At 39.5% G+C, this 71207-nt stretch overlaps 3 protein-coding genes and 1 long non-coding RNA gene across 5 annotated transcripts in view; 1 reads left to right on the top strand and 3 right to left on the bottom strand.

Annotated features, from left to right (window-relative positions):
- The window catches only part of LOC111915290 (late blight resistance protein R1-A), a 3980-nt gene extending 2998 nt beyond the window's left edge, over positions 1-982 (bottom strand). The window contains exon 1 of one of the 2 annotated variants that reach the window (XM_023910961.3): positions 707-982. In XM_023910961.3, the coding sequence (XP_023766729.1) occupies positions 707-804 (98 nt within the window). In that variant the 5' untranslated portion in view covers positions 805-982. The remainder of the gene's footprint in view (positions 1-706) is intronic. The other variant, XM_042897095.2, reaches the window with a different exon arrangement.
- A 10768-nt stretch (positions 983-11750) lies between these two features.
- LOC111915291 (uncharacterized) lies at positions 11751-13465 on the bottom strand. Its single transcript, XR_002858117.1, has 2 exons — positions 12898-13465; positions 11751-12060 (listed from the first exon to the last, which is right to left on the bottom strand). It is a non-coding gene; the product is annotated as an uncharacterized LOC111915291 (long non-coding RNA).
- Positions 13466-34949: 21484 nt separating this feature from the next.
- On the top strand, positions 34950-37883 carry LOC111915292 (putative late blight resistance protein homolog R1A-10). Its single transcript, XM_023910962.3, has one exon. It carries the CDS (start codon positions 35035-35037, stop codon positions 37690-37692), a length of 2658 nt encoding a protein of 885 aa, XP_023766730.1. The 5' UTR covers positions 34950-35034; the 3' UTR covers positions 37693-37883.
- A 4371-nt stretch (positions 37884-42254) lies between these two features.
- LOC111915267 (uncharacterized) lies at positions 42255-43946 on the bottom strand. Its single transcript, XM_042897539.2, has 2 exons — positions 42579-43946; positions 42255-42342 (listed from the first exon to the last, which is right to left on the bottom strand). Exons 1-2 carry the CDS (start codon positions 43723-43725, stop codon positions 42305-42307), a joined length of 1185 nt encoding a protein of 394 aa, XP_042753473.2. The 5' UTR covers positions 43726-43946; the 3' UTR covers positions 42255-42304.
- Between the last annotated feature and the right edge of the window lie 27261 nt (positions 43947-71207).

Here is a 71207-nt window from a genome sequence, read left to right as displayed (position 1 = left end):
AATTCTGTGAATTATTTGGACCCTTTTAAATTTTCTTTGTCATAAAGGAGATGGAATTGAGGCCTTTCACATAAGTTGGCTCTTTTTCTTTTTTGCAAAATGGGACTATGGTCCCTACAATCCACCAACAGCATAGTATAGGTTTCACTTTTCACTTTTTAATTATTTTTTTCTCCATTCCATTTCAAATAATACTTCATACCATTATTGCATTTTATATATAAACTTAAAAATTTAGAATATAAACAGAATCTATAACTTATAACAATTATTAATATATCTTCACGATCGATATTAATATAAGATCCTATTAGAAACATATAAATAACAAAAGTACATTGCTATTTCTGCAGAGTCACTAAAGCAAAAAAAAAAAAAAAAAAAAAAAAAAAAAAAAAACATTGCTAGCATTATCATTAAAATATGTAACCTTTAGCATAGATTATATTTAAGATGTTTATTAATAATATATAAGAAAAAAGGGAATTTACTCTCCTATCATTTGTCATATATTGAGGAAAGCTTTAACAGCACCAGAGAATTAGCACTAAAGGAACTATTAACAGTAAATATACACATATATATATATATAATTACGGGTAGATAAACCTGCAAACAGAGTGTACGATAAATATTTTCTCATGCAATCCCCAGAGTACCAAAGGAACCTCAAAGACAAACTTTAAACAATTCCATGGAGATAAACCTGTGAAAGCTCGTGCTGACTTCTGTAGAGCTCATACTCACCTCGTGTTCTCTCTTGTGCATTTCTACAAACACTTTATGTGCACTTTCCTTGGGCATGTCAAGGGCTTCTACAACCCAACTATCAGCTTCATTCCCGTCAAATCCTTCCTTTCTGTAATTCAATCCAAACACCCCAGTTTAAAAAAGAAAAGAAAAATAAAAATAAATTGATGCAAAAAAAAACACGGTCAAGGGTAAAGGAAGAATTTCAATTTTGGGGCGTATTTAGGAGAGACCAGTGCATTTTTTTTTGTCTATATTTGAAGGAAGAAAGAGTTTTGTCCATAATAAATCCCTCCTTAATAGAAACATTATAGAAATGGTACGTATCCTCTATAAAATCACATAAATAGTCCCTACATAATAAAGGTTTTGTAAAATGGTTCCTATACTTCAAAAAAGTTACAGATGTATCACTGTTTAAGCAAAGTTATAGAATTCATTCATGTGTTTCATAAAGTTACAGAAACTGTCCCCTACCTAATAAAAAGTTTAAAGATGGTGTCGAAAATATATAATTAACAAACTCGCTCCAACACACAAGTTATCCTACTAGTTCCTTTTATTTTACAAGTTTGCTTCCAATGTTTATAAGCCCTCTTCATTGCTTCATAAACATCATCATCGATTTTGGTGCCACCGATCATATGTGATCTAATAGATTTTCATTTTGTTCACGAAAAAACTCACTTAGCCGCACTACATTGGTTATTCGAATGGTAACGATTGTTAGATGCGTTATAACTCATCTTTTACACATCTATTCCATTCATTTAATTCATATTTTGGCTTTAAATCTCATGTATTTTGTATATTTCGGGACTATTATGTAATTTGTTCACTTGCACACTTTTATATGATTTTTGAGATGGTTCGAAGTTTAAATGTGCTTTATAGGATGTTAGGAAGTTGCATTTCAAATTTCATAAAGATCGGAGCTTATATGTAAAAGTCGAAAATTTTGAAGATTCGGAAATCGGTAATTTTGACTTGGCTAAGTCAAATTTTCCTTGAAAGTGTCTCGGTCGAGTCGGGGTCAAAAGCGTTATAAAGTCAACAAAAGTAAAAAAAAAAAAAAAAAATGATTTTGGTCCTCCTGAAGGTTGATTCGGTCGAGTCAACTCATAGGGCAATTTTGACTCGATCGAGTCAAGCATTACATGGGGCCCAAGCTTCCTAAAACCTATATAAACACAACCTAAGTCGTTATCTCGATCAGATCTGGTTTTTGGACGTTCAAGATGAATTTTGGAGATTTTGGACATTAAAGAACATGTTTTGGGGATGTTCATCATATTTTGATCATTTAATTTTTAAATCTTCTATCACTTACATCTTTGAACTTGTGTTTTAGCCATGCTCGGCTAACAACCTTTTCTGTTGTAGTTCGTAATATTATGTTTTTGACTTGAATTTTACCTAGAGATTTATGTTTTGGTTTTAATATAGTGCTTGAATTTATTCATTTTTCCATATAACGGTAGCATGAATTAGTTTAATTTGAGTAAAGTTTGTTAAGTTGTAATGATTTGTAATTGTCTAATGAATTAACACAAGTAACAAACAACGATTGGCTTTAACTTCGGATTTAATACATTGTAAACATAAACTCACATACTTTTACGCTTCCGAGGTGATGAAAAGTACTGTATATTGTTGAGAAACTTGTAAGAAATTTAATGCGACTTTTCAATCAAAATCTAGGAGCTTGTCTAGATTAAGGTTAGTGAATTTAGGTGTAATTAAAGAGCTTGTTTTTAGTTAGATAATTTGACAAGTAAAATAATATTAGAATTTCTCAATATTTCTTAGTAAAAATTTAAGTTAAAAACTATCTAAACATCAATTCACGATCGACTGTCGGATCGAACACGGAACCTGAATTGACTCAAAATTTGTTTTTCTTAAAAATCTCAGTCATTGCTTTACTTTAGAGTAAATTACACGAATGGTCCCTATAGTTTGGGGTAATTTGCACGTTTGGTCCCTAACTTATTTTTTTAACTCGGAAGGTCCCTATTGTTTGCTTTATTACATGTTTGGTCCCTGCTGTTTGTTTTTGTTACGCGCTTGGTCCCTATCTTACCTAAAAATACTATTATTTAAATAGGAAAAAATGGTGGTGTAGGTAAGGTAAGGTGAAGGAGGTGGGGTTGGGAGTGTGTTTATTTAAATAAATTAGAAAATCAAGGGCAAAATAGTCTTTTTAGCTAAGATAGGGACCAAACGCGTAACAAAAACAAACAATAGGGACCTTCCGAGTTAAAAAAATAAGTTAAGGACCAAACACGCAAATTACCCTAAACCATAGGGACCATTCGTGTAATTTACTCTTTACTTTATGCAATCAGCCATCTTAGTTTCTTTTTAGTTATTTAAAAAACCCCCATTTTGTGTCAAAGTCCTTATACCTTATGCAAATAGGTATTTTACAATTGTTCTATGTCCATGCGGATACAATCCCTACTCTAGCTATAATAACCTTTGGTATAAATATCATTATTTTTTATGCCCCTAATATTTATTAGTTTGACAACTTAACAAATTAGCGGCATTGTTAATGACACGATAATACTAATTGGTTTATGCCAAGATCTTTAAGCAACAAATGAAAAAACATTACAAGATACATCTTTGTTTAGTGCAACCGAAACCAATACCGATCCCGATTGATGTTCCCTTATTTATACATATATTAAGTGTAATATCAAATACGTTTAAGCAATGCGAAACATGTACCGTGTGGGATGGAAGATTTTGAGTATAACACACATAATTATACGTATGCAACATGGGCATATACTCTACATGTCGCATAATTACATCGGCATGAAAACTATACAAAGGGCTTTCTCTTTGACCTAAACATATCCCATAACGGAACCATTTTGAGAGTCGAGAAGGTGTTTTTATGTTAATAGTTTTTATGCAATCTATGAATGTTTGGGTGGAAAACTTGTTTATAGTTTTTATGCAATCTATAAATGTTTTATGTTTTTGTAAAATCTTAAAGTTACGTTGGTAAAATTAAAATATAGAGTTTTTATTTTCATAAAAGTTTTTATATTAAAATAGTAAAACAAATCCATGATCCCCCATTGCAGATAGGGATAATGATTCATTTATATTCCCCGATGGGTATAGGGATTGCAATGAGGATTCAGAATAGAGATGGGCCCGGTATTCCTCGGTCCAATTTCCATCTCTAAGAACACACATTGTACTCTAAGTCTTCGTGCTTTTCTCCACTTAAGAGACAAATTTCATACTTATGTAGCTTTTTAAAAATCTTTCGCAACTTAAAGTAACTACGCGACCACAAATAACTCTCCCACGCGTATTTGTCATACAAGGAAATAAAATAGATTTTTTAAATAACATAATGTATAAATCACATTTTTTTAAACGTCACAAACTATTTTTATATTTTATACCTATTCCAATTGCACCAATCCTCAACTAGTGTGAGGCAACCAACAATTATCTTCTCATTTATCTTTTTCTTTATAAACTCGTCATAAAGAATGTATAACTAGCATACTATTATCATGCATTAGTGATTTGTATCACCACTATTATTTAAGTGTATTAAGATGAACTTGTTGATCAATATAATCTTAATTTGAGTTTACTCAGATTTAAAGTACATTGTTATTTATGATGGGTTATGAGCATAACAACAAACCTATGTGTTCATGCAACCCTAATTGCTTTGGATCTAAGTTTTTCACTAGTTGAACATTTAAATTTGAATAACAAAGAAAAAACCCCAGATCTAGCATATATAAATCAAAAATTACATATTAAAAGGGTTTTGATCTTTACCTTACTTGTTATGTAGTAATAACATGAAACCTTTGTAACATCCATAAAATTTCAATAAAATTTAAACTTTTCAAAACAACCCATTTATTAAAGAGGTGTTTACAAACCGTTATTTCCAAAAACCTTTATTTAAAACCGGAATCATTTACACAGTTTTCAAAACAATAATGTTATCAGGGTATCCTAGAAACCATAAGTTCCAAAAACATGAGGATATGTACGGTCATGCCTTCACCTTGCCACGATCCACTAAAGTACCTGAAACCATAAACCAAAACTGTAAGCATGAAGCTTAGTGAGTTCCCCCAATGTACCAACACCCAACATATACACATATACAAAAAACATCATGCATACTGAGCCTTCAGCCTGACTGGAGCGCCTCGCAAGGCCTACAACCTATCTGGACCGCTCCCGAGCCTTCGGCATGACTGGACTACCTCGCAAGGCCTACAGCCTATTCGGACAGCTCCCGAGCCTTCGACATGACTAGACCGCCTCGTAGGGCCTACATCATATCAGGACCGCTCGTCGGGCCTTTGGCCTAACTGGACTGCCTTGTAGGCCTTCAGTCTATCCGGGCCGCCCTGGGTCTGTTAGCCTTCAGCACACAGCAGGGCCGCCTCAACCTAACCACACACACACACATGTCGATATATACATAACTCATAATCGCATAATTAATCAACAGGCAAGCACAATTCATACAGATCAATAAGCATATCATCATCCTATCTACCGGGATACCGATCTAACAGATCATAACAACATAGAAACATCCTATCTACCAGGATACCGATCTAACAGATCATAACAACATATAGGCATACGATAACTAAGATAACAATCCAAAGGGCCTGTCTTAGTGCCTTTGACCCTTAAGTATAGTGAGGAAAACTCAACTCACACTACCGAATCATACAGACGATCCCTGGCTACAAATACTAAGCTAACACTCTATCAACAGTTGCTCCCTTGAATGATCTCTAATTGCAGTACCGCTAGAGCCCACGCTATCAAATAGGACAAATGACAACCCATCAGTAACTAGCTCATGACTCACACTATAAGTACAATTTAGTGTAAAAAACCTTTTCACCCTTCCTCAAACTTGGCCCAAGACTAAGGCCCAAACTAAAAGACAAAAAGCCCAATATCTAAAATAAGCCTCTAAGGCCCAATCCCTTTCATGGCCTTCACTCAAGAAAATCCAACAAGAAAAAAGACCAAATCATAAAATCCAGATGGACCAACATGGACCAAGGCAAACCGAGTCCATAACTGAAGCCCAAAACAATTAAGCCCACTTCAGTCGCGTATGCAGGGCGTACACCGGAGGTACGCTCCCTATGCAGGTCGTACCCTCGTAGAATCCAAAACCAAGATAAGGGCTTAATGACTTATGCACTTAAGCCCAAACTTCATATCCATGGTCCAAATGTACTCCAGAATCATAAAGTCTCAAAACAATTAGCCTTTCTTTTAATCTTCATTTAATTCTTCTAAATCTTACACAACATTAATTGTGATACTGCCGAAGTACTGATCACCATCTTCGGTTCTTTCGACTCTATTAAACAATCACTTCTTCAATCTGTACAGTGGTAGAACAACTTTGTGGATTTGCACCAACACATTTATATTGCCCAAACGTGTTTCAAACGCACATCTTTCTTTCAAAGATGTTATTATATATCAAACATACTTTAAATGTATATTACCACTCTATTGGTATTAATACACTTATTACTATAACTATTCATATTTATTATTTTACGATATCTCGCGATCGTTTATTTATAAACTTATCGATGTCAACTATCATAAGTCTCTTTATCACTTCGAAAAATTCTATTACGAAAATTCTTAGGATTCTTAACATAAAATTTTCTAAACCAAGGTCGGCAACAGACCTTAAGCTTTCTCAATCAATAGTAATTATAGATAAGCACCCTAAGGCATGCTATATTCATTTATCATTTAGCACATATTAGAATATAAGGCATATCTCCTCTTAATATTCTAGTGCGTGACTCCATTAGGTATTCAACCTAAAGTATACCAGATACATATCATATCATCTTCACTTAACAATTCTTGTTTAAGCTTAGAAATTCTCAAAATTTCTAGTTCATTTAAACTAATTTTCTTAAAATTCTGAAGTAACTTAATATCTTAGAATAGTAGGGTTTATCACTACCCAATCCCCCACTTAAATATTTCTTATGGTTTGTATCCATATATTTATTATGAATCCGTTCATATATTGAACTTTCAATAGTTTAAGTCTAAATACCAATCCGTGGTATTTAGTTCACTTAAACCACTGCTCTGATACCATGATTGAAAGACCTCAACTTTCGTATTTATGAAAGACCCAAACTTTCATACTATTTCAAAAAAAAAATTCTTAAGTTACTTCCTCAAAACATGCTACATGCATATTTATAAAACAATATTTTATATTTATAAAGTGATTACAAAAGATTGAATACAATCCGACTAAGTTTTATTACATTTCATGTCTACCCAGGAATCTACTATTCATATACATACATGAAAATTAAAATACAGAGAAATAGTATTAACTATTCTAAATCTTTCAGCAGTATAAAACTATATTGGATACTCATCACCTGCAATTGTTAAATATTGAGAGGGATAAGCGATAACGCTTAGTGAATTCAATAAATAGATACAATATAATCTTATGCCTTATATATCAATATGACAGAAGCAAAAGGGAACAAGAACAACAATAGCATATGTGTATCATATGTCAGGCTTTCAATATCAACTCAAGATTTGATTCAAAGATTTACAATCAATGAGACATAACGATTTCAATACTTGATATGCATCAATAAAGCTTTGGCCCAAATGGCACAGAAGACATATAATTTCCGATTAACATTTTGATAGATTTCAGGCTTATAGCCCTGTCTAACCATTTGCCAATACCATAAAATAGAGGTCATTCTCTTACGGAGTCATGCTCTACATGCTCAGAGGCTACATAACAGTCCTATCTAAGCTTCCGCCAATGCCATAGAATAGAAGTCATTCTCTTACGAGACATGTTCTACATGGCCAGAGGCTACATACCAGTACCACCGTGAATCTAAGTCCTTTCACTAATCACATGGTCAAATGTATAACTTTGCTATTAAAAATAGCGAATAAAAATAACACGGGAAAATAACTCAGAATAATAACACTGAAAAGCACATAGCACATATAACACATAACATATAATTGTTCCTATATATTGAACTCACCTTAAAATAATCGGGGGTTAAAATAGTAATTTGAGTAGCACTTCAGCTCGATAAATAGTATTCGTCGTGAAAACCGGGAAATATATTGAAAAATAGGCCTTGCGAGGGTAGCACTTCAAACCGAAAAGAATAATTTCTTGGGCTCTCCGGGCACTTCGGGACGTATTCTGGGCTTTAAAAATAATACCGGGGCTTCGGGGCAATTTAAAATAGTGAAAATATTGAAAAAGGGGCCAAAAATGCCAAATTCTTGAAAATACTCGGGCTGGTTCGCAACCTCCCTTTTATAAGGGCGAATCCGAAGTCGGCCAAAGAAGGAGAGTCAGCACCGAGGACACGAGGCAGCAGGAGGAACAAGGCACATGGCGCGGCAGCTGGTTCGGATGCGAGGAGGTGGCAGCCAGATGCGAGGCGTCTTAGGAGGCGTCTTAGACGTCGCCTAGGACGTCAAAAGACGTGTCGAATTCTTACCAGACCGAAGCTCGGTCCAATCAGAACGCGATAGGTGCGCGACACGTGGCTACTGTTCATGCGAGGTGACGTGGCTCTTCCGGATAAGGCTTATCCATGCGAGATTCCTCGGAAAATGAGCCCTAATCTTCTAAAATCCATAACTTTCACATGCGGGCTCTGTTTTTGACGTTCTTTATATGCACGCGTAGCTAAAATTATGCTCTACAACTTTCATTTAGACTTCGTTGGCTAATTTTGAGTTTAATTTTAATATTATTATTTTTAACAGACCGGGACAGGAAAATCCGTTAAAAATCCATAACTTCTTCATCCGACATCCGTTTTCGTCAGACTTTTTATCGTTGTACTACAAATGACGAGACCATCAATTCTCGTTTAGGTTGTGTCGGCTAAAAATCACTCGATCTAAAATTCGAGTTTTTAGCTGTCTACAACTAAGCTGAAACTTCGAAAAATCATAACTTCCTCATACGAAGTCAGATTTTGGCGTTCTTTTTATCGAACTTCTCGGTTTAACGAATACTATGACTTTCATTTAGATTACTAAGACTAAAAAGCAGTTTATCAAAAACTCACTTTTTACGTCATTCGGCGTCGTGCCGGTTTTGTCGCGGATCTTCGATTGGTCATAACTTCTTCGTTATAACTCGGATTTCGACGAGGTTTTCGCCTAAACACTTCTAACGAGATTATCTACAACATCAAATAATTTTTTTTACTTATTTCAAGTTTTATATTTTCGCTAAATTTTCATTATTTGGCTATTAATTGGAATCTCATAAGACTTCCAATATTTTATGAGTGATTCTAAACATAGTTTTACTTCATTTCTAGTAAAAACTATCTGTTAGAACTCAACACTCAATTTTATTCACTTTTAATAATAACAATACACAATTTCAGAACGTGTATGTTACAAAATTCATTACGTAATCAGTCCCTATGGTAGAAATTTATTATAGAAAAGATCACTATGCCAAACAATGTTTACAAAAATGGTCCATGTGTCAGAAATTCATTATGGAAATAGTGCTTGTGGTAGACAATGTTTACAGAATTGGTCCATGTCGTAGAAATTCATCAAATAAACAATCCTTGTAATAGTCATGTGGAAGAATATCTTTACAAAATGGTCTATGTTGCATAAATTCATTACAATAACAATCCATATGGCAAAAATTCATTAAAAAGATGGTCCAAAAAAAAAATTTAATAATCCATATAGAAGTCATTAAATAACCAAAATGTAATCAAACTCATAACAAAAAATCATGATCATTTTTGTTCTTTCCTCTTGTTAGTGAATGCTTCGTCAAACCCTTGAAGCGCTGGATTTTTGCAACTCTTTCCATGATGACTATGCATACCACAACATGTACATCTATGCCTTTTCTTGGGCTCACCACTTGCTGCAATTCAATTCTTTTTAGGTCGTCCGGGCATCCATTTTATAATAGGTGGGTATATCTTGCCGACTATCTTTATATGCACCCATTGATTTTTCTCGGGCATTAGACCAGTTTCTAAAGCATATGCTTCTTTATATTTGTCAATTGTGAAATATGCATCAACATATTTGTCCCAACTAGGCTCCCTTATGAGAGCAATAAAAGCAAATGCGTGCACACATGGAAGGCATGTGACTTGGCATTCTGGACAAATACGTTTTTTCTCATCTAATGTAACATTCCAACGATTTCCTTTGTAGTTCAGTTCTGCTTTATTGTTGCTGTTTCTAGAAACTTGATAGCCATCCAAGTTCTACATGAGAAAATAAAACAAAAACGAAATAATATCAGGAAAAGTATATATGTTTAATGCAAATATATATATATATATATATATATATATATATATATATATATATATATATATATATATATATACTAGTGGGGTACCCGCGCGATGATGCGACAACTATTTGTTTCGTTTCTTCGATTAGTTCTTGGGCGACAATTGGTTGAAGATGTGTTGCAAATTGTTTCATTTTGATGTTAGTTTTGGGTACACAAGTAATACAACGGGCAATATATGTTTGATTTTTGGTAGGTTGATTTCTTTAATTCGCCAATAATAGAGTGGGTGGAAACAAGATGATTATCATAAAATTTGTGTTATTGTTTATGGTATTTTTTAATTAAAATAACAGAATACTAACGATATTTATAAAGTAGCTATTATTTATATATTTATATATTTAATTATTTTACTTTTTAGACATAAATTTTATTTGTTCACAAATTAGTATTTTAAATACACATTCAAGTTTTTCTTACTATATTAACTTAACAATGTGGTTTTACTATAAAGACTATAAGACTATGATGACATTTAGTTTTAAACTAAAAATCATTTTTGTGCTTATAGTACAATTACATGACAAATAAAATACTATTTTTAAAATATCGGTTTGTATATATGAAAATAATATTTGTGTGTTAATACATAAATGGTCTAGATGTTTTTTTTATAACTTTACCATGTATGATAAAAATGTATTTTGGCTTCGAGTTTCGGGACAGAAAAATTAAAATCAAGGTTAAAAGTTTTGAATAACCTAATTGCATATTAATATTTTAATTTTAATAATTTTTTAACGTTGTTTGATAAAAAAACAAAATATTATCATATTTTTCAATGTGTAAAAAAAGTTTCTAAATTGAATATTATCATATTCAATCAATTTGAACAATTGAACTCTTGATTTCGGTAACTTCCGGTTCATAAGCTTCATCTATTTTAGAGGGTGTTTGGGATAACTTTTAAAATGACTTTTAACTTTTATCTTTTTCTAAAAGTCAAAAAGATGTTTGGTAATCCTGACTTTTTCAACTTTTTCAATAGATTAAATAACATCTTTTTGAAAAATCACGGAATCATGACTTTTCCATCTTTTACAAAAAGGACTTTTTGGCTTTCAAAAGCTAAGCCAAACACCCTCTTAATGATGCTTCTTTGACTCGGCTAACATGAGCACCAATGTATTTGTTTTCGTTAAAAAAATTTTAAATACAAAATGGTTTATAAGTTTCTCCCAACCCGGTTTTTTTTAACCATTTTAAACCAGCTTCTAACCCTAACAAAGACAGTTTTAAATCAGTTCCAATTATTTTTTAAAGACCAAAACCAGTTTGACCCAAGACAGATGTGTTTAGGGACTTTTCTGCCCATGAACACCTCTGCCAAACACTTCTTACGACATGTACAACCACTCATAACATGATTTAAAAAAAAATAAGTAAAGCAGTTCAATAGAAGCCCAAAATCAAAGGAATTTAACATTTTCTTATAATCAAAACAAAATTTTTTAATATGTTGTTACCAGAACATTAATAGATATCGTATAACAAACACAAACATATAAAGTGAAATATTTGAAGAACTGGTTTAGTCAAAATTGAAAACAACATTAACAGAAGATACCAATGAACTGAAAATTTCTAAATTCATATATTTTTCTAAACCTGTAAGAAATACTACACTGCAAAGAAAAAAAACTTGTACTTTGGAGAAACCAAAACCATTTGGTCAACACCAGCTAAATGAAAAATAAACAAAGATGTACAAATAAATCTCCATGAACTTGTAGATTACATTAAACTTCGACTCTATCCAGAACTTAGCAGACTACCCACACAGACCATTAACCAGATAAAAATCAAGCTTGGATCATAAAATCAAGAGTCTATAAGCCACTATCAACCTTCAGCCTTTAGCCTTGAGCTTAGAAATATATCTGTTAACATGCAAATCATAAAATTGACAAAAAAAATATTAATACAATTTTTAGACTACAAACAAAAAAATCTGTAAAAAAGAATGGCTATCAGATCTCATTAACTACACTTTCTTGATTTCATTTTTCAAATTTACCATGAGATTCTAATAACTACCAACAAAAGTTTAACAAAAACAAATAAATAAGAACAGAAAATGGAAAACAAAGCAACATAACATCTACACCAGGTATAGCCTTCACATGTGTGTACAAATCGGATGGATGAACAAGCATAATTATCTCATATACAAGACCCACAATTTACAATGATAACTTTAGTATTTAGAAAAAATGAAATCACATGATAATTAGAAAATAATTTTAGATGTATTAGAAAAACACTTTCCATTTTATTAAACATATACAGGGAGGCTCACATCATTTAAAGTTGAAAGGTTTCCTAATATAAAAGCACACCATAAAAACAAACCAACCCTAGAAAATCAAATTATAGAACTTGAATCAAAGAAAGCAGAAAAACAGAACAGAGGGAAATACAAAGCCAAAAAGAACCGAATAAATATTAGAGATAACAAAGGAAGAACCTGTTGTCAATTTTGGTACATCAAACCTGAAATCAATCTTGGTTTATCGACACAAAGATCAACATAAGTGACATATATTCATTAGTTGATTAAAGTTTAAAAAGCACACACACACACATACACAAACAGTTCAACAAACACACTTACATATAACACATAGCCTTAAGATTCAAACACACTTAGTGTAAAATGAAGTACTTAACCCAACCAATATTTCTAGATCTTAATATATAAATCTAAAAGATCTTACTATTGTCGGGTTCAGATGTGGTGGTGAGGGAATAGAGTAACGAAACCGATGACAAGATGGTTTAGATCTAGGGTTGACAGAGTACCAATGGTCGTGAGTGATGGAGATAACGTTGGTGGTGAAGGGGACAACAAACGCACATATACAAAGATCTAACTCAAATCCATAAATCCATCTCTTTTGTTCAATCATAAACTCATATCGGTAAGGCGGAAGCGGAAGTTAAAGAAACTGGTATTGTAGATAATAGTTTATATGAGGATGGAGTTTAGATTTAGGGTGGTTTACGTTTACAGAGAAGGTAGTGAGTAATGGTGACGGTGAAGAAAATAGGGATGGTGTTGTGTGAGGGTTTTGTGGTGCCGGTGATGATGCTGCCAATAGTGGTGGCAAGGATGCTTACAGAGAGGAAAAACAATAATAAAAGATATTCTACTTTAAAGAGAGGCCACTGAGAATTACGGTAGAGGTGGTCACCGTGGTTAGGGTTTTAGAGGAAGTGACGGAGGAGGCGGCGGTTGAAGTTTGAAACTGGGTTTTCTAGGGTATTGAAAAAAATAGTCGTAGAGAGAAAATTATTATTTTAACATAAATATACACTAATCAATAGTATTTATAGTGTAAATATTTGGTTTTGATTGGTTTAAACTTATTCACATGGATCACTACTATATAATAAATCCATACCATTCAAATAAAATCTAAGGTTAATATTTCATCTCCTTATTTTTAAGACTTTGGTCTTAAAAACTTTTACGCTCCTATTATGCATGCATTATAAATTAGTATGATATATATATATATATATATATATATATATATATATATATATATATATATATATATATATATATATATATATATATATATTTCCTTAACTTGCCTTAGTGATTGTCTTGAGATAGTCCCTTGTGTAACGACCCAAAATTTAAGACCAAAAATTTCTTTTAATAAAACATTACTCCAAACAAATTCATCATTCCAAAACATAATTTGAGTATAAGTTTTCAAAACACATGATCATTATCAGAGTAAACATTCCAAGACTGACTAATCTATGGTGTGTGTCATGCGATCACCCCGAGCTCCTCCCTCCGCTACCGGAAGTACCTGAAAACAAAACTGAAAACCGTAAGCACGAAGCTTAGTGAGTTCCCCACCATACCACATACCATGCATAACCATATACTGCACATACTGGGCCACGCCCGCTATCCGGGGCCTCGCCCCCTACTTCGGGCCTCGCCCGCTATAACGGCCCCGCCGCTCCAGGCCCCGCCTGGCTTCGAGCCCCGCTCGGATACAGATCTGTTTCACTCAGGCCTCGCCTGTCACAGGGCCCCGCCCACTAAGATATAAGAGCACATGCATATATCACATAACATCACATAAGCTAAACATATACTAACAGCTCTTGCTCTAAGACCTCGCCTATCTCCGGGCCCCGCCCGAGTCCTGCTACTGATGAGTCCTGGAACCTCGTCCATACTCCTGCTGATAGTGAGATATGGGCCCCGCCCATCCCCACTCCTCTCCTAACTTGGGCCTCGCCCCTGGACTGCTACTACTGAGATGTGGAACACCATCCACACTCTGCTATTGGTAAGATACGGGGACCTCGCCCCCACTCACCTCCCTACCAGGCACATACAAGTATCACACAGACAACATGTATAAACTATCACATACACCACTCCTTGGGCACCCGCCCTCTATCATTGGACCTCGTCCGAATATCATACTAGCATGCTGTGCCTAGGGCTTACCCCCGGGCCTTCTACTCATAACTACATGGGCCGACATTGTGGCCGTAGACCCATTCATACAAAGGGAAACTCACATGCACTGGCTGAACTTGCTGATGATCCCACTAGTTGTTGCCTGACCACTCACTGAACTCCGGCTCTACTAGCTTCCCGAGCTATCAATATCGATGCAACACTTAGTATAACTGACCCACGACAGTCAACCAAGTCAACCCTAGTCCAGGTCAAAGTCCTGGTCAAAGTCAACCTTCCAGGTCAACCCTACTCGCCGAGTCCACCTACTGACTCGCCGAGTTCTTATGCTCAAAGTCCTTCTAACCGCGACTTGACTCGCCGAGTCAGCCCCTGACTCACCGAGTCTACCGACTCTCAAATCCTGACCTGATCAACTCACTGAGTCCTGGCTCGACTCGCTAACTCGAGTGTAACGACCCAATTTTCATGACCAAAAATTTCGTTTTAAAAACATTACTTTAGAAATATTAAAAGCTAAAAACATTGCCTGATCAAATCATAACACAAGTGAACCATGTCTAAAAGCCAATTCATACATTCAATCAAAATATCAGAGTACAAATCCTAGTGAAGCTCGTAAATGCGGAAACCGGAGAGTGTGTGTGTGACATGCTGCTACCGCGCCGGCTCCTTTCCCCTAGCTGAGGAGGTACCTGAAACCAAAACTGAAGACTGTAAGCACAAAGCTTAGTGAGTTCCCCCGTCGTACCACATACCATACAAACACGTAACATACATACTGCCAGGCTATTTTGGGGTGCCTGACTACCCGGTACGGCCGTTCTGGGGTGCCGTCCTACCCGTGTCAAGCCATTCTGGGGTGCTGACTACCCATGTCAAGCCATTCTGGGGTGCTGACTACCCGTCGGTCCTAACAACCGACCACAAGGACTGGTCCCCTCATACTACCTCTATCGCATATAACATAACAAGCCAGCATGCAAACATATCATCATATACTGTCAGACGTATCTGGGGTGTCTGACTACCCTTCGGTCCTAACAACCGAACTCGACTACTATCGCATACAACGTATCATGCTAGCATATAACATATCAGGTAGTAGTAAACCTAGATGATATCACAAAGACAATCATCTACCATACGTCTCCTACTGGTGGGTCGGCGTTGTGGCCTTAGACCCACCGCTACTGGAAGGTAACTCACCTCGAAGTAGCTGTTGATCTGATCGGGAACTGACTGCCTACTGCTGCTGCTCCGGAAATCCTCCGGCTGCAATTCCCACAATATACCCAATCAAACACTGCACACTGACCTTTGGGTAAAAAGACCATTTTACCCCTGACCATGCCCTAAGTCAAAGTCAGAGTCAACTTTCAGTTGACCCGACTTGCCGAGTTGGCTTTCCAACTCGCCGAGTCCCTATCCAAACGACTGCCCTGAATCCCGATCCTACCCGTCGAGTTAGGCAACGACTCGACGGGTTTACCTTCTTAACCAATATTCAAGTCCTTCATCCTACTCGCCGAGTTGTATGAACAACTCGTCGAGTTCATCTTCATCCGATGAACACTGATGCTAATACTCGCCGAGTTGTATGAACAACTCGTCGAGTCCATCTTCATCCGAAGAACACTTATGCTGAGACTCGCCGAGTTGTATGAACAACTCGCCGAGTCTGTTCTTGATCTAAGGAGATTGCCTTGAACTCGCCGATTCAGGGCATTGACTCGCCGAGTACCTCCATAGATGAGTTAAGCTTCCGACTCACTGAGTCACACCCCGTGACTCACTGCTCACTCGACACTACGAAAAGGGGACAAACTCGGAGACTCGCGAACAGACTCGCCGAGTCATATGAACGACTCGCCGAGTCGTTGCCATGCATCCACTAAATACACAGATTTGCTCGATTCCAGTCCATGCCATTCACAGATCTGGACTTCTAGGACACTAATCACACGTAAAGTTTCCAACTTTACGTGTGGATATTCACCAATATGGATTTTAGGGCTCAAAATGTCTCAAAAGGGTAGATCTAGGGCTAACAAGCAACATGGGGCCATAAAGCTAACATATCTGAGCTCCTGGAGCTCAATCTTGCCTAGATCCAGAGGCCAAACATCTTATTACGACATACAATGCACATACAAGCTTGGGGATTTGACCAAGAAGGACCCAAATGAAGTTTTAAGCATAGAATCAAGGGGAAAACGGGTTATACCTCAAAGGAACTGCTGGAAGAACACAAATAATGCCTGGATGGCTTCCCTTCTTCTGGATCTACTTCCTTCCTCCTTCCAAACCTTCAAAAACACACACACTAACCTCAAACTCTCAAAGAATAGCTTAGAACGAGAGATACAGGGCTTTAAGGGTCAATGGGGGCCGACTTGGGGCTAATAAGTCCTTTAAATAGGGTGCAAACCCCTGAAACTTAGGGTTTCATCCAACAGCTATGACTCGCCGAGTCGCCAACTTAAACGTGTCCCGGGTCCCGCATCCACTCGGCGAGTCGGACCTATGACTCGCCGAGTCCAAGGCTAAAAGAAAGGAAATACTCAAATAACATTTACATACCAGGAACCGGGTGCTACAAATCTCCCCCACTTATTTTAGACTTCGTCCTCGAAGTCTGCTGCTCGATCCTGAAACAGCTCGGGATAATGCTCCATCATCTTGTCCACCAGCTCCCAAGTCCATTCCGAACCCTTGCGGTGCTGCCATTGAACCTTCACTAGCTCCACCTTCTTGTTCCTCAAATCCTTCGACTTCCTATCGAGGATTGCGATTGGGCGCTCAATATAATTCAGGCTGTCATCAACCTGAATATCCTCCAAAGGTACTACTGCAGAATCATCCACTAGGCACTTTCGCAACTGAGAAACATGGAAAGTGCTGTGGATCTGGCTAAGCTCGGCTGGCAGATCCAGCCTATACGCTACCTTGCCCACCCGGGCTACGACCCTGAACTGTCCGATGAATCGCGGGCCCAACTTGCCCCGCTTCCTGAATCGAATGACGCCTTTCCACGGCGACACCTTCAGGAGAACCATATCCCCGACCTGGAACTCCAAATCGGATCGACGCTTGTCGGCATAACTTTTCTGCCGACTCTGAGCAGTCTGAAGCCTGCTCCGGACCTGCTGGATCCTCTCGATCGTCTTGAGCACCACTTCGGTGCTCCCCATGACCCTCTGGCCAACTTCACCCCAGCATATCGGGGTCCTACACCTCCGCCCGTACAACATCTCAAAGGGAGGGCGGTCGATACTCGCGTGATAGCTGTTGTTGTAGGAGAACTTGGCCAGGGAAAGATAGGTATCCCAGCTACCACCGAAATCTAGCACGCACGCCCGCAGCATATCCTCCAGAGTCTGGATGGTCCTCTCGCTCTGCCCATCCGTCTGCGGGTGAAAGGCAGTGCTAAAATGCAGACGAGTGCCCAACTCGTCATGGAATCTCTTCCAAAACTTGGAAGTAAAACGCACATCCCTGTCCGAGATCACCGATACTGGCACCCCATGCCGTGCCACAATCTCTCTGATATAGATGTCGGCCAATTTCTCGGCCGATATGCTCTCCTGAATCGGAATAAAGTGGGCACTCTTGGTCAATCTATCTACGATGACCCAAATCGAATCCACTCCACGTGCGGTCCTGGGAAGCTTCGTGATAAAATCCATCGTGATATCTTCCCATTTCCACAGTGGAATATCCAACGGCTGCATCTTGCCATGCGGTCTCTGATGTTCGGCCTTGACTTCCTGCAGGTCAAACATCGCTTGACATACCATGCCACATCCCGCTTCATGCAGGGCCATCAATAGTCTAGACGAAGATCCCTATACATCTTCGTTGCCCCGGGATGAATAGAGAATCGGGACTTGTGCGCCTCCTCCATCAAAATCTGGCGCACGCCTCCGTGATACGGCACCCACACCCTACGGTGTAGTGTCAAAAGTCCTCGACTATCATAATCAAAGGAGGAAACCTGACCCACCACACGCTCGCTCTTCCGATGCTCCTCCTTGATAGCCTCCTGTTGAGCCTCCCGAATCTGCTCCAACAGGGGAGTCACCACGGTCATCCTCATGCAAACGTCCCTGATCGGCGCCGCCTTGCGGCTAAGCGCATCGGCCACCACATTGGCCTTCCCCGGGTGGTAAAGGATCTCACAATCATAATCCTTCACCACGTCCAACCATCGACGCTGCCTCATGTTCAGATTCGGCTGATCCATGAGGTACCTCAAACTCTTGTGGTCCGTGTAGATGGTACATCGAACCCCGTAGAGGTAATGCCGCCAAATCTTGAGGGCAAAGACCACCGCCCCCAACTCCAAATCGTGCGTCGGATAGTTCGCCTCGTGAGGCTTGAGCTGCCTCGAAGCGTAGGCAATGACATGCCCCCTCTGCATCAGTACCGCGCCCAACCCAGAAATGGATGCATCACAATAAACCACAAAATCCTCTACGCCCTCTGGCAGGGCTAAGATCGGCGCCTCACACAATCTCTGCCTCAGCGTCTCAAATGCAGCCTGCTGCTCGGGCCCCCACCGAAAGACCACGAATTTCTTCGTCAGCCGTGTCAGGGGCACGACTATCTTGGAGAAATCCTGGATAAATCTCCGATAGTAGCCTACCAATCCCAGGAAAATCTGAATCTCAGATGGAGACTTCGGAACCTCCCACCTCATCACGGCCTCGACCTTGGCCGGATCGACCAGAATCCCGTTCTGGTTGACGAGGTGTCCTAGAAATTGCACCTCGCGCAACCAAAACTCACACTTGGAGAACTTGGCATACAAGCTCTCCCTCCTCAGGGTCTCTAACACCTCTCTCAGATGCTCCTCATGTTCCTCCCGAGTCTTGGAATAAACCAAGATATCATCGATAAAGACTATCACAGACCGGTCCAGCATCGGTCTGCATACGCGGTTCATGAGGTCCATGAACGCGGCAGGAGCATTGGTGAGTCCAAACGGCATCACCACGAACTCATAATGGCCATAACGCGTCCGAAACGCGGTCTTCTGCATATCCTCCTCCCTGACCCTCATCTGATGATAACCCGAACGCAAATCAATCTTGGAGAACCAAGATGCTCCCTGAAGCTGGTCAAAGAGGTCATCAATCCTCGGAAGCGGGTAACAGTTCTTCACTGTTACCTTGTTCAGCTCCCGATAATCTATACACATCCGATGCGACCCGTCCTTCTTCTTCACAAACAGAATCGGGGCTCCCCAGGGCAAATTGCTCGGACGAATAAACCCCTTGTCTAGCAGCTCCTGCAGCTGCGTAGACAACTCCTGCATCTCGGGAGGAGCCAACCGATACGGTGCCTTGGCTATCGGAGCCGCACCAGGAACAAGGTCAATCCTGAACTCCACCTATCGCTCCGGAGGTATCCCAGGAAGCTCCTCTGGGAAAACATCTGCAAAGTCTTGGACCACCAGAACCTCGCTCACTGTCGGCTTACCCGCCTTCCGGGTATCCATCACATACGCGACATATCCTGCGCATCCCTGCTGAAGATAGCGCCTAGCCCTCGCTGCTGAACATACATAGGGTCCACACTGGGGCCTCTCTCCATGAATCACTAACTCTCCCCCACTTGGGGTCCTGACCCGCACTAGCTGCTGCGCGCAATCTATCACAGCCCCATTAGGGCTCAGCCAATCCATGCCTATAATCACCTTGTTCCCACGCAACGGTATGGGAACCAAATCTACCAAATAGCGCTCCTCGAACAAACGCAGCACGCAATCTCGAAATACCATCGATGCTCGCACCAATCGATCATCAGCAATCTCCACCTCCAAAGGGCAATCTAACTCGCCTGATGGCTCATGAAACTTCTTGCTAAGCGCAAGGGAAACGAATGAACGGGACGCACCCGAATCAAATAACACCATGAACTGGGAGGCCGTTCACATGGAACGATCCTAATGCATACGCATACATACAGAGCACATATCAATAACATAACATTATAAAAATAAGATAGAGGGAAAGAATCATACCCGTCACCACATCGGGTGCGGCGCGTGCCTCCTCGGTAGTCAGCTGAAATGCTCGGCTCCTCACCACTGGAGCCTCTGACTTGCCCTGCCGGCCATCCGTGATCCGCAGGGTCGCTGGAGCTGGCGCCTTCACTGGCGCTGAAACTATCAACTGGGGGCAATTGGCCTTCTTGTGGCCCCTCTGGTTGCAGTGAAAACACAACAACTCTGATGTCTGAATAACTGCTGCCGGAGCAGTGCAATCCCTGCTGATGTGCCCGGACTTGCCGCACTTGTAGCAGCCTGATGATCCCATCCTGCACGCCCCCTCGTGCGGCCTGCCGCATTTCCTGCAGCGGCTCGGTCCTGACTGGCCTTTCGGCCTACCATCTGATCCCTTGGGCTTCTTCCCCGAAGCCCCTCCTGCCTGTCCCTCCTCCAATTTCCATTTCTGGATGTGCTCCAAATCTATCTCCCTCTCCCTCGCCCTGGCAATCATAGAGTCCAAGGTAGGGCAAGCCGAAAAGCTAACATGCTCCCGGATGTCAGCTCGTAGCATATCATGGTAACGAGTCCTCCTCATGTCCTCGTCACCGGCATACTGGGGCACCAACAAAGCCCTCTCCCGGAACTTGGCGGTGATCTCCGCCACAGTCTCCGTCGTCTGTCTCATGTCAAGAAACTCCCTGGCCAGCTGCTGAAGCTCGACCGCCGGCGCAAACTCTGCCCTGAACCTGGTCACAAAGTCCGACCAGGTCATAGCCTCGATAGCTGAGGCTCCCAACGAGTCACCCACTGACTCCCACCAATCCCGGGCTCGATCCCGTAAACATCCTGCTGCATACCTCACCTTCAACCCCTCGGGGCAGAAGCTAGTCAACTGGGCAGACTCGATGTCTGCAATCCATCGCCTGGCAGCAATGGGGTCTTTCACCCCATGGAAATCCGGCGCACCACTGCCCCTGAAGTCCTTAAAGGACAGTGTGCGAGATCCCGACTGGCCAGATGCCATGTCGCTCCTGAACGCCCTGAGGCGATCCTCCATCAACTCGATGATCCCTTCCTTGATCGACCCAAAGATAATGGGAGTCGACTCAATGATACCCCTGGTAATCTCTGACGCGATGAACTCGCATAGTCCCTCATCAACCGGCTCGGAACCTGATCCCGAACCTGACCCCTCTCCTGAACCGCCATCTACCGGCCTCGATCGAAGCACCACCATTCTGCAATACATCACAACAATCATTAGTGATACTGATACTCCCTGAGGGATCACATCTACTTACAAGTTCCCTGGTCTTATCTTGGCCATCCTTGGTTCGGGTACAGATCCTCTGCTTTCAGTAGTACGGGCCCATACTACCTTCCACATCTATCCATACCTTCTTCAAGGAATGCCTCGACTCCACCAGATCCCTTTCACTGCTGCTGATTACTGCTATACTCATCCTAGGCTTGCCCTAGGGAAATCTCTAGTTCCACTCTAACCAATCCTCAGCTGCTGCAGGCCTCCTTGTAATGCCAATTAGCCATTACCCGAATACCATCACATGTGACGAGGCTCAGATAATCCTTCGAGTACCCGACTCGTCCCTACAACGGTTGGACTCAAACAAGAGCTGCGCAGTAGGATCAAATCCGACACTCTAAGATTATTCAACCCTGATCACATGTGACGTGACGCATTCGCCTAATGGCTAACTCCCATTATTCAGAGCCCCACGTAGCACGAAGCAAGCAACATTCAGATAAGGGTAACAATCTCAATTAACTCTATCTACTATCAGGAATTGAGCTAGCATAAAGTGCTAAGCTCATACTACCAGGCATAACCTAATCAGGCTATCCTACTTACTATCTACTCAATAACTAGCATGCAAGTTCTCATACAACTGAAACACATTAAGCAGGCACATAAGGCATCACTCCTAGATCCTTAGTCCTATTCTAGCATGCTGTTCTACAAAAACTGATAAACATAACATAAACTTGTATGGGTACTTTGGGGATACTTACTTGAGCTCGGCCGGTCGCGCACATCACACACTTCGTTCTTTCTCAAGACTCTTTTCTCAATTTTAGAAAACATTTTCTTTTAGAAAATCTTTTAATCCCTCGATTTGAGTTCAGACACTCCCGAAGGTGTGTCCGAATCCCTCAAACTAGGGCTCTGATACCAACTTGTAACGACCCAATTTTCATGACCAAAAATTTCGTTTTAAAAACATTACTTTAGAAAATATTAAAAGCTAAAAACATTGTCTGATCAAATCATAACACAAGTGAACCATGTCTAAAAGCCAATTCATACATTCAATCAAAATATCAGAGTACAAATCCCAGTGAAGCTCGTAAATGCGGAAACCGGAGAGTGTGTGTGTGTGACATGCTGCTACCGCGCCGGCTCCTTTCCCCTAGCTGAGGAGGTACCTGAAACCAAAACTGAAGACTGTAAGCACAAAGCTTAGTGAGTTCCCCCGTCGTACCACATACCAAACAAACACGTAACATACATACTGCCAGGCTATTCTGGGGTGCCTGACTACCCGGTACGGCCATTCTGGGGTGCCGTCCTACCCGTGTCAAGCCATTCTGGGGTGCTGACTACCCATGTCAAGCCATTCTGGGGTGCTGACTACCCATGTCAAGCCATTATGGGGTGTTGACTACCCGTCGGTCCTAACAACCGACCACAGGGACTGGTCCCCTCATACTACCTCTATCGCATATAACATAACAAGCCAGCATGCAAACATATCATCATATACTGTCAGACGTATCTGGGGTGTCTGACTACCCTTCGGTTCTAACAACCGAACTCGACTACTATCGCATACAACGTATCATGCTAGCATATAACATATCAGGTAGTAGTAAACCTAGATGATATCACAAAGACAATCATCTACCATATGTCTCCTACTGGTGGGTCGACGTTGTGGCCTTAGACCCACCGCTACTGGAAGGTAACTCACCTCGAAGTAGCTGCTGATCTGATCGGGAACTGACTGCCTACTGCTGCTGCTGCTGCTGCTTCGGAAATCCTCCGGCTGCAATTCCCACAATATACCCAATCAAACACTGCGCACTGACCTTTGGGTAAAAAGACCATTTTACCCCTGACCATGCCCTAAGTCAAAGTCAGAGTCAACTTTCAGTTGACCCGACTCGCCGAGTTGGCTTTCCAACTCGCCGAGTCCCTATCCAAACGACTGCCCTGAATCCCGATCCTACCCGTCGAGTTAGGCGACGACTCGACGGGTTTACCTTCTTAACCAATATTCAAGTCCTTCATCCTACTCGCCGAGTTGTATGAACAACTCGTCGAGTTCATCTTCATCCGATGAACACTGATGCTAAGACTCGCCGAGTTGTATGAACAACTCGTCGAGTCAATCTTCATCCGAAGAACACTTATGCTGAGACTCGCCGAGTTGTATGAACAACTCGCCGAGTCTGTTCTTGATCTAAGGAGATTGCCTTGAACTCGCCGAGTCAGGGCATTGACTCGCCGAGTACCTCCATAGATGAGTTAAGCTTCCGAATCACTGAGTCACACCCCGTGACTCACTGCTCACTCGACACTACGAAAAGGGGACAAACTCGGAGACTCGCGAACAGACTCGCCGAGTCGTTGCCATGCATCCACTAAATACACAGATTTGCTCGATTCCAGTCCATGCCATTCACAGATCTGGACTTCTAGGACACTAATCACACGTAAAGTTTCCAACTTTACGTGTGGATATTCACCAATATGGATTTTACGGCTCAAAATGTCTCAAAAGGGTAGATCTAGGGCTCACAAGCAACATGGGGCCATAAAGCTAACATATCTGAGCTCCTGGAGCTCAATCTTGCCTAGATCCAGAGGCCAAACATCTTATTACGACATACAATGCACATACAAGCTTGGGGATTTGACCAAGAAGGACCCAAATGAAGTTTTAAGCATAGAATCAAGGGGAAAACGGGTTATACCTCAAAGGAACTGCTGGAAGAACACAAATAATGCCTGGATGGCTTCCCTTCTTCTGGATCTACTTCCTTCCTCCTTCCAAACCTTCAAAAACACACACACACTAACCTCAAACTCTCAAAGAATAGCTTAGAACGAGAGATACAGGGCTTTAAGGGTCAATGGGGGCCGACTTGGGGCTAATAAGTCCTTTAAATAGGGTGCAAACCCCTGAAACTTAGGGTTTCATCCAACAGCTATGACTCGCCGAGTCGCCAACTTAAACGTGTCCCGGGTCCCGCATCCACTCGGCGAGTCGGACCTATGACTCGCCGAGTCCAAGGCTAAAAGAAAGGAAATACTCAAATAACATTTACGTACCAGGAACCAGGTGCTACATTGAGTCTTAACTCGAAGGGTTTGGGACCACGCGACCTGACTCGTCGAGTCCAAGAACAGACCCGCCAAGCACAAGGCAAACTCCAACCAACTCGCCGAGTTCATGCACATCTTCAACCGACTCGACGAGCTGTTCATCCCACTCGTCGAGTTCCTCCTCATCTTCAAGCTACTCGCCGAGTCTATTCGGTTCCACAAACATGCAGAGAACTTTCAAGGCATGCAGGGACTCCAAACCATAGATCTACCCTTCCCAAGCCTACTCCTCACGTAAAGTTGCAAACTTTACGTGTAGAGAAGGAGATCTAGGCAAAATGCACCATAAACTAGGGTTTAAGACCAAGAGGCTCCATAATCCACTCCATGACTGATACTTTACGGGATTCTAAACCACAACAAGCATGGATCTGAGGTAGCAACCTCAGATCTGGACCTCAAACTCGAGATTGATCTTAAACATGGCTTAAAAGCCCCAAAACTCATAACCAAGGAAAATCTGGAGGAGAGAAACGAATTAATACCTTCAAATGCTCTGAAATGATCCCCACACTTTGGATCCAAAGCCACTCCTTGATGCTTCAAGATTCCCACTTCTTCTTCTTCCTTTAAATCACTCAAAAATGGCCAAAAGCTTGAATGAGCACAATGGGGGCTTAGGGTGCGGCGTTCTGGGTGTGAGAGACAGTAAAGGAGCCCTAGGAAGAAGAATGAGGCGATTAAATAGGCTCCAAGCCCCGGATTTAGGGTTTTCCTCGCACAGACCCTACTCGTCGAGTCGCCTTGGCCGACTCGCCGAGTTGGTCACTTAATCCTCGACTCGGATCCCGCTCGGACTCGCCGAGTTCCTCCTTGGACTCGCCGAGTCCCTCCTAAATTTAGGGTTTCCTTTACATTCTTGGCTTTCAAAATCTTGGGTGTTACAACTCTCCCCCACTTAAACTAAACTTCGTCCTCGAAGTTTACCATGGCCCACCACCAGCTATCTGCCTCCAATACCCCACCAATTGTTCCAACACCAGCTGCCCACCTTCGCTGGTCTTTCTCCTGATCATTTTGACTAGCATCAACCCTTGCGGATAATCATCTCGGGTCAACCCCAAACCTGAACATTCTGGAAACACAACTTACTCAGCCGACAATCTTTCTCGTACTTTCAGAGTACTGCAACCGAACCTATAGGGGTTCACCCCCTTCTTTCCTCACGCGATTCCCTTGCCTTCCCAAGGCGATGCTCTAAAAACAACTATTTCCTCTGACACCGTGAAGATCCTATCTTCACCATTCCATTATTTCCGCTAAATTCAATACGGGTCATCACCACCAGTAACCACTGACACTCCTCTCTTGACATATCTTGGTGTCGAGTACCCCTCGACTCATCTGCCTCCCGGATGAACTGAGACCACTCTGGTCCCTACCAACCAATCAACATCTGGATTACCGGATCCCATCGGTAGCTAGACCCAACTCCATCACTAGTCGCTCTCAGCGACTTCCAAAGAAACCTCGACCACCTAACGGCTCAATCAAATCTGCCATCCAGGCACTACAAACCTGGGATCCCTGATCCCCTATCTTGACACTAAGGTCCCTACCAGGTCCCACCTGCGCTGCTAAAACTCACGGGCCTCGCCCATGGGTCCCACCCGTCTCTATCCTTCTAGTCCCACTAGTCTATTCACTCTCGCTCGGGCCTCGCCCATGGGTCTCACCCAACTATATCCTGGAGCGGCCTCTCCCAAGGTCTCACCTTGCTAGGGCTATACAGGCAACTCCCTATCATTCTCAACCACTACCCATCCTGATCCCTATCTGATCACTAGAAAATGAGGGCCTCGCCCCAACTCCGCTAACGAAGCGACTAGGGAATGCTACAGCTTACCCATAGCCTACGTCACCATCCATTGCTGACTGCTAGTGAATGATACGGCTGCCCCGTAGTCTTACAACACTTCCACTACTGACTGCTAATACGAAGGCACCCATGTGCCATTAGCTCTCAAGATCCTCATTCCGACTCCCTCGAGACACACGACGATCCACAACCTGAATTCCCAACCACGAACTAACCATTACCGACACACGCTCTAGCTGATGGGGAGTTTCTCAAACTCCCAACCTTAAAATCCTCAATCCATCGAACGCTGAACTACTTCCCTTCCTTCTCGGAGGTCGCGCACTCCTTCTGGGTCTGCGTGCTCCTACCCTGGCTTACTCGGAGGATTCTCCCCCACTTCGATCCTGCTTACCCCTTGTTGCTCAATGCTCACAGAGAAAATCCCAATCCTTGCTACCATACCATAATCAATCTGCTGAGGAACCCAAGCCTACCATAGCTAGGGATCTAACCAATCCATCTCTGACACTACACGACCCTGATATAGCGAGACATACCAAATCCCTTCCAAGCATGCTACAGCTACTACATCCTACGCAACCTTCTCCAATAGAGCACAACCCCCAACTACCATACAAATATCCAAGGTATGCAGATGGCATATAACTCGATCATAATCAACCGCACATAAATAAAATACTCGGTATAACTCGACCATAATCAACCGCACATAAATAAAATACTCATACCGATGATGATGCAGAACCATAACAATATAATCATGCACAAAATAAAATAACTGCAAATGGAAATTGCATACCTGCAACATCCGGCGATGCTCACGCCTCCACGGTCGTCATCTGAAAAGCCCTGCTCCCTGCTGCAGGTGCCTCTACCCGGCTCTGACGGCCATCCGTGATCCTCAAGGTTGCAGGGGCGGGTGCCATCACCTGTCCTGCCGAAGACAAACTGGGGCACTGGGCCTTCTTGTGGCCCCACTGTTTGTAATGAAAACATATCAAGTTTGATCCCTGCGCGGCGGTAACAGTGCAATCCTTGCTGAAATGACTAGTCCGACCGCACTTGAAACAGCCAGACTCACCACCGCTACCACTCCTGCACGCGCCCCCGTGCGCCCTACCACACTTTTCGCACCGACTGCGGTCCTGATGATCCCTCGATCTCGAATCCGATCCCTTGGGCCTTTTGCCCGAACCCGCAGCTACCTGGACCTCATCCGACTTCCTCTTCCGGATTTGCTCCAAATCAATCTCCCTTTCTCTAGCCCAAGAAATCATATCTTCCAGCGTCTTACATCTGGATCTGCTCACGAACTCCCTGATGTCATCCCTCAACATCTCATGATATCGGGCCTTCTTCATCTCCTCATCCGCAACATACTGCGGTACAAGAAGAGCCCTCTCCCTGAACTTGGTGGTGATCTCCGCCACAGTCTCAGTAGTCTGCGTCAAATCCTGAAACTCTCGTGCCAGCTGCTGCACCTTAATCATCGGTGAAAACTCCGCCCTGAACCTGGCCGAGAAATCGCTCCAAGTCATCGCGTCCAATGCGGCATCATCCCCCAAGGCATGACCAATCTCCTCCCACCAATCCCTCGCTCTGTCCTTCAGAAGACAGGAAGCGAGTCTGACCTTGTCCCCCTCGGGACACTTGCTCGAACGAAAAGCATTGGCAACATCAGCCAACCATCTGATGCTAGCGATGGGGTCCCTAGCCCCATGATAATCTGGTGCCCCGCATGCTCTGAACTCTCGAAATGTCAAGGTACGCGCTCCCATCAATGCCATCATCTCAGTACGGAAGGATCCCAACCTCTCATCCAAGATCTCCAGTATACCCTCCTTGACCGTGCCAAAGATCACAGGAGTCTGAGCTAGAATAATGCGCGTAACCTCAGCTGATATCAACTCTCTCATCCGCTCCTCGAGCTGCTCGGCCCCTGAATCCGAGCCTGATCCCTCTCCGGTGACTGACTCGCCCGCTGGTCTCTCTCGCAATGTCACCATGCTGAAAATATACCACAACCACTATCAGAATACTCATCACTGATGCGAGACCAAACATACCCTACCAGGTTCCCGGTCTTGTCTCGACCCTTCCCGAATCGAGTACGGATCCTCTGCTTTCAGTAGTACGGGCCCATACTACCTTCCACATCTATCCGTACTTTCCTCAGGAATTTCTTTGACTCCACCAGGTCCCTTATCCACTAATACCGCTCCCAGCACTATCTCATCCTAGGCTTACCCTAGGGAAACCTCTGACTCATCTCAAACCAGTCCTCAGCTGCTGAAGGTCTCCTTGTGATGCCAATTAGCCATCACCTGGATACCATCACATGCGACGAGGCTCAGATAATCCTTCAAGTAAAAGACTCGTCCCTACAACGGTTGGACTCAAACGAGAGTTGCGCAATAGGAACAAATCCAACACTCTGAGATTATTCAACCCTGATCTCATGTGACGTGTTGTATTCACCTAATGGCTAACTCCCATCACTCAGAATCCCACAATGCACAAAGCAAGCAGCATTCGAACAAGGGAAAATCTAACCATAAAATACCCAAGCAATCATATCCTCATATCAAGAATCTGAACTATCACGCAACACAAACTCATAACTCAGGCATAACCTAAACATGCTATCCTACTACTGTCTACTCAGCACTACTATGCAGCTCAAAAGCACAAATAATAGGCACATAAGGCATCATCCCTAGATCATTAGTCCTATTCTAGCATGCTGTTCTACCAAATGATAATCATAACATAAACTTGTATGGGTATTTTGGGGTACTTACTTGAGCTCGGTTGATTGCATGCACCACACCTCTTTTCTCTTTTCAAAGTTCTTTTCTTTCTAAATTCCTTTTGCTTTTCGAAAACTGTTTTTCATTCTAAAAATTCTTTTTACAAAACTGTCTTTTCGCTTTTGAAAAATTTTTATCCGACCCCTCAGTTTGAGTTCAGGCACACCCGAGAGTATGCCCGAATCCCTCAAACCAAGGCTCTGATACCAACTTGTAACGACCCAAAATTTAAGACCAAAAATTTCTTTTAATAAAACATTACCCCAAACAAATTCATCATTCCAAAACATAATTTGAGTATAAGTTTTCAAAACACATGATCATTATCAGAGTAAACATTCCCAGGCTGACTAATCTATGGTGTGTGCCATGCGATCACCCCCAGCTCCTCCCTCCGCTACCGAAAGTACCTGAAAACAAAACTGAAAACCGTAAGCATGAAGCTTAGTGAGTTCCCCACCTTACCACATACCATGCATAACCATATACTACACATACTGGGCCACGCCCGCTATCCGGGGCCTCACCCCCTACTTCGGGCCTCGCCCGCTACAACGGCCCCGCCGCTCCAGGCCCCGCCTGGCTTCGAGCCCCGCTCGGATACAGATCTGTTTCACTCAGGCCTCGCCTGTCACAGGGCCCCGCCCACTAACATATAAGAGCACATACATATATCACATAACATCACATAAGCTAAACATATACTAACAGCTCTTGCTCTAAGGCCTCGCCTATCTCTGGGCCCCGCCCGAGTCCTGCTACTGATGAGTCCTGGAACCTCGTCCATACTCCTGCTGATAGTGAGATACAGGCCCCGCCCATCCCCACTCCTCTCCTAACTTGGGCCTCGCCCCTGGACTGCTACTACTGAGATGTGGAACACCATCCACACTCTGCTATTGGTGAGATACGGGGACCTCGCCCCCACTCACCTCCCTACCAGGCACATACAAGTATCACACATATAACATGTATAAACTATCACATACACCACTCCTTGGGCACCCGACCTCTATCATTGGACCTCGTCCGAATATCATACTAGCATGCTGTGCCTAGGGCTTACCCCCGGGCCTTCTACTCATAACTACATGGGCCGACATTGTGGCCGTAGACCCATTCATACAAAGGGAAACTCACATGCACTGGCTGAACTTGCTGATGATCCCACTAGTTGCTGCCTGACCACTCACTGAACTCCGGCTCTACTAGCTTCCCGAGCTATCAATATCAATGCAACACTTAGTATAACTGACCCACGACAGTCAACCAAGTCAACCCTAGTCCAGGTCAAAGTCAACCTTCCAGGTCAACCCTACTCGCCGAGTCCACCTACTGACTCGCCGAGTTCTTATGCTCAAAGTCCTTCCAACCGCGACTTGACTCGCCGAGTCAGCCCCTGACTCGCCGAGTCTACCGACTCTCAAATCCTGACCTGATCAACTCACTGAGTCCTGGCTCGACTCGCTGACTCGAGTCTTAACTCGAAGGGTTTGGGACCACGCGACCTGACTCGTCGAGTCCAAGAACAGACTCGCAAAGCACAAGGCAAACTCCAACCAACTCGCCGAGTTGTTCATCCAACTCGCCGAGTTCATGTACATCTTCAACCGACTCGACGAGCTGTTCATCCCACTCGTCGAGTTCCTCCTCATCTTCAAGCTACTCGTCGAGTCCACTCGAAGGACTCGCCGAGTCTATTCGGTTCCACAAACATGCAGAGAACTTTCAAGGCATGCAGGGACTCCAAACCATAGATCTACCCTTCCCAAGCCTACTCCTCACGTAAAGTTGCAAACTTTACGTGTAGAGAAGGAGATCTAGGCAAAATGCACCATAAACTAGGGTTTAAGACCAAGAGGCTCCATAATCCACTCCATGACTGATACTTTACGGGATTCTAAACCACAACAAGCATGGATCTGAGATAGCAACCTCAAATCTGGACCTCAAACTCGAGATTGATCTTAAACATGGCTTAAAAGCCCCAAAACTCATAACCAAGGAAAATCTGGAGGAGAGAAACGAATTAATACCTTCAAATGCTCTGAAATGATCCCCAAACTTCGGATCCAAAGCCACTCCTTGATGCTTCAAGATTCCCACTTCTTCTTCTTCCTTTAAATCACTCAAAAATGGCCAAAAGCTTGAATGAGCACAATGGGGGCTTAGGGTGCGACATTCTGGGTGTGAGAGACAGTAAAGGAGCCCTAGGAAGAAGAATGAGGCGATTAAATAGGCTCCAAGCCCCAGATTTAGGGTTTTCCTCGCACAGACCCTACTCGCCGAGTCGCCTTGGCCGACTCGCCGAGTTGGTCACTTAATCCTCGACTCGGATCCCGCTCGGACTCGCCGAGTTCCTCCTAGGACTCGCCGAGTTCCTCCTAGGACTCGCCGAGTCCCTCCTAAATTTAGGGTTTCCTTTATATTCTTGGCTTTCAAAATCTTGGGTGTTACACCTTGCTTTTGGAACTATTGAACCTTTCCATTTTCACCTTACTCCTTTTATTGTCAAATCGTTCTATAAGCTTTTCTCTAATTACATCAAGGAGATCTAGCAATGGTTTATAACATGTCAGCTACCCAAGAGTTAAAAGTTTCTGAAATATTGTTGGTAATGTAATCACGCTTGACAAGCGTGTTAAACTTGTTTCTACTCCATATCTTTTTATGGTGCTCATTCAAATATGAAATTGCATCTTCACGTTTACTAGCAATTTCTTTTAGAAATCCATCATGCTTACCAATAGAGTACGTATTTGTAGCATCCCATAGCTTGCTCATGAAAAAGTTACCTCGAAAATGTTTCTCGAAGTTGCTACATAAATGTCTTATGGATTCTCGATGCTCAATATTAGGATAAACTTGAGTAATAGCTACTTCCAACCCTTTTGCGTGTTAGAGGTGATAACAAGACCATTAGGTGTACCTATCGCTTTTTCTAGTGACTTGAGAAACCAAGTCCATGATTTTGTATTCTCTGACTCAAGCATAGCAAAGGCTACTAGAAACATACCATTGTTGGGCTATAGTTTTGGCAGCGGCTAACACACGTCCTCTCCATCTCCCATGACATCATACATGTGATGATGGAGGCCGAAATCGATCTAAACAACTACCGGAAATCGATCCGAACATATTTCAAAAATCGTCGATATTTTTCTATCTTTTACGGTATATTTTTTATATGAAATTGATATTTCTATCTTTTACGGTATATTTTTTTATATGAAATTGATATTTCTTGCTTCTATTTTAAAGCTATTATTTTTTTCTTTCCGTGTGCTGTCATAAAGGCAAAAAAACGTTGGGAACATAAGAAAGCCATGATTGTTTGCCTAGTACCTTCCCAAACATATACATATTCAATTAATATATTTACTTATTTACTTATTTTGAATTTGTTTTTATTGGATTGTCTTTTAGATTATGAATGTTTGGAAATAAATAAACTATGAGAGTTATTAAGTTTGTGTATGTTGAGGTTGTAATCGTCTTGATATGTGATTTAATAAATAATTCATGCTTTTTAATTTTGATGTACTCATCTTTTTGATTATTAAATTCTTTGGAGATAAACAAAAACATAAGCAAATTAATAGGTTTTGCTAGAATAAAAAATTATAATATAAAGACTTTCAAAAAACAATTATAAAATATTTTTTTTCTCATATTCATAAAAAAAAACTACATTTTAATTATCTTATCATTAATAAATTTTATTTAAATTATAATTTGTCATACAAATTAATTTATTTTCAATATGCGTTATATATTGTTAACTAGGTGTGAGACCCGTATATTATACGAGTTAATTTAAAAAAAATAAACATTAAAATATAAGTAGTAAATATTTTTTATGTAAAATTTTAAAATAAGAAAGAAAGAAAAATATTCATTGAAATTTAATTTTATATATATTATATTTAATACTTTACATATATAAATATATGACTTTAATTTTAAAAATTGAAACAAACCAAAAATTGACAAGTGGATAATATTTACTTTAATAATACCATAAAATGACAAGTATCAAAATTATAAAAGATTGACAAGTGGGAAAAAAAACTTTCATTTATCAGAAGAGATATACTCCGGCCCCTCCTATTCTAATGCTCGTGTTCCGCCCCTGTGGAGGATGTTGGTTTACGGTAAGGTGGAGGAGATCATAGATTTGAAACAAGGGAGTATCAGTTGATCGGAGAAGAAAATGTATCCGATCGGAGAAGGAAGAGGAGAGAGACTATGGTTTCGAACAATGAAAATGTTGGTTAGTGGTGCTTCGGTGATGATGGCCGACGATTCTCCAACAATGGACAAGGGGATGGACTATATTTTTCTAAATATAATTAATAACAATAAATAAGTCAACATTATATGGAAAATAAATAAACAAGATCATTATGGTCATTTCAAATCTGGCATGGATTAAATTTGCAACAAAACCACATATCAATGTGGAAGCATGTAAGTATTAAACATGGAACGGTCCGAGTTAATTTTTGAAGATATACTAAACATGCAGTTCCAAATCATTTGTCCAGTTGTTCCTATATGCAAACGAGTTCAATTTTACATGTAAATCAAGTTTATTGTTTTGTTTTGGGTTTGATTTATGTTTCGGAGATTGATGAGTTTGTTGATTTGCAGGTTCAGAATCCTCCCTTCCTCTTCCTTTGGTAAACATCAAAGAAGGTTTTGTGATCCAATTTTTCCCAGGTCCGTTCTTGGTTTTGATTGATTTTATAATGAGGAACAACTGGTGGGCGACTTTTGTGCCAGTGATGTGGTCTATGACCAACTGTGTTCAAAACCAATTGAGGACGGTCCTAGTATATGTGAACCCTTTGACTGTATTTCGATGATTCCAGTTTTGGGTTAATATTCATCTCCATAATTCCAACATTTGTTCTGTATTCAAAAACGCAACCACAGGGCACAGAGAAAGAGAAGGGAGTGGGTTATTTTCACTGACGAAGAAGAAGGCCAAGATGGGGAGGGGATGAGAATTAGGTGGGTCATGGGTGTGGTGTTGACTGTGGGTGGGCCCGTTAAATTTGATAAAAGCAAAAAACAAAACACTAGTATATATCCAAACAAAAAGGTAAACCAATGATATTTTGAAAGAAATTCATTTTGGACTGGAATAAAACGACAACATAACAGTCGCATATGGCCTATTTCTGCATTTTATTCGAAAAATAATAATTAAAGTTATAAAAATGACACTTTGGACTATTTCAGATTTGGTGAATTGGTGGGACCATAACCCCATTTTGCAACCGTGAACCCAACTAATGTACAAAGAAAGATAAAACCAACCAACCTTCTACTGTTCTTCAAAGATCGGAATAAACAAGATGGCATACGCAGATATCCAGATGTTAATGGGAAAGTTGAAGCAGCTGATATACTCCAATGATATTCCAGTGATCAACAATCCATCAATCTTAAGTGAAAGGCCTCAATTCCAACATCTTTATGAAGAGCTTGGCTTCATGATCCAAATCCTTTTCAACCACGAAGACCAAGATCTACACAGCTTTGAAAAAGTGAGAAAACTGAAGAGAAGATTCAAAGTTGCAGCTGAAGAAGCAGAAGGTATCGTCGATATATTTCTAACCACTGTCCACTGTAGAAATAACGGATATTTCCCTAGATCTGATGTCTTTCACCCCTCTCTCCACCTTGAGGTTGTTATGAGATCAATCGAGTCTATCAAGATAGAGTTCATGAACATTAACATCGATAACATGAAGATGGACTCTTCTCTGAGAACTGACAGACTGCAATCGGCTGGAACTTCCCACACTAGAAATTCAAGGGGTTCAAAGAAATTATTGGAAAAAGTCATTGTGGGGTTCAATCGTGATGCTGAGATAATACGGGACAAACTTGTTGAAGATGGAAAGAAGTTGGATGTGCTATCTATTGTTGGTATGGGTGGAATAGGTAAGACTACCCTTGCTAACAAAGTCTTCACTGATCCTTTTGTTGTTCATCATTTTTATGTCCGTGGATGGGTCACTGTTTCACAAATATTTGACAAGCGGGATCTGTTGATTCAAGTTCTGACATCCATAGATGATCAATTAGAGCTTGAAAAAGCAACGGACTATCAACTTCGTGCAATGTTGCATAAAAGCCTAATGGGTAAGAGATATATGATTGTCATTGATGACATCTGGAGTAAAGAGGCATGGGATAAGCTGAAATTATTTTTCCCTGATGATAACACTGGAAGTCGAATTCTGCTTACTAGTCGCCTCACCGAAGTTGCTTCGCATGCAAAATCACATGGACTCATTCATCATTTACAACATTTGACTGAAGAAGAAAGTTGGAAGTTGCTGTGTGAAAAGGTGTTCCAAGGAAACGAATGTCCCAAATGGTTGATTGCTCCTGGAATGCAAATTGCAAAAAACTGTTATGGATTGCCACTTTCTGTTGTTGTGATGGCAGGAGTTCTAGCAAAAGAACCAAGGAGGAAAGATATATGGCTAAAAATATCTTGCAGTGTCCATTCGTATATTGCTAGTGATGAGAAAGGATGTCTGGAAACAATAGCATTAAGTTACCACCATCTACCTTTTCACTTGAAAGACTGCTTTCTCTATCTGGGAGGGTTTTTAGAAGACTCTCAGATCTATTCACCATTGTTGATTTGTTTATGGATGGCTGAGGGATTTATACAAGAAGATGGAAGTCGAAGCTTGGAGGAAATTGCCAAGGGTTACCTGATGGATCTAGTTGACAGAAATCTTCTAATTGTAGAAAAATGGTATATTTCGGGTGATGTTGAACTTTGTAAAGTCCATGATCTTGTGAGGCAGCTATGTGTGGAAAAAGGAAAAGAAGAAAGATTTTTCCTGAAAATAGACTGGCCACCATCTAATCATCATTGTGAGATAATTACCACCCATAAGCAACGCCGTGTGTTCACAAATCAAGAAATCGACATTATGACTCTATCTCATCCGCCCACCCCAAGTATTAGATCGTTTTTGTGCTATCATAGGAAAACAACCTTAACTGATAATATCTCAAAGTTTTGCAGTTCCTTTGCACTTCTTAGGGTGTTAAGTCTACAAAAATGTATACTGATTGATTTTCCCCCTGGTTTAGCATTACTAGTTCACTTAAGGTTCCTAGAAATTTGGCTGTCATTATTCCCACCATCAATATGCAATTTATGGAACCTTCAAACCCTCGTTGTTAGAACAAGTTCTAGTTCTATGGTTTTACCGAGTAACATATCAAATTTGGTGAATCTGAGACATTTAGCCAGTAACACAAATCTATATCTTCCTTCTATTGGAAAACCAATGAAATTAGAAGTTATTACAAATGTGGTGTTGGGAAATGGGGTGGATAATTTTCAGAAATGTTTTCCTGGGATCAAGGATCTTACATCTATTCTTTACTCTGATGAGGAAAATGACTTTGAAGTACTCCGTTACCTTCAAGTATTGATGTTAGTTGGGTCGGGCTACAGCAGAAGGAGATCAGTTGAGCCAGAACTTCTCAGAGGTGAACAAAACTTGGGAAAGAATCACATTATTAGGTTCCCTGAAACACTGAAAGTACTTACACTTGTAAGGTGTGGTCTACCGTGGAGCAACATGACTATCATTCAGTCATTACCTAATCTTGAGTTTCTTGTAATAAAAGACAATGGCTTCGAGGGAACACTGTGGGAAACAGGTGAGGGGCAGTTTCAACAACTAAAAGCCTTGAGACTTGAAGAGTTAAATATCAAAACATGGGAAGTCTCAAGCATCAATTTTCCACATCTTGAACGATTAGAGGTTTCGAATTGTATTGATCTTGAAGAGATACCCCTTGAATTAGGGGACATCTCAACACTTGAGTTTATTGTTGTTTTGAATTGTGGCGCTTCTCTTCTTGAATCCCTTCAAAAAATACGACACGAGCAAGATGATGCAGGAAACTATGAACTGAAGATCAAAGTTGATGGAAGGAATATTCCCTCTTGTGTACCCAATCATGAACATTAAATAATATTTACTTGTGGAGTCACAACTGACACCATGAATGTTTAGTACATTATTAGTTTGTGTGTTTGCTACCTAGTATAGTGTCTGTTGATATTCTTTACCCAAAATTTGGTATTGTTTAATTTGCTTTTTTCTCTTATGTGGTCAAAATTTCTTAGTGGAGTTAAGGCAACCTGGCATTATTTGTCTTGTATGAGGGAAAAGATTTACTCCGATTAAATGAGTTAAGCATCCCTGGAGCACATGTTTCAGTTAGCTGTGAGTTTATTATTGCTGACTGCATGCTTCTTTCCATCATATAGTCATATAGATGACATTTGTTCTTGTGTTGATAAACTTGGTATCAATGCAAGATATTGTTCTTTTTTTTTTCTCTAAATCATGAATGCTACTCTTTGATATGCAGAAACATGATGTCACAGGAATTAGGAAACACTGAATGGAATTTCATTTTCAACACTTTTTAAATTACTGAAATTTTTTATTCAAAACGGAAGTTAGGCAACTCATGTAACAAAGGTCAGGTTTGTCCAAACTGTTGAAGCGTGTATCAAATTTTAGCAATATGGAAGAATGAAAACTGTGTTCAAAGATATCCCCATAGTGTTGAAAATGTTTGTGGAAAAGGAAAGAATAGTGTGGCTGGAAATTGATGAGTTTTACCACTAGGAAAATGGACTTCATCTTTGTTCAAAAAATACATCTTTATATGGTGTAGTAAGGTTCATGGACGAAGACTTAAATGAATATTTGAATTATGGTCGGTTTTGTGTAAAGTCATGAATCACTTCATTAATATGCGATCAAGTCTTGGTTAATATTAAAAGAAAACAGTATTTGATTAATGTTCAAGAAATATCTTCTTGGATTTCCACAATAAAAAAAAGAAGAGGATGATTCGCAAATTGAGTTAATAAATAAATGAACGATTTAGATGATGAGGATGATGACAGGATAGTAACGAAGAGGTAGATGAATAAATTGAAATGGAAGAGTTCATACCCGACATTTTTGACTAATGTGTAAGTAATAATAAATGAAGCATGAAGAAGGAGATTTCAAGGAGGGTGTGTGGAGAAAATTTATAGTGAACCAGAGTACACAAAGCAAAGAGGGTGAAGCAGTACTCTCTAAATTCGCTGATGTCGGATGCAATGTGGCAGCTCGTGCTTCTGCTGATGTGGCATCCCCTGATGCTACCGATGTGGCTGTTGTGGCAGCTCATTATCATGCTGATCTGGCTGTCAATAAAGAGGGGGAGGGGATAACTGATGGCCATCAAGAAAACAGAACAGGAAGGCTGTCAGAATCTGACAAAGTGGCTTCGGTTTCTAATAGCTCAGTGATCGCTAAGCCACCACGATTCAGTGGGGTTAGATTTCATTCACCTGTTTGTACAAAATCAACTTCAAGAGATGTTGTTGCCTATAATCACTTTCTTTCGTGTGTAAAGATAATACTAGAGCCAAACTCCGTAAAAAGAAAGTTAATGTTGGGTCTTTGATTGAGGTTGTGTATAAATATATTGTGTTTGTTAATGCTTTGGGGTATGAAATTGAAAGTTGATAAAATCTTCCGTGTCTTATTCCCCAATCTCAATGGTGTTTATAATACAAGAATAGTTGACCTAATCTAAGTTAGGAAAATATTTACAAAATAATTTCAGCATTATACAAAATATACAACTAATATAAAATATATGGCTAATACACCCCCACAGTCGAAACGGTAGGTGGCCGGATGTTGAGACTGGATTTGAAGTCATCGAACAGAACGCGTGGGAGTCCCTTTGTGAAGATGTCGGCAATTTGAAATCGTGATGGCACATGAAAGACTCGAACTTCACCCCTAGCTACTTTTTCCCGAACGAAATGGATGTCGATTTCTATGTGTTTAGTGCGTTGATGTTGAACCGGATTGGTTGACAAATAAACAGCACTCACGTTATCACAGTAGACAATGGTTGCTTTGCGAGGGGGATGATGTAACTCACATAAAAGATTTCGTAGCCAACAAGATTCCGAGACAACGTTTGCAACCCCTCGGTATTCGGCTTCGGCGCTCGATCTAGAAATAGTGGTCTGCCGTTTGGAGGACCAAGAAAGGAGATTGTTTCCCATAAAGATGCAGTATCCAGATGTCGAACGCCGGGTGTCGGGACAGCCCGCCCAATCAGCATCGGTGTAGGATAAAAGCGATGTAGTGTTGGAGCCGGTAAGAGTTAAGCCATGATCTATTGTGCCACAAATGTATCGAAGTATTCTTTTTAGAGTCGTGAAATGGGGAACTCGAGGGGCATGCATGTGCATGCAAATTTGTTGAACTGCATAGCTAATGTCCGGGCATGTAAAAGTGAGATATTGAAGGGCCCCTGCTAGCTGCCGAAATTCTGTCGGATTCTCCAAAAGTTCGCCGGTTTTGGTGCTAATTTTTCCTGATGAGTCGACCGGTGTTGGAAGAGGTTTGCAATTTTCGAAGCCTGCTCTTTTTAGAATTTCCACAGCATATTTTTGTTGTGAAAGGAACATCGAACCTGCAGATTGGTGTGTGACTGCAATACCCAGAAAAAAACTTAAGGGCCCAAGGTCTTTCATTGCAAACTCCTTGGCAAGGAGACCCATTAATTTATTTCGTAGAGAATCGGAGGATGTGACAAGAAGAATATCATCCATGTATAACAGTAGGTAGGCGGTATCACCTCCATGTCGGTAGATGAATAGCGAATGATCGGAGCGACTATGATGGAACCCAATTTGGAAGGCATATTCAGCGAACCTTTGATACCACGCTCTCGGGGCTTGTTTTAGACCATACAGGGACTTCTTTAAGAGACATACATGGTTGGGAAATTGTGTGTCGCAAAAGCCCATTGGTTGATGCATATAAACTGTTTCATCCAAATGCCCGTGAAGAAACGCGTTTTTGACATCTAACTGGTGAATTGGCCAAGATTGAGAGAGAGCAATGGTAAGCACGGTTCTGATGGTTGCTGGCTTGACCACCGGACTAAATGTCTCTCCACAATCCACGCCTACATGTTGAGACCTTCCATCACAAACTAACCGTGCCTTATATCTTTCCAATGTACCATCAGATTTCATTTTGTGGCGAAAAATCCACATACTTCGGACAATGTTCATGTGAGGATGTCGTGGTACAAGCTCCCATGTCTTATTTTCGATAAGTGCCCGTAATTCATCAAGCATGGCGTTCTTCCAATCCAAATTGTTCAAGGCTTCGGTTGGGTTTTTGGGAATGGGAGAGATAAGAGTGGAGGCATGGAGGTTAAGGTTACATTTAGGTTTGGAGATGTCGGACATGCTATGGGTTTTTATAGTACGGGTAGGAATATTGGAGGTGATGATGGGTTCGTTGGTGTTGGTGGTTTCTGTGGTGTTGGTGGTTTCTAGGATGGGTTCGGTGGTGTTGGTGGTTTCTGTGGTGTTAGTGGTTTCTTGGATGGGTTCGGTGGTGTTGGTGGTTTCTGTGGTGTATGAATGTCCAGGTTGTTTGGGGCACCGGCTATAGGTGAATTGTATGGGAGGTGTGGGAAGTCTTGAAGGGGCTGGTGGTGTTGTTGGGTGGGGGTTGATATTGGAGTAGTACCGGTGGGAGAACTAAGCCACGTTAGAGGGTGATGTGATTCATTGGTGAATATAGAGTAGTTAGGATGTAAAGGAGAGGAACACTGAAATGGAAAATAATGTTCGTCAAAAATGACATGGCGAGATGTAATGATTTTCTGTTTAGATGTATCGAAACACATGTACCCACGGTGGTCGGGTGGGTAACCGAGGAAGACACAAGGATGGGAGTGAGGTTGAAGTTTATGAATGGTTGTAGAGCTTAGGAGAGGGTAGCAAAGGCAACCGAAAACCCTTAGGTGAGAGTATGAGGGATGACGATGGTAAAGTTTATGAGTGGGTGTGTCGTAAGAAAGCACTTTGGATGGAAGAATGTTGAGCAGATAGGTAGCATGGGAAAGAGCGTAGTGCCAGAAGTGGGAAGGGACTTGGGAGTGTGAGAGAATGGTCCGAATTATATTGTTTATGGACCGTATCTTTCTTTCTGATACGGACAAGAGAAACGGAAGTTGATGCCATGTTGAGAGGCAAACTCGTGGAAGAGTTTGTTATCTTACTCCCTTCCATTGTCACATTGTAGTGACTTGATATTTTCATTAAATTGTGTTTGTATAAGAGTATGAAATTTTCGAAAAGTGGGGAAGACTTGTGATTTATGAGATAAGGGAAAAGTCCACAGAAAGTTTGTGTAATCATCCAAGAAAAGTAAATAATAACTGTGACCACCGGATGAAAGTACCAGGGAGGTCCAAACATCACTATGTATAATATCAAATGGGGAAATAGTAACAGAACTAGATGAATGAAATGGTAATTTGATATGTTTACCCAAAACGCATGGTTCACAAACAGAAAATGACAATTTATTTTTAAAATTAAAAGACAATGATTTATTTAAAGAGCTAAGGACATCAGCCCCGGGGTGACCCAAGCGATAGTGCCAAAGATCTCTTGTGATGGCTGCAAAAGTTGCTGGATGAGTGAGTTGAGAAGGATGCGTGAGAGTAAGAGGATAGAGATCGCCATGGCTATTGCATCGAAGGAGTGGCGTCCGTGTCCGCAAATCCTTCACATTAAAACCATAGGGGTCAAACTCAATAGAAATTTGGTTATCTTTTGTTAGTCTACGGATAGAAATTAAATGTTTAATAAGATGAGGAACATGAAGAATATGGTTGAGTTTAAGAGGAGGGAAAGGTTGGGGTAAGGTGTGGTTACCGGTACCTTGGATTGGAAGATGCGCGCCATTACCTACAATGATATTCCTAAAAAGACCTTTATTGACATAAGAGGAGAGAATACCTGAGTTGTTTGACATGTGGGAGGTCGCACCCGTATCCATGTACCAATTCTGGTCTGGTGGGTGGAGGCTCATGGTATGAAATGCTTGTTCCAAGTCAGTTGCGGTATAGGACTTTTCAGATGTTGCATATGCTTGCTGTGTAGAAGGTCTTGGACCCAACAAACCCGGAGCAGTGGAGCAGGGTTGGTTGGTTGGGTAGGGATAAGGTGGTGTGTGTGTAGGAGGCCATGAATATGGAGCAGCCCAAGGTTGGGATAAGGGAGATAAAGAGTGGGAAGTTGACCATTGTTGGGTGTGGGGAGAAGGCCACAGTGGTTGCTGTTGGCCACGACCCACACCGAAGTTACCGCCTCCCCTTCTCCCACGACCACGACCACGTCCGCCCCTTCCACGGCCACGTCCCCTGTTGATGTTGTTGTTGCTATTTGAATCTTGAACCTGGTAGGTAGGGCGTGTGTTGTAGGAGGTTTGAGTATTAAGAGTTGTTGCTTCAGTTGTAGCCGATTGGGCTGCATGATTAGCCTTTCTAGTTTCTTCCAAAATAAGGCGGGAACGAGCCTCATAAAAATCCGGGAGAGGTTTCGTTTGTTGTATCATCATGGCAATGCCTTCATAAGACTCAGTAAGGCCATCAATCAGTTGCAAGACAAGGCGCTGATTTGAAACTGGTGAACCCACGTTAGAAAGTTGATCAGATAACATCTTGAGGGCTTGGCAGTATGCTGAACAGTTTGGGAAGTTTGCAAGTTTGGTGGTGACCAGTTTGTGTTCGAGATAGAGTGCCCGTTTGTTTTGATTATCTTGAAAAATACTTTCAAGGGCAGTCCAAGCTTGCGCAACAGTGGAGTTGGGTTTAAGAATGGTTTGGAGGAGGTCATTTGAGATGGTGCTGTATATCCATTGGATGATAATGGCATCAAGGAGAATCCAAAGATCTGTAGACATGACTGGAGGAGGCTGTTTGCCATCTACAGTAGCAGTGGATTCGACTTTAGGTTGAATGTGATCAATTACTTCAAATGCACGACAGTGAATCTTGAAGAGTTCAGCCCAGGAGGTATATTGTGCATTCTCTATCTCGAGAGTAATCGGAATAAAGTTCCGAATGTTGGTGATCATGAGAGCAGGGTGAAGTTTTTCAGCCATGTAAGTCACATGTTGAAGGAGAATATAGAGGAGAAAGACAGAAAAAGAAATATAAATCGTAGGTTTGAAGAAGAAGATAGAAAAGAAGAAGGCTGCGATTAGGGTTGGATGTAGGTGTGCTCTGATACCATGAAAGTTGATAAAATCTTCCGTGTCTTATTCCCTAATCTCAATGGTGTTTATAATTCAAGAATAGTTGACCTAATCTAAGTTAGGAAAATATTTACAAAATAATTTCAGCATTATACAAAATATACAACTAATATAAAATATATGGCTAATAGAAATGAATGAATGTAAAATTGATATGCAGAAGTTGATAGATAGAATGGGAGAAAAACATGGTATTAAATGAATATCATCTCCATAAACATTTGTGGTGTTAGAAATAACAAGAAGAGGAGTTTAAAGTTAAGTCAGTGTGGGGTAATCATCAATTTGATGTAGCTTGTAGCAGTGCTCGCAGTAGATCAAGTGATCGACACTAGATCACCTTGACAGCAGTGGCGGACCTTAATGGGGCATTTGGGGTCCTGGGCCACTGCTCAATTTACGACATGCAGTGTAATTTTTTTTTTTTCTATTAGGTGCACCCACTTGAAGTACAAGTGACACCCCTACTAAAACAGTCCGTGTCCGCCACTGCTTGACATTGTCGCCTAATTATTACAGACAATGTCGACTTAGTCCTAGAATTTATATTTCATATGATTTTTTAATCTGAAAATTCATAATAGTATTTATTACTTTCAAAGTCGAAACATCTAAACGTTTTCATTTTTAAAAGTTTGTCTCTCTTGGCTTGTGTGCATTAATCCCATGGAACAGAATCTCATATTACAATTCCAATGGATTTTCATTTTCAACCCTCTTAAAATCAAGATCTTTCAACAATCTACATAAAACCGTATTACATATTTGTACCCAAATAGTACTCCCCAAAGCCTCAACTATTTTGGTGTTAACGGAGAAAAATATATAATTATTTGCCATTAAAAAAAAACCTTACATAGCACAAAGATACAAAAAAAGTGAACAAATTCATCAAAAACAATATAAAGGCCAGGGTGATCAACACTTGAGCATTCACCATTGAAAAGTCAAACTTTCCTCACATTTCCATTTGATTCAGACTAAAAACCTTGTGCACAAAGTTCCAGAATGGAACATACTTTTTGACCCCTTCGCTTCTTTTTCTTCTTTTGCTTTGGTGGCCAAAGAACCGTTTTAATGGCCACATTAAAAAACGCCTTCACGTTTTGCAATAACCATATACATGTAAAAAAAAGATCTAAATGCCCTTGCATCCACACCATTGAAAATTGTTTCATTGGTGTCTCATAAAGAATGCAACTTCTCTCATCTTTAATTAGATGTCCCATGAAAAGTTTTCAACTTTAATTTTGGTATGCCTCACGAATATTATAACTTTTAAGTCCCAGCCTCTAAGGTAAATTACGAAATTGCCCCAACTGTTTTTAAGGATATTTATACATTTGATTAATAGTCAAACATTGCAATTTCATGGGAGATGTATATTATATGTGTAATACCTCGAAAACTATTTATGATTCTTTTCAACTTAATGACTTAATAGAGAAGGGATTTTAATCTGGTAAGCTGTAGTTATTGGAACTACACTAGGATGGTCACTGAAAAATTGTTTTATCATCTCGAAGATCTACAAAAGATAAAACATTTAGTGTGATTTAGATTCATGAATCTCATAGAGAGTTGGAGGGTATTTTGGTCATTTGAGGTATTGTCTTGTCTACATTGATCCATTGACTAATGAGTTGCAGTCTCTCTCTCTCTCTCTCTCTCTCTCTCTCTCTCTCTCTCTCTCTCTCTCTCTCTCTCTCTCTCTCTCTCTCTCTCTCTCTCTGTTATAAAAATTTCAAAAATTCAATTTTTAGGATGCTTGAATTGAAAAGAATCCCATTTAGGCAAACCATTCTTCATCACAAAAACTAAAATAAAATTCACATGCATTGTTGGAGGATATTTTGTCATTTGATTGATAGTTTAATAACAAGTCTTAGAAAGAGAATGAGAGGAATTGCAATCATTTATTTTATAATGAAGGTTGAAAGAATCTAACCAAGATTTGTTCCAAGAAGGATGATTGGAGCTCCTGGCGCATAGTGCCTCAATTCAGGAATCCACTGAAAATTTCAACAAAAATAAAACAAAACCCATTAATTATTTTACTCATAATTTCCAAAATTAATTTGAGGAATACACAGAACTTAGATGATACACCAAATGTACTCTTACTAATAAAAGGGTTAAATGCAAGAAATAGCAATATTGAAACATCCCAAAAACACGGTCTAAAAATTTCGTTTTAATTTAATAATAAAAACCATAGTCATCATACGTCATAGAAAAATCATAAACAATGTACCTCAGAATACTATAACAATTGTCATGTATATTAGAGTATAAACATTTCAGGCTGAAAAAATGTTGTGTGCACTGCAACCTTCCCGAACTCCTCTTTTGAAACCTGAAGTAGCTGAAACGAAAACTAAAAACTGTAAGCATGAAGCTTAGTGAGTCTCCCAAAACTACCACATACCATACAATAACTCATATAGCACATATTGGGTCTTGCCCACTGCATCGGGCCCCGCCCGTGATGAGAATTGTTATCGAGATTTGAGAAAGCTAAGTTTGATTTCAGTAATTGAAGATTTAGAACACGAAGAGTAAATATTAATCAGATCTCATATTGATAAAGACTGATTACAACATAAGCAGAAAAGAGATATTTGTTACGAAAAGTCTCCTTCTACTTCTAACCTCAGTCCCTATTTATAGGGAGCATGAGTGTACAAAAAATATACTAAGTCTAGACATTTCACTTCACACAAAGATGACTTAGTAAAATAACATAAAATGCGAAACTATACAAAACACTATATTCGACTTTTACAATTTTACATCTACATTCTCTCCCTTTGTAAACAGTCGAAGCTATTCATCCCATAAGCTTTTGAACAGCTGAGTGGATTGTCTTTCGCACTTCTTCATACCAGGAGATCACCTTCTTGAGATCTTTCTTGTCTCCATTGTTCTTCTTGCAATTGTTCATACGAACAATAAAGTGCGTATATTGCGAAGAATTATATCTTTCAATCTCTGAGACTTTAAACAAGAACTTCTTAGGTTTCCCTTTTGTATCTCTTCCAGAAAACACCATGCCGAACGGTTTCAGACATATTTCTCCAACAACATATTTCGATAATGCTGATTGAGATAAAGTTTCTTCCCAAGGAACGTTTACTTCTCTTCCCAACACATTAGCCAGTTCTTCATCTGTAAGGGCCAAACAATCGAAGTAATTGTCGATGTATGTCTTCACATGTGCGAAGCCTATCTTGAACACTTCAGTCTCAGAGCCTTTGAGATTATTTTCTTCCATATGCTTTAAAATCAGAGCCACTTGAATTAAATCATTGCAGTTCATCAGAGGAAAATCTGCTACAGTGAAGTCATACTGCTTGTTGTCTGCTTTGATAACGAAATAACAAAAATTTTGAAGCATGTCTTCAAACAATATGTCTTTCTTGATTGTCAGCACCTTTTTGATCTTCATTAAAGACCAAACTTCATCTGGATTCTTCCCCAAAACAACATGAAATCTGATTTTCATGTGTATATAATCATCAGGATTATCAAACTTCTCACTAATCTTGTACTGAGCAGTGATGAATATCATTTCATTTATTGGAAAATCCAGCTGACAATTGTCTGAATTCACAATATCATAACTTCTCTTTGGCTTCTTTTCGAATTCGTACATTCCCCCCCCCCCCCCCACAAGTTTTGACTCTATAGTTTCGTAAGAGTAAAGCTTCGCAGGATCTCCTTTGTTCATCGTGGGAGGATCACTTGCCCTCTGCCTCATGATGCTTTGTACTTGCCTCATCCTTTCCAACTCTGCTTCAACCTCAGCTTTCTTCTCCTCCTTTGATTTTTCATATAAAATCCCTTTTCCTTTTCCCACCATATCTGTTTGAGGTTTTGAACTTGAACCTCCTTCTTTTTCTCCAATAACGATTCCTTTGGCAATCGTTTTTGTGGTTACTGTGGTTGAGGAAATTGGCATCGTAAGTATGGGAAGAGTAGTTATAAGCTGAGTAGATATAACTTTTCCAACTGTCTTCGCATCCTCTTCTTTACTTAAACTTTTCTCTCCCCCTTGCACCCCTGTGAAAGTAGGTGGGGCACCCTTTGGTAGTAAAGAAGTAAAATTGGCGAGTGGAGCAAGAGCTTTCTGAATTGCTTGTTCTAAAGTATTAATCTTTAGAGACAAGAACTCAGGAGTGAGAATTTGTGTAGTTAAAGATTGCGAAACCACCATTTTAAGCTCATACACCAACTTGGTTAGCTGATCAAGCTTCTCCTTTGTTTCTTCGTTATGGGCTTCAAGAATAGGAACATCAACAAACTTTTGTACTCTTGAAGAAACCTCCGAAATCTGCTTTTGAACTTCAGCATTTTGAGTATGAATATCCTGAAGCTCCTTCGCAAGTTTAGATTTCAACTCTTGAAGCTTATAGTTGACATCCTCCCGAACTTTCTTCACATCCTGTACAAAAAAAGAACATGACGTTCTTTTGCAACAACTTTCAAATCCTTGACCACTGAAGAAAAATTGCTCCCTTGTTCTTGAATGCGAAGCTCATTATTCTTGTCAGATTGATCAACCTTCTCCATAATACGCTTCTCAGCACCTTTGATCATTACATCAATCTCCATTGCTGATATAGAAGACATCCTGCCGGAATCAGCTTGCGACTGAATAATAGCATTCAACTTCTGATTCAGGATTTTAAATTGTTTTCCTGTCATAAGCATATGATCAGGAATATCCTCCTCCTCTGAATCAAAATGAATGTCTTCAATTATCCCTCCAAAGGCACCTCCTTCAGCTTCATTATCAGATAAAGGTTGTGAAAGTTGAGGATTTTCGGGTGATTGAGATGGAAAAAGTGTTGTAAATGGGTTTTGAAGAGCATGATAAAAAATTGATGAAGTGGTGGATAAAGTTGTAAATGGAATTGAAACAATTGGTAAAGAAATAGGTAAGGAGATTGGGATTGTGGTTGCAACACTCAGGATAGGTGCCCCCGTATCAGATACGTTGACAACCGTATCAGAAATAGGTACCTCTTCAGAAACTGATTTGGTAGTGACTATTTCGAGTGGTTTGGTGAGTGGTAAGGTGGTAGAGATTTGCGAAGTATGGATGATAGGTAATGAAACATTTACCGTAGATGTTACTGGTGGAGTTTCTGGTACTATTTCTTCATCAGATGATTCATTGCGAATCACCATCTTCCTTCTTTTGATGAGAGTACGTTGCATGTTCTTGGCAACATCTTCAGCCCTTTGCCTCTTCTTTCCTGTAGAAACCGGAGCTGGAATACTACGAATAGTAACGCCTTTACTGCTCACCTCGGCCTTGCGAATTTTCTTCAATACCCAAGACTTAGAAGGTATTATTTCTTTCTTTGACTTAGATGAAGTTTCTTCAATCTGAATATCTTCATCTTGAACTTGTTGGGTAGATGAACCTTTCGCATCCTTCTTTATGAGCTTCTTCTTCTTTGACGGAGCAGCAACATCCAATAGTACTCCAGTCTGCTCTGATTGATCAACTATTCGCAAACACCAAGAATTTGTGAGTTTGAGATACCTTGTGAAGCATCGCATCTGGAATGCGAGCCACATGAGTAAAGATTGCTTCATCATCTTCTACTGCCTTTGGAAACTGATACAAAGAAAATTCAGCAACTTCAACATCCTCCATTACTAGAATTGCTTCTTTTTCATAGACCTTCTCCAGAATCAAGCTCCAATATCTTGCACACAAAATCCCCTTTTCCGAATTTGTGTTTTCAAGACTCTTAACAAATTCCTTCCATAATTGGGTTGCATAATCAACGTTTATATCATAGTATATGCCCATAACCATGGCATATACTTCCGTTCGTCCTCTATCCAGTCCAACTGATCTTCCTGTAAGACATCTGAGAAAAATTCCAAATAAGAAATTCCATATGCACGGCAACCCAGACTTTCGAAAGTCACTGATCTTCTCAAGCTCTGGTTGATGACCCATCTCGTTGAACATGTGAATGATTTGAGAGTTAACAGGTTTGACAAATGGAGGGTTGTTTGGAATCTGCAAGAATTCAACAAACATCTTCTTGGACAGTTTGACCCGTTTGTTGTTGATTAAGTTGAATGTTATCACATCCGCTGTATGATTGTATGATGCCGTTGAAGCTGCCAAGGATAACCATGTCATCGGAACAGAGAAGGAACTAAACATGGTAGTTGACAGAGGTGATCGTTTCAGGGCAACGATAAGCATCTTCAAGCCTTCAGGATAAGAAGATACATTTGGATCAACTTGATAGTTTGTGCTTTGGATTTTCATCAGGGATTGAGAAAGAACTTCATCAGTGTTGGATTGAGTGGCTGCCATTTTTAGGGTTTGAAAAAGATGAAGTTTGATCAAGGTTGAAACTTTGGAGGTTTGTGAGAGTTCTGTTTGCGTAACCTTATATAGTGTTCTTGATCCCCCTTTTATAGGTTACTCAAATTGATTTGAAACTAAAGCGGGATGCATTTAATGTTATCCGATGTGGCACCTTGAAAATCGGATCATGACTGCAAAAGATAACCATGCTTCAAAAAGTAACTGTCACATCTCCTTGAAAACCGGATAGAATACCAACCATCTTGAGTACACAGCCTGTCAAGTTTCCCGTTATAGAATCTGAACCGTTAAAACCCTTCGCATGGAGTCAAGGCTCTTTCACTTTTGGGATATAAAGTGAAGTCATATGCCAGATTGGCGAAATCATCAGTCTGAGTTGGTTTTACTCAGAACCTCAAGGATTTCGTGTGTGCATTGTGTCAACAGAATAAGATGAGAAACAAAAAATTTGGAATTTTGTGATGTCAAAAATTTAATTTGACATGAATGCAGTTAAACCCCAGGCAAAGGTTGCTTCGTTAATCATCAAGAGAGATAATCAACAGCTTGTGTAGTTTCCCGTGAATTACAATCGAATACTTGTAGAGAAGTATCGAAGGGCTTCTTTTAAAATACATTTTGGATTGGTTTTAAATTTTATTACATATCAGCCTTAACATAAGGTGAGAAATTGTAAATGAAATTACTTGTTTGACCAGTGTAGTCAGTGACAAGTTGGCTTGTGAAAATATTTATCATGACTAGGATTTGCGAATGAAACTTACACATAAATCATATTAAAAAAAAATTTGTTCTGGATCTTGTTGGGTAACAAACATTGTTGGTTGTGAATATTTGATCAAGACCACACATGCGAATTGAATATGATTTGAAGTTTCGAAATTTTTGATACTGAAACAAAGGTTTCGTAAAAATCTGGAACAAAGTTCCCCGTCAATTCCTTAAGGTTTATGATTTTTGGGTTTCACTTCCATCACGGACTCATGATGTTAGATCATAAACACAGACTTGTGATTTGTCTAGGTTTTGATTGGTTTGATCAAAGACGTCAAGGACAAATCTCTTCAAAATTTGGAGTGTAAGAATTGTTTGGTATAAAAAGATTGGATAACAATCGAAGTGTACCTCTGTTATAATGGACAAAACAGAAAACTCTTAACTCATTTGAGAAGAGTAAGGTAGCTCTGTTGACTTATGCGAATATAAGCCTTTTTGGGAAGAAATTTTCATGTGATAATTTCATTAAGGCTTTCTTTTCACACATAGAGTCTTGTTGAGGCTTTTGGTCTACATACAACAACATGCTTCTAGGGACATCCTAACTAGTTTTTTAAAAGAAATTTGATACCTTCCTATAGAAACACATAAGTATGACATCTTCGCATTTTAGCCCTGTATTAAATTCTCAGCACACAAAATTTAAAGAACAAAGAAAACAAAAATATTTTTGTGATTTTTTAAATTTTTCAAAATTAAAAACATAACAAAATAAAATCTTTTTGGATTTTTAATTTTTCAAAATTAAGAACATAACAAAATAAAATCTTTTTGGATTTTTGATTTTTCAAAAGTTAAAAAAAAATTCAAAATTAGTCGTAAACCTTACCTTAGTTGTTATGATCTCAGATGCGAAAAGATGTGGATGCGAAGCCATGCGAAGCCTCTGAATGAACAGTAACCTCTTAACAAATTTGACTCATAACTGCTGAACCAGACTTTTAGGCATGGGTTTTTGAAATTGAATTCGCATTAATCATCCCCAAACCTGCTAAAATTCTAACAAATGATTTTTCATCAAGAGGTTTTGTAAAAATATCAGCAAGTTGTTCAGTTGTTTTAACAAAATGAATTTCAATATTCCCATCTTCCACATGATCTTTGATAAAATGATATCGAAGAGCAATGTGTTTTGTCTTTGAATGTTGTACTGGATTATGACAATTGCGAATTGCACTTTGCGAATCACAATACAAAGGAATCTTTTTCATCTTCCAATCTGAGTGTTCCATAGCATCTTTTACTGTCTTTAGCTCTATTTTCGAAATAAAGACATTAAACATACATAGTTCTTGGTTCGCATTCAGTACCTCATTTTTCGCACGAATTTGAGCTCTAGTCAACACACCATCTTGTGGATTACCAATTACCTGTTCTTTTGGATGATTTCTTGTCCATTTCTCAAGTGGTGGAAAATTAGGATCAAATTCTAATGGTGCATCTTCATACATATCTTCTTTTTCAGATCCTGCAACAGAAAAGTTATCATTTTGTTCATGAAACTCATCATTTTCATCAAGATTAATTGTCTCTGTTTCATCATGCTCTCCCTCAACATGATCTTCATCTTGATGCTCCCCCTCAAAATGATGTTCCTGTTGATTCTGCGAATGCTCCCCCTCAACTTGATGTTCCTGTTGATTCTGCGAATGCTCCCCTCAACTTGATGTTCATGTTGATTCTGCGAATGCTCCCCCTCAACTTGATGATTCATAATTTCATTCTCCCCCTCGAAAGTTGGCTGACTATCTTCATGCATACTCGTATGTTCCTCCTCCATACGAATATCAGTCGTACTTTCACAAGTTATCGATGTTGTATTTATTGTTGAATCATCAGTATGTTTTGAGGATTCTGATGTTTGATTATCAGGAGCATTATTTTCTACGTCAATTGCCTGTCAGGAATTCCGAAAATTAAGTCATAATCAAAATCATTGATTTCAGAATTATCAATTTGAGTATTTGAATCCACAAGTATTGATTTATTTTCAAATTTACTATCCATTTGTTTAAGATAGTAATCATCACACGTTAAATTGAAAGTTTCTTCAACTTTTCTAGTTCTTTTATTAAGCACTATGTATGCAACTAAATTATGTGAATATCCTAAGAATATGCCTTCATCAGCTTTAGTTTGGAACTTGGACAAATTATCTTTGAGATTCATGATAAAGCACCTGCAACCAAAAACATGAAAGAATTTTACATTAGGTTTCCGATTATTGATTATTTCATATGGAGTAACATTGAATCCTCGATGAATGAATGATCGATTCTGAGTAAAACATGCAGTGGACACTGCTTCTGCCCAAAGATATTGAGGTAGATTCGCATATGTTAACATGGTCCTAGCTGCTTCGCATAGAGATCGATTTCTTCTTTCAACAACACCATTTTGTTGTGGAGTATATGGTGATGAGAAATTATGCGAAATGCCTTTGCTTGTGAGAAAAATATCAAGAGTTTGATTTTTAAACTCAGAACCATTATCACTTTTAATTTTTCGTACATTCTTCTTCAGACTAAGTTCACTCTTTTTGATAAAATCAATCATCGTTTGAGCAACTTCAGATTTCAACCTGAGAAAAAACACCCATGTGAATCGAGAGAAATCATCTACAACAACTAAAATATACCGCTTTTTATTGATTGTAGCAACAGTCGACGGTCCACATAAGTCAATGTGAAGAAGTTCCAATGGTTCTATGATTTTTGAATCTATCACAATCGTATGACCTTTTCGATGTTGTTTTCCTTGTTCGCAAGCTGCACACAAAGAATCATTGTCAAATTTTAGTACTGGTAACCCTCGAACTAAATCTTCAGTGACAAGTTTATTAATATTTTGAAAGTTCAAGTGTGACAATCTTCTATGCCAAAGTCAGCTGAGATCATTAGATGCTTTTGATAGTAAACACACAGTAGGTTTTCCCACAATTGGTTTGATGTCCAGTGTAAACATATCACCATATCTTTTGGATTTGAGAAGTATTTCATTTGACTTCGCATTTGAAATGATACTTCCTTCTTCATTAAATACAACTTGATTTCCAGTACCAATAGCAAGTTGTGACACACTTATCAAATTATGTTGAAGTCCTTCAACAAAAGCTACTATGTTCATAGTAAATTTTCCATTTGTGACTTTCCCATAGCCTTTCACTTGACACTTGTGATTATTCCTAAATTTGACTACTCCAGCATTTTCCAAACTTCTATAATCTCGCAAGTTTTCCTTTTCTTCCAGTCATATGACGAGAGAAACCACTATCAATATACCATTTAGAATCATATTGCTCGTCACACATCACCTGCATTTATTGAAAGAATTTAGGAACCCAAGACTTGTTGGGTCCATCATTAGTAGAATGAAACAAATTCTTGGAATTTAAAAACCATGTTTTCACTTTGTTTGTGACAGAATCCATTATATCAACATCATCAGATCTAGATATTGAGATATATTCATTCAATAGTTTTGGATTTCCATTGATTGTAATCTTATCCTTCACAACATTCGCATTTTTGATAACTGGTTTCCATTTTTGAATTGGAACTTGCGAATGATGAGATGATGAACTAGCAGTGGAAGAGTTATTTGCGAACTTGTCAAATGCATTCTTGATTTGTTGCTCTGAAAACTTCCCACTTTGATATTTTTTTCCTTTCCCTTCAAACCATTGATTGATTGTACTTACATCAGATTTTCCTTTTGTATATGAAACTTTGGTCTATTTTGAAACTGAAGGATTTGGAAAATTTGGTAGTTTTGGTGAAAATTTTATTTTTGTTTGAGTTGAATCTGTCAAACTTGATGAAGTTTTCATGAATTTGCCAACATTTTGAAACTTTTGATTATTTGCAAATTTTTGCGAATTTTCAAATTTTCGATTGTTGTCATATTTGCGAACATATGGACTTTTATCAACAAAATTTGTTTGTTTATTATAGCTCTGAAATTTAGATGATTTTGTTTTTGAAATTTGTTCTTTTTCATCTCTTGGTTTGTCATTTGACACAACTTGCCAGAAAACTGCTTTTCTTGCTTTTCTTTTTGAAACATTATTTTCTGTTGAATAATTTCCAACCATCAATTTGAATTCATGAGAATTTAATTTCACTTCAGCCTTTGATTTTTCAACTTTTTCAAAAATTTTGTTTGGTTTTTCACCTTTAACCACCCATTTTTGTAATGATTTTTGTTTTTGAAACACATAAGAATTTTGAGTTAAATTGTTTTCTTCTGTGTTTTGATTTGCGAAAAAACCTTCTGTGGTTGACTTTAGATTATCTTTTTCAATCATTTTGTTGAATTCAGGATGAACTTTCTCAGCATTTCCAATAGTGACAAAAACTTGATTTGGAAAAATGGTTTTATCAGTACATACAAAATTTGGATATACCACTGTGTTGGTTTCCAAATAATGTGCGCCTTTGTCATTTAAAATTTTGTCAAATTCTTTTGTATTTTCAAACACTTGATCAACCACAACTCGTTGAGGTGTTTCATTTGAATCTTTCTTTTCTTCTCTGTTTTCTTCATTATCATCAGATTTCCAGCTTTCAACTTCCACATTATCAAACTTACAATGTTGTGAAGTTAAAGGTTTATCAATTTCATCCTCTACTATCGAATCAACAATAATTTCTTTACCTTTAATCTTAGATGTGATATTAACAATTGACAATTGAGAACAATCTACCTCTTCTTCCTCTTCTATCTCACTGATTTCACTCACATTATCTGAATTTCATCAATATCAGCATAATTGAATTGTGAGGCAAGAGTTGAATTTTCTGTTTTCTTTAAGATTTCACTTGTTCACTCTTTGTCAAACTTTCATTGACAATGTTAACTAACTCATCAGCATTCAGAAATTCATCAATTTTGACAATACCATATGTATATCTATCATCAGGTATTTTGTCAAATTGAGCAATTGTACTTTCACAATCATAGGAAACAACATCAACTTTTTCACGTTCATATTCAAGAAAAGGTAACAGTTTTCTATGTTGTTCTTTGCTAATGTCAGAAGAATGATGTAAAACAGTTAATTTTGCATATAGCCGTTTGGCAGAATTACAATATATGTTCCTTTGTGCTAGCAACAACCTAACATCATTTGTAAGATTATTCCTATCACAATCTATATTTTTGTTCTGCATTTCAAGTTTTTCTACTCTGCTCCTCTTTATTTCTAATTCCCTCCTTGTCTCACCTAGTTGCTTACTTAATTTTTGAGCTTCAGTACTAGCAGACACAATAACAGAATCAAAATAAGCCACAGTTTCATCAATTGAAACAATTTCAGCATCATAAGCAGATAAAGAAATATTAAAAGATTCAAGTATTTCATGTACCTTGGTTGTCATGGGTGATTTGTCCGTGGATTTGGATACAAAGCACCTTCCTGAAATTTCCTCTTTGCAATCTTCAAAACTTGCAAACATTGCTCCATGTGTGGGATGCCTCATTTCCTCGTCATCAGATCCTGAAGACCAGATCTGATACGTATCACTTTCTTCATTATCAGTTTCACCTTTCGCAACCAAAGACACTCCTTTGGTCTTAGCACGTATCTCTTCAATATTTTCAGAGTAGTATGCTTCATCTTTAACTTTTTCCTTCTTCTCTTCTTTCTTTCGCAACATGCAATCAGCTTCAAAATGATTCGCACCGTTGCACTAATGACAGTAAAGTCCTGAATCACCTTTCAGCTTCTTCACTTCTTTCACATCTTTTTGTTTCTCATCAGCTTTCTCCAATTTCTTCCTCTCCTCCCCTCCAGTTCTTGTGACTGCATTCTTCACATCACTAGCCTTTCCTTTTGGATTAAAAGGCTTTTTGAAAAACTTCTTAACTCTGTTGTTTGAATAGAATGTCACAGCTTCATCATCAGAGTTCATCAAAAATCCTTCATCATCTGAACCATCTTTTTCATTAACATTAGTTTCTGATACCTTTGAAACAAGAGCCAAAGGACCTCCAATACTTTGTTTTGATTCTTCATACATTTCTGAAACTTCACATTCATGTGTTTTCAATTGATTGTAGAGATCATTCAATTTAGTTGTATCAAAACTCTGTTGATTCTTAATCATCATGCTCACACTTCGCCATTCCTTGCGAAGACCCATTATGAAACTTAAATTGAACTCCATGAGAGACCTAGTGATTCCATACCTATTGCAGCGAAACATAAGCTCATTCAGACGATCATAGTAATTTTCAAGAGTTTCTGCATCCTTTTGTCTGAATTCCTTCAGTTCAACTAGACATTGCTTCACAGAGTTGATCTTCGTATTTTCGCTACCTTGATACTTCTCTTTTACAGTGTTCCAAATCTCCTTGGCTGTTTTACAACTACGGATGTAATTGTAAACCATAGGAGGTAGAGCACCTCTTAGTTCCCTCATGCACCTCTTTTCATTATTCTTCAACCGTTTTTCTTGATCAGCAACTTCTGTAGAAGTAGTAGATGGACCAATTGGTTGAACATTAATAGGAGCTTGCACTGTTCCATCGATACAATTCCAAAGTTCTTCATCAATTCCATTTAAGTAATCTTCCATTCTATCAGCCTACTGATCATAGTATTCTGGAATTAACATCGGAATTTTGGTTGAAGAACCAAGCAAGTGAGAGAAGGAAGTCATTGTATTCATGTTGAAGTTCGCCATTGATGAACACAGAAATTTTCAGAAAGCTTGAAAAACTTGATGAAATAGAGAATTTGATCAATTAAATTGATCACAAATCACTAATCGATTACTCGACTTAACAATTCAAAGACAAAATCAATTCAAATCTGAAGATCAAATGTGATTTTCAAAACAAAAATGCACGGAAAATTTTGAGTAAAGTTGCAACTCAAAAAGCAAATGATTCTAACACGAAAATCAGATCGAAGCAGTTTGAATCCTGCTCTGATACCAATTGATGAGAATTGTTATCGAGATTTGAGAAAGCTAAGTTTGATTTCAGTAATTGAAGATATAGAACACGAAGAGTATATATTAATCAGATCTCATATGATAAAGACTGGTTACAACATAAGCAGAAAAGAGATATTTGTTACGAAAAGTCTCCTTGTACTTCTAACCTCAGTCCCTATTTATAGGGAACATGAGTGTACAAAAAATATACTAAGTCTAGACATTTCACTTCGCACAAATATGACTTAGTAAAATAACATAAAATGCGAAACTATACAAAACACTATATTCGACTTTTACAATTTTACATCTACAGCCCGCCATCGGACCAAAGTCCGGACTAGCTTGGGCCCCGCCCACTGCATCGGGCCCCGCCCGACATCCGACTGAAGTCCGGAATAACTTGGGCCCCGCCCACTACATCGGGCCACGCCCGACATCGAACCTAAGTTCGGAATAACTTGAACATAACATCAACATATAATATAATCACACATACTGCATCGGGCTTACCCGTTATCAGACCGAAGCTCGAAACATATAACACATAACACAAACATCCATGAATCACAAAGACATCAACCATACATAACTACTTCTCGGGACCACCCCCGGCATCGGACCGAAGTCCAGAATAAACTGAACATATAAACTGCATCCGGCTAACCCCGACATCGGGCTCACCCCATCATACTATAACTACATAAATGGTCCGACATCTGTGCCTTAGACTCGTTCCTACTGGAGGAAAACTCACCTCACAGTGCTGAAGTCCCGCTGATAAAACCCTAGCTGCTGGATGACAGATTTTCGAATCTGTCAACATCAAAATAACACCCAATTAATAATAGGGTTCCAACACATATCTATAAGTCTAGGCTTGGGTAAAGGCTACTTTAGCCCTAACTTAGCTTGATTCAAGGTCAAGGCCCAATCTAACGGCCCAAAAGTCTTAATAATGAATCCAAGCCCATCATATGGCCTAATTTTCGAAATTGGGCCCAAGCCTCTACATGGTATTCCCTTAAGGCCTAATTGTTCAGTCTAGTCCAACATGTCTCATTCTAAGGGCCCAATATCATATAACCATCTAGGCCCAAACTATGGCCCATCTATGGCGCAATTTTCCAAATTGGGCCCAAATCCTCCTATGGGCCTTACCCTGAAGCCCATCTAATTATTCAAGTCCATATGATTATTCTTGGATGGCCTATTATTGGCCCAATTACCAAAACCCAATAGAAAGGCCCAACTTAAGGCCCAAGTGAAATTAGGGTTTCAAATAAAATGACGATTAGGGCTAAGTGATTCTCACTTAACCCATTAAGGACTTAATCCATTAAGTCCTTTACTCTACTAGATAAACGATATGGATTAATTGGGGCTTAATACATAATCCAATCCCACTGGCCAAAAGGTGGGTCCAAATAAGTCTAAGGCCCAAATACTCACAATTAGGGTTTTCTAAACCCTAATTAGGGTTTCCACCCAAACATGGCCTAATAGGCCGAAAATTAATCTTTAAGACCATTAGTGTTTTGCTAGGTCCGTTAGAGTTTTGCTAGTGAGGCACCACCCACTACCACCTCGGGTAGTGGTGGTCAATGGCAGCTCACGGCAACGGCCACCACCTTACGGTGGTGGTTATGTTTCTTTTCATTACTCCATTTTTTTACAATTTACAATGTCAATCTCCAAAATAAACACACACACTCTAATTCTAAATATACCGACAAAACCAACTAATGGTGGTCGGCGGTGGCTCATGGCGGCAGCCACCACCTCACGGTGGTGGCCGTGGCTCTTCTGTGAACTCCGGCTACCCCAAAATACCCGAAAACACATACAAGTAATAGAAATACAACCACACACACCTACACATAGTAAGACATGCACACAGCCACCTTCCACGGTGGCTGGTGGCTGCGGAGGATGGCATAAGTTCACGGTGGGACCACAACAACCCACGAACACAACATAATCTTTGACATCCTGAAAACACATGCATTTTAAAAATACATCAACATAAAGTTGGTGAGTTCATAGGTTTTGACTCCATATAAAAATAATACATTTTCCAAGTTCAAAAAGTATAGTTTTATAAGTATCATTTTGACTCTCAAACATTTAGTGTATATATATATATATATATATATATATATATATATATATATATATATATATATATATATATATATATATATATATATCCTAGGTATAATGGTTTACTTACCAAATAAGTGTGATACCTAAACGTTCTTTGAACCTAGAGTATAAATATAAATGTTTTCTATTCCATACAAACTAAGTTGCTACGTATAAATCTTATTTCAATTCTATACGAGTAAAACCGCTACGTATAAATCTTTGGGAAACTTATACTTAACATTCATACTTGTATATCGACAAAGTATAATGCTTCTAAAGTTATGCTACTGTGAGTTTGTAGCTACGACTGTATGACTTAGTTTTATACCTCTGGTTATTATTACAAGGATTACACCTTGTGGTAGTACACAGATTACATCTTGCGGTAGTATAAGGATTACACATTACGGTAGTACAAGGATTACACCTTATGGTAGTACAAGGATTACACCTTGCGGTAGCACAATGATTAGACCTTGTGGTAGTACAACAGCTATAATTAGAATTAAAACCCAGTTTTATCTTGACATAAAACCAATAACACCAACATATAGCATACTTGGTTTTATCTTGACATAAAACGAATAATAACAACATACTTATCAATTAACATATAGAACTTCCGAGTATAACTCTGGAACTATATCGCACACAATATATATATATATATATATATATATATATATATATATATATATATATATAATCCTAAGTATAACTCAATATCTACATTAGTATACTTCCATGACAATAACATGCTAACAACTTTTCGATAGTTGTATTCTGTCAGATACGAAATAACTATATCCCGGTTATTATAACTATCTATGTTAATACTGATATACTATCATATAGACATAATAATAACGTATATATAATATTTAGCATGTGTTTCCCCCGAAATATTAGAAAGTGGGGCCATGAAACTCACCTTAGTAACATGATTTTATTTAATCTAAGCAGAAACGGTTAGCGGTATGAGGCCGTCGGGGCTTGGGAAGCGAAACGACTTCAGCAAACAAGAGAGGAGGAAGGAGATCAGGTGTAAGAATGGCTGAGGTCGAACTTGCTATTTATAGTAAGATTTTTGGCCCTCACAACATGAGAAATGATAGGTTCACGTCTTGAGTTATGGCAAGAGTCATCCCGTAGCTTTAACGCGTGTTTTCTAGCCTCGAATAGTGTCCTGCAGCGTCCTCACGTCGTGAGCTTTTAGGTTATCGTTCCATAGACTTCTAGAAGCAAAATGAGGCGGTTTGACTCCTCACATCGTGATTTTTTAGGCTCACGTCGTGAGTCCAGTTAGATTAGGGTTTCTGACACGTGTCGTGTACTCAAACAGCTGTAACTTCGGAAGGTCGTAACTTTTGCATACGAACTCCGTTTTTGACGTTCTTTATATCCACGCGTAGGTATTACGAGTACTACAACTCTCTTTTAGACTCAAATATCTAATACTAAGCCTATTTTAAATTCATTATGTTATAGAGATTTCATAGTGTTCGATTTATCATAACTTCTTCATGCAAAGTCAGATTTAGATGTTCTCTATATTTTTGGAATCGTATGGACGTATAATTTTATTTATACCATAACGTATGTATGAAAGTTCATATTTATATTAGAATTATCATGAAATACATGGTTAGTTCACCACATTACCAGTTTAACAAAATCACATTACATGATTGGTATAATCACATGTGATTGTTATTGACCTATTTTGACTAGTGTTACATTCCCCCCTCGTTGATATTTATTTTTTTTAACTAGATACCACCGAAGGGTACTAGATAGCTTCCTTGCTTCCTATTACAGTTGACCTAGCACGACGTAACTTCCTTGACTCCTTAACTTTGGACATTCCTTCTTGATATGCCCAATTTCACCACACTTAAAACACGCTCTACCTCCATCATATCCTATTCCAATGTTTGTTCCTTGATTTTCTGTTGTAAGTGTTTTTCTCCTACAGAAATTGGCGGTGTGTCCCTTTTTCTTGCAGTGAGTGCATATAAAGCAGTTACCTAGATGGTGAAGGCTACACTGAGTGCATTTTGGGAGTTTTCCTTCATACCATCGTGGTTGTGTGGGTATTGCTGTTGTGGCTGCATAATTAGTTGCCACATCTTGTCTTTCGTCAGATGATTGTATGGGATTCTTCCCATTAAATTTGCGCTTGTTCGTTCTAGATTCGGGAGACTCAGCTATAAATCCCACTTGGATTTTTGTGTTGGTTAGCTGATGAGCTATACACTTTGCACCGTCATATGTTGTAGGCTTCGATGCGATCACCATTCCTTTGATTTGCGATGCTAGACCCCAGATATATCTCTCAATCTTCTTGTATTCTAGGGCTACTAGTGCTGGACACATCACCGCAAGATCATTGAATCTAGCGGTATAAGCATTTATCTCTGAACGCTTGATGGTTAGGGTCCACAGTTCTTGTTCCAACTTATGTATTTCCTCCCTGGGACAATACTCCTCTACTAGCATCCTCTTCATCTCTTCCCATTGCATGGAATTGGCGGCATCAATACTCGCTGTATTCACATGGCTGTTCCACCATGTAAGTGTTGCATCAGCAAAGGTAGACGCAGCAAATCGTACCTTACATTCGTCAGGATAGAAGCTTATTTGTAATATTGATTCTGTCTTTTCAATTCACCAGGTCAAGCTAACGACCCCTTCCATTCCATGGAAGCTCTTAGGTTTGCAATTCATAAAATCCTTGTAGGTACACATTGTTGGGTTTTGGTATAATACAACATCCTATGGTGCACATACAACCCTAAATACCTTGGATCTATGTTTTCACTAATTATACATGCAAATGGTTTCCAAGGCATTAAACCTATAACTAGCATGCATTTGACATAAACCATATAATATACTAGTTAGGGAAACATACCTTTTATGTGGCTTGAAGTCTTGATGTATTTGGCCTTAAGAGCTTAGCACCAATAGTATGAAATGCCTAAAATGGAATCACAACACACCTAGGACAAAGGTGGCTCTTGAGAGAGAATTCCATGCACCAAAACACCTCCATATTTCTCTAAGAAAAGAAGTGGTGATTTTGGCTATGGAGTAACCTATTTATATGTAGGATTCCAAGGGTCATGGGTATAACCCATAATCCATACCCATGGGTTTTATGATCCATAGTTCATGTGGCCCAACTCTTTATGTATCCATACATAAACTTGGTCCAACATGGGTCATAAGCCCAACACATATAAATATAACTAATTATCATAATTAGTCCCCATAGATTTAATTAGTCTCTTTTGATCACTAAATTAATTCCAAATTAATTCTTGATCGATACTAATTAAAACATATGATTTCATATTAATATATTATAACTTATAATATATTAATAAACCATAAATAACCTTCTCTCAAAAGTCCATCCTAACAAATTGTCCTGATGATATGCAACCCAAATGGACCATGCTACTCTCGGGTCAAGTACATACCAATAATAGTTATGGGCTTAGACATCTAATCCAACAGTCTCCCACTTGGATAAGTCTAAAACTATTATTGCAAGTACGACTTCATAACCCGACTAGCAATCGTAGCTCTTAAAGTCGCTGTCGAACTCTGAACAAATCAATGACACATCCATTAGATAAGGGATCATATATTCCTCCATTCTAGATATCATATGGACTGAGACATGGATTATAATCATTCTCTTTGTCCATTTGTTTTTTCCTGATTTCTGATTTATGACGACTGACTAATTGAACAAATCAAATCAGTCCTGGCCCGGCCGAGCACTTCCATTTGTCATCATCAAATCATCGAGGGGCCCACAGATATCGCTTTATCCCGAAGGTAAAAGGAATGGATAAACTTCGACTCATATGGCTTGTCCTACTACTTGTTGAATCATACACAAAGGCACGTTTTATAACATCGAGTTACCAATGCGTTTTCATGCAATCAATGTATAACCAACTCATAGTAACAACTCATATCTCTAGGTTTGAAGAATATAAGATATTATCGTCTCATGATCACTCGTCATAAAATCCATGAAGTGATTCCAATGAGCGCGGGTTGAATCCAATACACAGAACTTATGAGCACTCATGAGTGTTGTAGCACCACCTTGTCCAACATCTTAGACCTCTACAAACCCAACCCATGACAGTCTTGATTCATATCTACTTCCAACATATGACCGACTGTGGATGGTTTGAATAACTTAGTCAATCAGAACAATGACCTAGTTATTCTGGAAGTCAAAACATGCAAAGTGAAACACAATAATAATCGAATCCAATATGGTCTCAAAACTTATGAATATAAATAAAACACCTTTTATTTATCACCATATGATTACACATTATTCATTGTATACTGTTTCAGTTATCAACTTTATTCTTGAATTAAAATAATAGTTGTCCCATGCTCCAAGCATGTACACTATGTTTTTCTAAACACTAGTCATGCCACACACCAAGTATGCATACTATGTTTGTCTATGATCTTTACTTTGTGAAATAGATCAATTGAACATAACTCCAATGATTTTCATTTCACAGTCCCAAATCTTACTGCAAATGCAAGAATTCCAAATTCATGCCATTTACTAAAATCTGTTAGATTCTAAACTTATATGCATTGATGCTCTTGTAATGATTATGCATAAATTCACAAAGACTTGGCAACAATCATTACAGAGTATTCCAAAGGAGATCAACTCCTTGGAAACATCCTTCTTGCATTAAGTTTCCTAATCATACATATTGAATACTTTCTAACTTTGAAGCATTTCCATATTCCATTTTGACTATCACTTCTGAACAAGAGTTGCCTCCTTACAGATTATGTCAATATGATCCTTCCAGAATTAATACTATAGTTCCAACTGTCCTTGAGCAACCAATCTTTGGTAAACCTTAGATTGTCCTCAACAATTGCTTAATCATTTTAGTCATATCAATTTCTAGACCTTTTTCCCTTCTTCATGCCCCAAGCATTTGGAAAAACTTAGAAAGAGTAAATATAGCACATGTAATCGATCCTATATCCGAAGCATATGGGACACGATTCATGATGTCTCACATAAAGGCTAAACCAGTCTTTTGCTATAATATTTCCATTTCTATTTGCCAAGTTCTCATAATTCAGATTATGAAAAGGGATGCCGTAATCATAATCGAATTTTAGAGCGCAAATAATGAACCCATATATAGAATTTCCTTATGTTGAGCCATCCCAACATGAAATTCATATTTATTCTTGACTAAATACGATTAAGACCTCAATCTAAGCTTTTAGATTTGAGATGAAGTATAATTTCCTCTCCCTTAATTATAGCAAAACAACTTTTTCAACCCCTGCAACCTCACGAATTGAAACTTTTTTTTCTATAATTAACATTGCTAACTTGCAATACTTATCATAATTATCATGCTCCCACTAACATGATGATTATTAGCATAACACTTATGCTCCACTAGCTTTGACATGTATCCAGAAATCAACTGAACTGCTAGAAATTAATACTTTATTGACTTTCTTACCAAAGTTCAGATTTCTGATACTAGATTGCCTTGATAAGACTTTATCAATATCATACACCTCTCTTAGATAGCTCACATGTGTGTCTAAACAATTATGAAGAGGGATGTCATAATCATAATGTTTAGACCTTTTGTCATTCCCACAATTGCTATCTACTCAAAATCTACTTAGTGAAAGAGTTTCCTTACCATCATTTTCATGAATCGAAGAGAAACATTATGACACTTAGATTTAATGGTGTATGTGTTCTTATCCACGTGAATTGTCAAAACCATAGTCACAAGACTAGGATAAATGACAAATCCAAACTCATATGGATTGAACTTGTGCAATCTTAACTTCTTGCCACCAGGCAGCTCAAGGGCCTGCCATTGCTTCCAAGTAGTTATGCAAACAATTGAGAGCATGTAGAACTCAAATGTATAGCCAACTTAACTGGAATGGGCATAGAAATGTCAGCACGATAGGTTATAAACCCCTACTTGTGTGCTAGCGATGAAATACAAGTTTTATTCTTGATTACTTCTTGAAACCTTTTTCAGGATCTTTTAGACTCCCACTGTCTCCTTGACCTAGACGATTTTCTTGCCAAATATTCAAGAGATAGTGTGGATTCTAATCAAGACAGACACTTAACACAATTAGCCTTAGTTGGTCTTTGCTTTATCCAAAACATCACATCTTACCAATTTCAAATGTACAAGAGTAAAAAACTTTTACTCTTACATTTGACAAGTGTTTTAAACCTTCTTTAAGACATGTCACTCAAGTTACAATCTTAGAGTATAACTCTATGAATTGTTTTGGAATGAAGTATGAATCATCTTCTTGATTTAACCACTTCAACAATTCATAACTCCTCTTCTTAACTATCAGAATGTACTTAGAGGATGAATTGTGATAAGGTATCAAAATCATTAAGATGACCTTAAAACATGATACTAAAGTACTCTCCAATCTTTTTAGATTTGAGAAACTTTTATCCTTCTGCCTAATTTGATTCTTCTTATTCGTTCTGTCATACATTGAAAATTTTCCAATGTTTCAGAATTATACTTAAGCTTGTAAGTATAATCATATTTACTAAACCTTAGTAAATCATGACGAATAGTCTTATCCACCTTTTGTGGTGGACTTTGACAAGTGCACAAGAAAGTGTAGTTGATCCCTTAGTCCTTCTCTTGACTCACACATCCATGTGAATAAGTAGTTAGTCTTAATTTTTCCAATGCTCGAAAGTTGTCATTCATCATACTATACAACTTGCATGATTCCAAGTTTCGGTCCAATTGAAACTTGGGTGATGAGAATCTTTCCTTATTTGGTAAATTTAGACACTACCACAAATGAACGAATCAAATTCATATTTCCAATATTGCTATAAACATACAAACATCAAGTTTTCATGAATGCCATTGTAAGGAGATAAAAATAATGTAAAACAAACTTTTATTTATTTTAAAATGCGGAAAAAAACTTTTTTCCTTACAATGTAACTTGAAATGAAAACTATTTTATTACTTGTTTCCTAGCAATCTATCATAACTCCTAAGAGTAGCTCAAGAATCCAATCTTCAATCAAGCGATAGAAATCCATCTTCACGATCAGATTCAACATACTCTTTCTTTAAGTTTCCTTCACTTTTCCTTTGATTCTTAAACATCAACATGTGACCTGGTCACATCTTGTAATAAGAATCTCAGAATAGAAACTTAACCGAGTTAGATAGTGGACCTTACCTGAAATAGAGTCAAACTTATTGACTTTACTAGCCTTATGATCTTTCAGGTAAAATTGACAGCTTCACAACCAATGCCCTTTCCTTTTGGCAATAGGACCATATGGACCCTTAGGTAACAGTACATGGGACTATTTAGCCTTTCTCTTTACCATTTGGTCAACCGAGTTGAGTATGGCCGATCCCTTTCCATTGGGAAGAGAATGCTTTTCTGGATTTCCTGTCTCACTATTGTCCCTGTCCATAAAGTTTTGGGAAGCTGATCTCCTAATCAAATTTGCTTTACTAGTACACTAAATCATTTCTGATTTAGCAGCACCAAGCAAATAGATAAGATCATTAAGGGACTTGTCATAGTCTGTTTCATAGGAGTCCCAAGGAACTCATTATGTGACTTAGAAAGTGATTGAACCACTAACTTTCTTAAGACTTTGACACCCAACTCTTCCGGCTTGTAAGTATGTGACTTCATCTCCAAGATGTGATCATACCTAGACCTTGCCTTGCCAATAGGGCTTGAGTGACCTTGAACTTGTGGGTTAGGGAGAATAATTGGAGGAGGTGGAGGAAGTGAAGTTCCAAGATATTTGGGAAGATCATAGATGTCTGAACTAGACATCTTTTGGGAGATATTCAAGATAGTTGATTTAAAGTCCTTAATATAACACCCAATATGAAATATTAAGGCTAGGACCCAACAAACTATTTTATAACTTGGAAGAGGGATGCCGTAATCCAAGCTATAGAATATTTGAAGGTAGGTGAATGACGATTCAGCAATTTCCACCATGAAAAACGAAATAATTTATTAGGTTTTAATTGGATTTGAAACTCCTAGATTGTCACACCCCGAAAACCGAAGGCGGAAACATTTCCGAGGTTGACTCCACGTTGAGTATCAAATCCAATGTACATAGTAAGTAAAGTAAAACAACCATTACATTACATTAAGAAAAGTTTTACAATTGTTTCAAGAGTACAGTTATACAGTTGTGATACATAATATATGATAACAAAATAAGCGGATCTTCGGAGTACTCCATCCTGAACAAAACGATCTTCCGGTACCTGTTCTAACGTTGACCTGCGAACACAAGCGGTTTGAAAATCAGCATAACGCTGGTGAGTTCATAAGCGGTTTTTGTTTTGTGAAAATGTTTATGCTTCCTTTCTGTTTCTGAAAATGTAACACACGCCAAGAAAATCCCACATTTTCTTAAAAAGGTTGGTTGGAAAAGTTAGAGTGGTTAGGGGTTTGGCGATGCTAGAAAAGTTCTGGATAAATCTACGATAATAGCCAGCGAGACCCAAGAATTGCTGGATTTCTGTGGGGTCTTCGGTGCTGACCAATTCTCTATCGCCTTTATCTTGGAAGGATCGACATGAATACCCTCCTCGCTTACTACATGACCGAGGAAAGTTACCTTCCGAATCCAGAACTCGCATTTGCAAAATTTCGTGTACAACTTCTCGGATTGAAGAGTTTCCAACACTAGCCTCAAGTGTTATTTGTGGTCTTCTTCGCTTCGGGAATAGACGAGTATGTCATCAATGAACACAATGACAAACTTGTCCAGATAAGGACGACACACCCGGTTCATCAGGTCCATGAACACCGCCGGTGCGTTGGTTAGACCAAAGGGCATCACTACTAACTCGTAGTGTCCATATCGAGTCCTGAAAGCTGTTTTGGAAACATCACTCTCATGAACTCGTAGCTGATGGTACCCTGATCGAAGGTCTATCTTGGAGAAGTAACTGGCTCCCTGGAGTTGATCGAAGAGGTCATCTATTCGCGGAAGAGGATATCGGTTTTTGACAGTCAACTTGTTCAGCTCGCGATAATCGATACACATTTGAAAGGATCCATCTTTCTTCTTGACAAACAAAACCGGAGCTCCCCCGGGTGAGGAACTCGGTCTAATGAATCCTTTACTGAGCAACTCATTGAGTTGACTGGATAACTCCTGCATTTTTGCTGGAGCTAAGCGATACGGAGACTTCGCTACGGGAGTAGCTCCAGGAATTAGGTCAATACGGAACTCGACCTGACGCTCGGGAGGAATTCCTGGAAGCTCTTCGGGAAACACATCAGGAAAGTTACAGACTTCGGGGATGCTCGCGAGGTCTTTAACTTCTTGCTTCTAGTTGATTACATGGGCCAAGAATGCAATGCACTCCTTTCGTAGGAGCTTTTGAGCTTTGATGCAGGAAATGATACGAAGGTTGGAACTGAGTTTATCGCCATAGATTACTAGAGTTTGACCCGAAGGAAGGTTGAGACGGATGGCTTTTTCGAAACAAAGGATATCCGCATGATTGGGACTCAACCAATCCATGCCAATGATGACATCAAAGCTCTTTATGGATACCGGCATGAGATCGATAGGAAACGAATGGTCGTTCAGGGTCAGGGTACAACCTACGAATATCTCGTTAGCGCTTTCTTTCTCACCGTTAGCCATCTCGACGGTAAACGTTTCAGTTAAAGGTTGGGGATTTTGTTTTAGGTTATGTTTGAATGCATGACTAATAAAGCTCCTCTTAGCACCCGAATCGAAAAGAATATTAGCATATGAGTTGTCGATAAGGAACGTACCCGAGACAACAGTGGGATCGGCGACCGCTTCCTCCCGTCCCATGGCGAGGACTCTTCTGGTGTTGTCAGCTGTAGACTTCTTGGGGCAGTTCCTTTTAAAGTTCCCAACTTCACCATAATTGTAGCAGGCTTGACCAACGCCTGCTCCCGAAGATTGATTGGCCGATTGGGCCGGAGCTTTGCAGAATCGGACGGTGTGCCCCTTCTTACCACAATTGGTACACGACAGTTCTCAGCAGGGGCCAGGGTTGTGGTGATACTTGCACTTGTCACATAGGGGAAGATTACCAGCATACCGGCTGATAGGAGTTGGAGCTGTGGATCCCACAACAGAAGCAGCAGCAACGGGGGTTTTAGCAGCATGGACTGCTACAGTTTGTTGTCTCTTGGAGGATCCTTTGGAAGATTGACCCTTCTTCTTGTTCCAAAACTTTCTCTTCTCACCACTGCTTTTAGTCGATTCAGGAGCGGTAGTGGTTTCCTCGACATCATTACTGTGGTCAGTTATGGCTTGGGCTAAAGTCTTAGCACTATCATATGTATCCGGGCGAGCAGCTAAGACATGACCCTTTGTTGGATTGGTTAGTCCCCAAATAAAACTCTCGATCTTTTTGCTTTCAGGAGTGACCAAACCAGGGTAGAGAAGGGCAAGATCATCGAATCGGGAAGTGTATGCAGTAATGTCGGAACCTTTCATCTTCAGGTTCCAGAGCTCATGCTCTAGCTTCTGTATTTCACCACGGGGACAGTATTCGGCAAAGAGGAGTTCTTTCATAGCTTCCCAGCCCATGTCGTTGGCTACGGGTAGAGTCAGGGATTTGACTCGGCCGTTCCACCAAGTCAAGGCTTTATCGAGGAAGGTACAAGTTGCGAACTTGACCTTATCGGACTCAGCACAGGCACAGATTTCGAAAATGGATTCGATTATCTCGAACCATCGGGACAAGGAAATGACACCACCGGTGCTATCGAAGGATGAAGGCTTCGCATTCATGAAGTCCTTGTAGGAAACCTCCTTTTGGTGTTCCTAGTTACTTTCTTGATCTTGAGTACCACCTCCCGAACCACTAGAACCACCGGTTTTCAATTGGGACATGGCAGCTGCCACCGCGGCGGTAACAGCTATTTGGAATAACACGTGATCAATTTCAGGAGGAGGTGGCGGCGGAGGGTTGTTGGTCTTTCAGCTGGGTCTCTTTCTGGGAGGCATCTTG

The sequence above is a fragment of the Lactuca sativa genome, chromosome 8 (assembly GCF_002870075.4).
Source record: "Lactuca sativa cultivar Salinas chromosome 8, Lsat_Salinas_v11, whole genome shotgun sequence".
Taxonomy (NCBI): Eukaryota; Viridiplantae; Streptophyta; class Magnoliopsida; order Asterales; family Asteraceae; genus Lactuca; species Lactuca sativa.
The sequence above is the reverse complement of the archived record's forward strand: the minus strand, read 5'-3'. Positions and strand labels throughout refer to the sequence as shown.

What these genes read in the sequence shown, in the direction of transcription:
- LOC111915292 (XM_023910962.3), top strand. Translation starts at nt 35,035, where the DNA reads ATGGCATACGCAGATATCCAGATGTTAATGGGAAAGTTGAAGCAGCTG.
- LOC111915267 (XM_042897539.2), bottom strand. Translation starts at nt 43,725, where the DNA reads ATGGCTGAAAAACTTCACCCTGCTCTCATGATCACCAACATTCGGAAC. An exon ending in CCACATGTCAAACAACTCAG is followed by an intron (nt 42,343 to 42,578) that starts GTATTCTCTCCT and finishes TTTAATGTGAAG; the next exon opens with GATTTGCGGACACGGACGCC.